The sequence below is a fragment of the Triturus cristatus genome, chromosome 7, assembly GCF_964204655.1.
Source record: "Triturus cristatus chromosome 7, aTriCri1.1, whole genome shotgun sequence".
NCBI classification, from domain to species: domain Eukaryota; kingdom Metazoa; phylum Chordata; class Amphibia; order Caudata; family Salamandridae; genus Triturus; species Triturus cristatus.
Window position 1 is genome coordinate 1389863163 of NC_140590.1, and position 72089 is coordinate 1389935251.

The following is a 72089-nucleotide window of genomic DNA, read 5'->3' on the forward strand; positions in this document are numbered from 1 at the left end:
GACCATGTAGAGCTTTCCTTGCTTAATAGCTACTTCCTTCCAATAAATGCAGAGGAGGCGAAAGGCCTGATCCAGGGTACTAATTTTTCCGTGGAAGCCCGCTTGATAATCACTCAAATTTTAGACAGGATCTAGGATTGGATCGGAGAGTCCCGAATCCTGGATCCTGCCTAAAATTTGTTTGCAGAACATTTTCTGAAGAGAATCTACAAGACTTATGGGCCAATAACTAGTTGGCTTAGCTCTGTTCCCTTTCTTGTAAATGGGAACTATTTCTGCTATTGTCCACGAAGGGGGAATAGCAGTACAAGACAAAATTGAATTAGTAAGCAAATTTATATAAGAACCCCCAGAGAGTTATATTCTCTCTGTACAGATCGTTGGGAATTCTATCAGGGCCGGGGGCGTGGGCTTGGATACATAATTAAATTGCTGCCTGCATTTTCTCTATAGAAAAAAGAAGGACATCACCCTCTCCACCAGGTGCCCCATCACCACTCACTAACTTTATCTGTTAGTGTTGCCTGAGTCATTTTTTTTTTGCAAATCTGTTTTTATTGATTTTATGTTTTTAATACAGCCAATACCTGCATGCAAGCAGTACCGGACTTTTTGGAGTGTATCATGGGTATGGTACATGTCCATTCGCATGTCTCAGTTGCACTATCAAGACAGTAGAAATATTATAAAAAAACAAGTTCTTGAGTGCAGTCACAATTTATGTCCATTAATCAATCGAGAGAGGAGACAGGGGAGAGACAGGTAGGACAGTGACTATGAGCATACAGTTCTAGTTGTCTTGTAAACCGTGCACATTATTACCCATCTATTTTCGTTTGCCTTCACATGTGCTAGCATACAGACATGGTGCCTTTACATGTGCTAGCATACAGACAAGGTGATAGCATCGGTACTTGCAAATGGCTAGGTGGTATCGATAGAATAGAATGAGAAGGCAAAACAAAGATTGCATCAACTAAAAGAAGGAACAAAGAAACATGCGTAACTGTTGTTCAGCCCATAACACCCTAGTGCTTTCAGGCGTAGTTTTGTATTTTGCTCTCACAGCCGGTGGTTACCAGCTACCTCTTCCCTTCCTGAAGTGTGTGCTATCACATTTTACATGTGGCGTAGTGGGCAAAAGAACGATGGATTTAAACCAGATCTCTTGACTGGGGGAGAATGTCTGCATTGTCAGCATTCCGTCCATCATTTGTTTGTTGTAACGCTTTTCGCCCTAAGTGGGATGGGTATTCCCAGACGTGGGACCCGTGCTCACTACGCCACTGGAGTCAAGCTATCCTGGCTGATGACGGCTGATAGCCAGAAACCGGTCCTAGGATGCTTGATTCCGGTCCAGGGAAGACATGGCTTGGCAGTTCGGGCTGGACTGTTCCCATGAGGCACAGGGTCAAGACTGATTTGCATATGGCCATGTCTAAACTGGGGTGGCGTAGTGGGCAAAAGAACGATGGATTTAACCCAGATCTCTTGACTGGGGGAGAATGTCTGCATTGTCAGCATTCCGTCCATCATTTGTTTGTTATAACGCTTTTCGCCCTAAGTGGGATGGGTATTCCCAGACGTGGGACCCGTGCTCACTACGCCACTCGAGTCAAGCTATCCTGGCTGATGACGGCTGATAGCCAGAAACCGGTCCTAGGATGCTTGATTCCGGTCCAGGGAAGACATGGCTTGGCAGTTCGGGCTGGACTGTTCCCATGAGGTACAGGGTCAAGACTGATTTGCATATGGCCATGTCTAAACTGGGGTGGCGTAGTGGGCAAAAGAACGATGGATTTAACCCAGATCTCTTGACTGGGGGAGAATGTCTGCATTGTCAGCATTCCGTCCATCATTTGTTTGTTGAATCACATTTTTACAAGCAAATAGTGTTTTGCAAGCCAAAAGTGTCACGGTGTACACGCTACCCAAAATCATATGTGTGTTAGTTGCCCAGAGAGGGGCAGATTTATGTTCCCTGGCGCATCCCTGCAAATCAGCATGGATGCGCCAGGGAAGATGCGTCACGCAAGTTTGCCCTTGCGCCACCGCAGTTGCGCCGCATTTACAATGCAGCGCATCGTAGCGCAAGGACAAGCAGATGCGTGACGCATCTGCCGGCGTAAGGTTGGCGCATTGCTGGAGTTGCGTCTCAACCGCGACGCAGCTCCAGCAAGGCTCGGGGTGCCCCTATCCCTAACATGCTGCGTCAATCCTTACGCCTGCTTCAAGCAGGTGCAGGGTATTGACGCAGCATGGCCGGAAAAGTGACTGAGTGGAATCTTGTAGATTTCACTCAGCCACTTTTTGAAGGCATTCCTGCGCCGGAACGCCCCCCCTGTGCAGGTACGCCCACATGTGGCACAAGCTTTACAACGTGACGCATCTCCCTAGATGCGTCACATTGTAAATAGCCCGCAGCATGGCGCTGGCTTTGCGCCGCCGCTGTGTCACAAAAGTGACGCAACGGCGGCGCAAAAGTGGCGCACGGGGCTTATAAATCTGCCCCAGAGTGTATATCAGGAGAGTCCCTGTTTGTCATGTCTTCATTTAGTTTCGACTCGGTATAGAGAGTGTCCCAGCATGTCGCAATGGGGATCCTGCGCAGGCCCAATATTTCCTCATGTCTAATGGCGAGGCTCTCCGCCTTGGCCCATGCGAGCATTGAGTTCCGCCAGGCCATTATATTGGGAGGGTCTGGTGCTTTCCATTTTTTAGTAATCATCCTTTTGGCTACTATCAATCCCAGGTCTAGGAATCTGAAAGTGACCTTCGTGCTGGGAGTCTTACGGAATTTGTGTAATAGGTAGGTTGTCCAATCGAAAGATAGCTTCTGACCAGTACAGGTGTTTTAATATTGCAGCCACTTCACACCAGTAAGTACCCACCCGGGTACAGCTCCAGAGCATGTGTATTAAATCAGCCCCATTTTCAGCGCACCTCAGACACTCTGCATCTACGCGATTAAAGTACTGATTAATTTTTGCAGGTGTAAGATATGACCTGTGGACTATATAGAGCTGTATTTGCCGGAAGCGCACATTCCTAGGTATGCGTGTCAGACTCTCTAATACCTGAGCCCAATCCGCGTCCGTAAGCTGGTGTCCGAAGTCTTGCTCCCGGAGTGAATCCAGGCCAATCACAGCATGAGTTTGCAGTGAGACTGCGAACCAGCGCGTTAGGTGCCTGCCTGACATGACATGTAAGTACTGCATGGTGCATGGTGAGATGTGTTTGTGGCTCTGTAGTTATGTCTCCCCGTTTGGTCGTGAGTGAAGCTACCAGTGCGCGATGGACTAGAAAGTGCCCTGGTGGGAACACTTCTTCCTCTGCTAATGATGTATATGGTATAAGCACCACCCTACGATATAGGTCTCCGAGTGTCTGTATGCCATTCTCTTGCCACCTCCTAAGCGCTGTCGTAGAAATGACCGCCTGTCCGCTGGGGGTTCCTTCTAGGCTTATCGCTGGCGTGTAGGGGATCACCTTACGGGTGATATGGAGGCTTCTATGGAAGCATCCATAGACCACAGCAAGCAGCAAGGATTCTGGCAGTCTTAATCGTGCACCCGAATGAAAAAGGCTGACAATGCGCTCTAGGGTGTAAGGTGGTCGCGTGGTTGCAGTGTCTGCACAAGGACGGTCTGATAGCCATCGCGCCTCCCACTGTAGCTGGGAGGCCAGGTAGTAATGTTCGAGACAAGGAGCCACCAACCCCCCTTGGTCTGTTGGTAAGTACAACTTTTTCAGTGCCATCCTATGTCTGGTGTTGCCCCAGATATAATCTAGGATCTGTTTCTCTATAGAGGTGAAGAAGGAGGCCGGGATGTAGATTGGCAGATTCGCGAAATAGAATAAGAGTCTCAGGAGTACCACCATTTTAGTGAGCGCAACCCTGCCCATTACAGCTAATGGTAGCGTACTCCATCAAAGAGATCAAATGATTGGTGATAGATCTGGATGCCCAGGTAGCGGAACGTGTCCGCCGTCCACCGCACACATTTGCCACTCATAACAAGGTTGGGGTCCTGGAGTCCCTCCTTGAAGGAGTAGATGCAGGACTTGTCTACATTTACAGTTAAGCCAGAGAACGCAGCAAACTCTTCCAGTAGTTGCGCCAGCCGAATAGGGTCTCGGTCGATGTCTCTAATATAAATAAGGAGATCATCAGCATACAGCGACACTTGATGCGTGGCATCTCCCAGGGGCACCCCGTCTCCCAACTGGGCATGCAGTGCTTCTGCTAGTGGCTCCATTGTGAGCGCAAACTGAAGTGGGGACAAAGGGCACCCCTGTCTTATACCCCTCTGTATTGGAAGTGAGTCTGAGATGTAGGTCCCCACTTTGACTCTGACTGTAGGGTTAATGTAGAGTAGGCACGTTAAGGGAATCAAGGGCCGTCTCCAGGTCTAATACAAGGCATCCAGCCTGTGGCCATTCCCTCACCGCGTATGTGGATACCCTAAAGAAACGCCGTAGATTGAGAGAGGTACTACGGGATGGCACAAAGCTGTTTTGGTCTGTATGGACCAGTGCTGGAAGGACTTGTGCCAATCTATCCGCCAACACCTTCGCAAGTATCTTGTAATCGGTTTGAACAATACCAAGGGCCTATAGGAGTCCATCTCCGTTGGATCTTTATTAGGTTTCAACAGCGATATCAGGTGCGCTTCGCACATAGAGGGCGGGAGTTGTTGGGTCTCTAATGCAGTGGTGTACACAGTGTGAAGACGCAGCACAAGGGAGACACGATATGCCTTATAGTACTCTGCTGGTAACCCACCCGGGCCCGGTGACTTCCCAGAAGCAAGGGATTTCATGGCCTCCCCAATCTCTTCCAATGAAATCTGTGCGTTGTGTGTTTCCCTATGTGCCCTCTTCATTGTGAGTAACTGTAAAGTGCTCAGGAACCCCTCTCGGTCTCGGTCATTGTCTGGTCTTCCGGATCGGTACAGGCAGTCATAGTGTTGTGTCAAGGCTTCATGGATTTCGTGTTGTGTGCATAACATCTGTCCCATGATCCCCCACAGGGTCCTGATTGGTGCGATGGTGTATTCCTGTCTTATCAGCCAGGCTAACAGCCTGCCCGCTCTATCAGCAGTGGTATGTGTACGGGTTGTAGGGGCAGTGTAATTGTGACATCGAAGACGCTCCAACTGCTCTGCATGATCAGAGCGCAGCACCTCAAGGCATTGCGAGTCTCTACCCGCCCCTTCGCCCTCTCGTTTGTACTGTAACAGCTGTGTTTCTATTTTTGCGAGGGAGTCAGGTAACTGTTTGCGGATATTCCATGTGGCTCCCATACAATGACCCCTAATCGACACTTTAAACGCCTCCCATTCTGTAAGCGCATCGCTGGCCGTACCTTCATTTAATTCAAAATATGCTAAAATTGTCGTCCCCAGCGAAGAACGGAACGCCGAGTCCTCTAGCGTGCTGGTTTGGAGTCGCCATGTAGGGACCTGAGGGCGTTGCTTCTCCCATCTGAGCTGCAGTAACTAGGAATTATGATCAGAGTGGGTTCACCCTACTTAGTCAATGCTGTGGACCAAAGGGAGTAATGCCTCCGACCCCACCAATCTGTCCAGACGTACATGCAGCCCGTGCACTGCGGAGTAGTGAGAGTAAACGCGAGCAGTGGGATTAAGGAAGCGCCATATATCAAGTACAGCCCAATATGTAAGCCAATTTGAGAGGGCCTTCGCATTAGATGTAGAAGGGGTTCTGTTGAGTGGTGGGAATGACCTGTCTAGATCGACATTAAGCCCTGAATTAAAATCAACACCTATCAACCAGGGGATCCCATTCCTCCGGGCCAGTACCCCAGATATGCGTTCAAGGAAGGAGGCTTGGTCCATGTTGGGGACATAGATGGAGCCTAGCAATATAGTTTGGCCATTTAAGCGCCCCTTCACAAAGGTATACCTGCCCTCTGTGTCGTTTATGTCCTCGTCGCGGACAAACGGGACCCCCACTTTGACCCATATCAGTGTGCCTCGTGCATGTACTGAATAGGTGGTGCCGAACACCTGACCCCTCTACCTTCTACGCAATTGCTCTAGCTCAACCTGTGATATGTGTGTCTCCTGAAGAAATGCTATGCTTGTCATATGTCTTTGTAGATACAAAAATATAAAGAATCTGCATGTGAGTGTGTGCATACCGCGTATGTTCCACGTTATCATGTTCACCTGTGTCATGTTTGGCTAATATACTTTTTCGATGGATTTGGGGCGAGTTGTGGAGCATCTTGCATGCGATGTATACGGGTGCTATGGGCTGACCATGTTGAACTAGAACTTGGAACATGAACCTTAGCCATGTCAACAATTGGGGCAAACTCTGTGTTGACGTTCGTCCAAACTACTACTTTGCCTACCCAGGCAGTGACTATTCCAGTATGGAGACTGATCGGGTGTGGGCAGTGTACGTCTAACTATGTACATTTCCCGTGCCTCTGTGTCAGGGTGTAGTCACCCGCTTCCCCAACCTGCGTGCCAGTGGGCACAGTACACTAAATGTGCACTATAGTGTCTATGGCCTACGTGTAGAACATGCGTGTATTACTTGCGAAGGCACCAGTGTCAGATCACACACCGGTGAACAATCAGCATCACATTCAATCAATGCAAGACATTCTCTACTTGCGTGTGCGATCTCCTTCATCCCTCTAGTCCATGACAGTCTCTCACATGATGTCATCAGCCGTCTGCGGGGTGACATCAGGCAGCCGCACACCATCAAAGTCCTCAGGTGGACGAACTGCTGGCAGTTGCAGATCCAAAAGAGCTTATTTCCCGAGCCTCACGGTACACCTGAGTCCCCAGTGTCACAGCTACTTCCAGGGTGCCTCAACACTCCATCTTGCTTTATTCTGGCCGGGGTGCCGCTGCCCGCATGGACGTGTTTCCCATTCTTCCTCTAATTGGCTGGCCTAGCTGATTCCTCACTCGAGGGACAAGGCCCCATCCATTGGCCCGAACCTTTCAACCAGTCCCATGTCTCTTCGGGTGAATCAAAGAAAAGGGTAGTACTCTTAGCCACCACTCTCAGCCTGGCAGGGAACAGCAGGGAATAGGGGAGTTCCAGTTCCCGTAGTTGATGTTTCACAGCAGTGAAGGTACTTCTTCGCCTCTGTACCTGTGACGTATAGTCTGGGAACACCATGATTGAGGTTCCACTGACCTTGAGTTCAGACAGTTTACGAGTTTCACGTACGATTGCATCTCTATCTCTATAGTTCAAGAGTTTAAAGAGGAATTGTCTCGGTCGAGCCCCTGGAGGGAGCTTGTGGGCCAGTACACGATGTGCCCTTTCTACTACGAAGTGTGGCAACAGCGTCCCTGGGGGCAGGATGTCTTGAAGCCAACGCACCACATACAGTTCTGGGGTCTGGCCCTCTTCTCCCTCCAGAAGACTAACCACGCAGACATTACTGCGGCGAGTGCGCCCCTCTGCATCTTCAACTCTGTCTTGCAATGCGTGCACTCGATCTAGGATGTCTTGTAAGGCCGCAGCATGACTATGAGTGATGGACCTCAGTTCCAACAGTGTCTGTGTGTGCAACTGGACCTTCTCCGCCAGATTGTGGTGGTCAGCACGTAAAAGAGTGAAGTCAGATGCTACCTTATTGATCCGAACTTCAAGAGACGATCGCGTCTGGTCCAACGCTGAGCGCATTAACCCCTGATGTAAAGCAACTCTGTGATGATATGCACCAAGGTGAGCCGTGGGTGTGTAGCTGCCCCCGCTGTCTATTTACGCTCCTTCGGGATCAACGTTTATTGTCCCAGGGTATTGGGCCATCACCGGCGTCTCGTGCAAAGTTCAGCGTGGTCAGGGTCACATCACTGGTGCACACCTGCACCAGGTCCACTCTCAACAATGCGGCCCCGCCTTCGGGGATGCAGGTGCCTTACAAACTTTCCACTTGATCAGTCCCTCGCATGTAGGCCTGGAGAGTCAATGGGTGACTCGCATTCAGTTGGAGCCCCACTGACCCACCTCACCACAGAGAGCACCCTGCATGCGCGGCCTCTTAAATCTTGCCACCCCACAATGCTGCCTCAGGTGGTGGGAAAACACGTATCTTGGCTGGCTGTACTCCAGCACCAGCGTCGGGTGCTCCAGACCCGTGGCACTCGGTAATGGCCGTCACTCTGATGCAAGACCACTGCAAATGTGGGAGCAAGTCGGTCAGCTCGGTCCGACCACAGGCGGGTGTAGGGTGGGCATAGGGTGCAGGGCGCAGGGTGCGTTAGTCTTCTCTCACAGGGCGTAGGGTGCAGGACACACCACTCCTCTCCGCACTCACAATAGCCCGCTCGGCCACGGCCTCAGCAGCTAGGTCCTCCGGGAGCAGGGTACAGGCCAAGTCTACCACCAAGCCACTTTCAATAATGGGCCAAGGCCAGCAATCATGCGGCATCCCAGCCCACGTGGCTCCTGCGATGTCTACAGCCTCGGTGCCACCCAGCAGCACTTCCTGGGCAGTCGCACCCCAGCAACAGAGGTTATAAGCCCCCCAACCAGTGCCACTGGGGCAGGGCCTACCTCACGGGGTCTCCTGGGGCAAGGCCCAAATCGCGGTGCATTCCGGGTTGATTCTCCCGATCAGGGCAGTGCCGGCAACGGGGTGGGGGTACACTGCCAGAGACGCTAACAAACTTTACAGGTGTGGTGGAATCGTGACCAACTGCGTGGTGCCTCCACAATCCCAGCAGCTTCTTCAGAGCTCTCAGCGCGCTCTCATGCCCGCTCCATAACCGCCCAGGCCACAGACCCGCTGTCGCCGATATTGCAGGCTCTGTCTGCGTTTGTGTCTGCCATGGGATCTCAACTTTAGTTATAGCCTGGCGCCAGTCAGGTACAACCGTGTTCTTGTTCGGATGGGTCAGATTTAAAGCAGGAATCAGGATAATTAAGGGATTAGCTATGGAGTACTAAAAGCTCACGTCTGCCATGATGGCTCTCTGGCCATGCCCCCCACCATGTTGCCTGATTCATAATGGGAGCCATAGTGCGCTATCCACTCCTCGGGCTGTACTGTGAATTCCAGGGCTCTCTTGTTCCCCTTGAGCCAGTACGCTGCTTTGCTCCAGAAGGTCTTGGAGTCTTTGGCTGAGGTGCCCTCTGTAGGGAGGACCACATGGAACCCTCCCACTCCTTCTTAGCTGTCTCAATTGCCTGCCTATACTTGGCTCTACATACCGCTAACTCAAGGCGTGCTCTCTGTTTAACTACGCACATAAGCGCCCCTTTGCAATCCTGCAGTCTTGGTTATACCAAGCAACCTGAGAATCTGATCTCAGATGTGTGCAGTTTACTGCCTTATTTTGGACATTATGCGGTTTGACTTAGCATGTCCCTAATCTCGATGTATAGTAACTCATGACGGGATCCCAGAATCTTCACCACGCCTTTAGTAAGTTATTTGGCTAGCTCCTCTAGTTTCTGGTGAATTTTGCCCTTGACCGCGTCAAGGGCCCCCAGATGTTCCTCCACCCAATGCCATCTGATTGATCTCTGCTTGTTCGTCATAGAAAGGACACCCAGGTCAGAGCTACCTCTAATGTCAGGCTCAAGAGTGCCCTGCTTGATAAAGGTAAGCTCAAGGACATTATGGTCGCTATCAGTTCTTTCGACCACTGCCATATCATCAACTAGGGGCCAGAGTTTAAGGGCGACCAGACAGTAGTCAATTCTGCTTTTGTGGCCGTCTGTTAAAGGTAAAATCTCCTTTTGGGCCAGAATTTGTTCTCCCATTTGTGGTTCTTAGATCATGCTGCAAGGTGAGAGTCAGCACTGGGGCTCCTCGCTTTGTCAACCTGATTGCAGGGAGATCTAGCTGTGGAATTTGCCACTCTTGATCCCACTCCTCAGTCAGATCTGGCAGAGTGAGGGCAAGGGGTTTAAATGTGCAATTAAGATCTCCCGCCACTAATGCAGGGATATTATCTGAGGATTGGGACAGGGCGTGGTTTACAATGCGAATCATGTTGGTTTCCTCCAAACCCCGAACCATTCTGTTACATAAATTAAAAATCCTTATTTTCCAAACACTATAAAGAGTCGGCTCAAGTGCTAATGTATCTTGGGGTTCGACATGGACCTTGACTTTGGACCCCAGTGCAGTATTATAATTTTATCCACAATCATTTAAGATAAAAGTGTAATTTGCTTCTTTTTTAAATATTCCTTACTAATTCTCCTATTTGTTTTTTTATTCCTTGTAACTGTATGTGTGTAAATATCAAAACGCTGAAAACCATGATTGCACAAAAAAATTGGACACTGACAATGTCTTACATAGCTTTGTTGATACCATAGTGTTCATTATGCTTCTGTGAGAGCAAAACAATCCCCCAAAAGATTTGTGGGAGCAAAACAATATCCCAAAATTTAGACACCTCCAAAAATTGGACACCCCAAAATGTTACCTTAAATGGTTCACCCACAGATTGAATTGTGTGCTAAAACACCTCCCCAAACATTGAGTAAAACAGTTAAATTAAACAATAGGGTCCACTCAATAATTGAGTTTGAGATCAACACAAAAGATAAAGGGTTTTATTACAAAAAATAAGTTGCACAGAGTCAATAACATGAAGGCTCACAGATGCAAAGTTATACAGAAAATGAAAAGATCAGAAAAATATTCTAAATCCCAAGTGAGCAGCAAAATCAGAAGAAAATTGGACAGCATCAAATTAGACAAACTGCAGAATCATCATGGAGTGAGCAAAAGTATAATTTCTTTAGCAAATCAGAACACAAGAATAATACTCTCATAAGCACCAGCCTAGTTCCCAGAAATGCATTTCGACACCTTCAATGCAAATGGCACCTGGAGATGTTCTAACTAATATAAAACAGTGAAAAATTAAAACTTTCAGTGAATGAATAGCCTAGCGATCACAGCAGAAGGCAGTGGAAGAAACCTTGACAACTGTTACAAATCATACCAAAGAGGGAAACATTCATCTTAAGGAATATAATAATAAAAGGAATATACTACTACACAACAGTTTGACTGTACTTTGTGGAGCCTCTGGGTAGATGTGTGCACGGGAGGGAAGCAGAAAGGAGTGAACACAAATGGAATTCAGCTTGTCTAACATTAAAATTAAATTAATAACTTCTCCTCTACACACCATATAAGTTTCAATTGCATTTATGTCAATTCAGTCTATCTATCTATACACACACACACACACATATTTGCATACATGCATTTAAAAACAGATTCTTCTCCTACACATTAGCAAGGCAGTCCCCTTGACTCATTATTTTACTTCTACTACTCAGCTAGGTCTTCTGACTTTCCTCTCACTACAACTTTTGAATGAATTCCCTTACTCTGAGCAGCTAATCCTTCTTGTGTTCCATCAAACACTTTCAGCTCCAGAACTATTATACCATTGGCTCTCTCTTCAAAGGACCTTCTCTACTTTCCATCACTTTTCAGTCCCTCCCATTCAACTGGAAACTACCCCCAATGTATCAGTACTTGTACAGCTGAACCGTCCTTTCATGATCATCAAGTTTTCCAACTTTCTTTCTTCTCCAATATAGTGAATAGCCTGGTTTTCAGCTGACTAACTACCTGTTTCCTCCAGCTATACTATCAAACCCAATACGCCGGGCTTCCAAGCCCTTAAGTTAACCAAAGCTGCACTTTCTTATGTTGCCAACTTCATCTCCTCTGCTCACCATGATTCCCTATCTTCTATTCTTATTCTTCCTGATATGGCTTCAGCATTTGACATTGTAGATCACCTTCACCCTTTTTCCCTTTCTCCATACTTTATGGGTTCTGGAGTATCATGCTACTCGCCAAAAAAGCACTTCAAAACCCCATCAGGGGTAGCAAGTGCTATATCAATGCAACCCTTTTCCCATCTACTATCCCTCTACTATCGATTTCAACTCAAATACTGACTAACATATCTACCACTCAAATTACTTTCATATTTTACTATACTAATTCACCACTAATCCTTTATGGGTTCCGGAGTAGTGTGCTATTCACCAAAAAAGCGCTTTGACGCCTCATTACGGCTAGTAAGCGCTATATAAATGCAATTCAATACAATACTCCTGCCCTAAGCCACAGCTTTTTGCCTTCACCTCCTTTGTTTGCATTTTAAATTGCCACTTGAACGTGATGGTTTAAAAGTGGGGAAAGAGACTGGGTTCAAGCCACAAAACTTTGTTCCAGATAAAAATACTTATTATAAGTGTGCCTAATTTACGAGACAGTCACAAAGCTAAAATTGTTTAAGTTGCAATTTTTGACTGCTGTTTACGCAACTATTGCACAATGTACACAGTCGAATGCTATGAGGAAGTAGAAACTAGTGGACATTCCACGGGGTTGCCCTATGGAAAACCATAGCGTGAGAGGAGTTGTCAAGGATATGCAATGCAAATGTGGTGTCTGCCCACAAATGTTTGTGTGGGCTCGATAGAAAATTACCAAGTGGGTTGAAATACACTTGTTAGTAGGGGAGCTCAGAACTATCATTATCACCTATGTCAACTCCCTGTAAGTTGTGTCAAAAGTGGAACGCGCAAATCACTCAGTGACGTGTTATATATGGGAAAATTGTTTTTCAAAAAAGAGAAAGATAATTACATTAAATCCAAAATTCTGAGATGTCGTAACCTGACTAATGCATAACAAGCAGAATGCATACATTAAATTTGAGTAGGGAGACAAAAATACACTTAGGTCTACTTCATTTGTGGGTGCCATACATTCATACATGTCCAATCCATATATTAACATACAACTTATTTTAGGCAAAGATATTTACAACCAGTAAAGTTTGAAAGGATATTACAAATAGAAGCACAATTATTAAAAACAAAGCATTATTCAATAGCACTGTGAGCGAAAGTACACTCTCCCAACATTGATATGGGCAAAGCAGTGACTAATTGTTAACAAGAGACTATGATGGAACATTGATGAAGTTGGGCTTTTCATACACATATTTGGTAATTCCTAAATTAAGGCTGTGTATATAACATTCACAGTGAAATTCTGTAAATTGGTTAAAATTCATATCTTAATCACAAGCCTTCATGTTCAATAGTAATTGTCTATACTACCACTATTTTTGGAGATCTTTATGAATCAGCACAGCTACCTTGAAAATCAATAATTTAAAGAAAATTAAATTAGATTCTAGTAACGTCTTTAAGCGCTGATTCATGAAATGCTATGCACACTAAGCCAGAAGGAGACATAAGCATTACTATTTCAGTTAAAGAAAAACAACCTTTATATTAGTAAAATACATCCATGGCTGGAACCATGGAGAAGGACCAATTAGAAGCATATCTAGATTCCATTGGTGTTGATGTTTACACTTCCAGGATGAAATATGCTTTAAGTCACAGTTTGGTCTTAAGAGAGAGGAGTAAGTTGAATTATGTGACAAAGGAGAAGATGGCAGTGAGGTAGGTGAAGTGGATGAAGATGCCAGTGCCATTAAAATGTAGACAAGGCATAATTCCGAATCAAGTGTGGTATTGGGGCACCACCAGAGTTTTCGAAGGGTGAAAACGTCGAGAGACAGTGGGCTTTCCATGCATTGGCAGCGGCATGTAAATACCAGAAAGTGCAGGGTGAGATAATCAGAGACAAGCTGAAGGAAAGGAAACTAGGATCCAGAAAGTGCAGATATGCTTTGATCGATGGAAGATCAAACTTAAAAATAAGAGATTCAAATAGCAAATCCTATTGTGTTTGCACTCCTGTGAATGAGATAGATTTGAGTTTGTGTAAAAGTGAGTAAGTGGTGCACAATATCAGTCATATCACAAGAGAAGAGGGCAAACACAACTATGGAAGAGAGATGTATGGATGGGGAGGCAAGTAGATGTTATACTTGATCGAATACATTCAGTTGAGTAATTAATTTCCAAATGTGTCGCAGGTGACAAACAATGGGGCCTTGTTCCTGGGTGATCAATGAAAGATTATTGGAAACAAAAATATCATGTGGACAGAATATCATGTCAAAATTATCAAGGACCAAAATATCGAGAAGGTAAGTGCATATAGGTAAGCGTAGATTGACTATTCTTAACTACACAGCAACATACCTTATAGTTATATATATTGTTTTATTATTTTTCTTGGTACATACTAACTTCCATGTATATGGTGCAGCTGTTTTTTCAGGATTTGCCATTACACTCCTGGTTCATTGAGTGATAAGACTACTAAATCAAACAAAACATGTTTTCTGTCGTTGTTTGCTTTATCTGTTTGTGCCTTTCCAAATTCATGTTGGAGTTTCTTCAAAGTGACGTTTTGCTGCCTGTAAATTATGGCTTGTGGCAATTTTGCAGCAGTGGTGATGAAATGTTTGCACTTGCATTTGAACCACCTGAGCTGTGTGAAAATTATTTAAAGGGCTATTGCAATGAAATGAAATTTGTAGCAGTTAGTTGAAGTAGTTGCGGTAATCTGTGTATAGATGACAGCAACAGGGCAATATATGAGATCCGGCTGTATGTGTTCAAAAAGATTTTATTTGTGAATGAACATGGACATATTTCAAAGCAAATAAATGCTAATTGTGAAGACACATTTTAATTTGTTTCTTTGTATTTCATTTCATACTACACTTATTCTATATTCTTCGGAGGAATTTAGACTTGATTTTAAGCCAGATCGCCTCAATCTAAATCATTGAAAAAATGTGAACTATCTCTGCACGAGTTCTTGTGAAATTTTGGATCAGAAGCCCCGCCCATACAAGGAACAATTCACAAAAAAAAAATGACTATTCTTTTTTTGAAGAAGTAACTTCAGACAACACTGGGACTAGGAGCACGTGATGAGAAGCCCTCCCTAACCTCGTGGCTCTGTAAGGAAGTCAGAGTCTTAAAATGGTTTCGGCTGAAGATCTTGTTAGAGCTGGAATGAAATACTTCTGCATTTTTGCAGCCAATTTATGTGAAGGGAACCATGATTTAGAGTTCTATTGTAAGTCAGCAAACACATACAAGTTGATTAGTCTTACAGAATTAGGAATGGAGAAAAAAAGAGGCCCATATTTAATTAAACTACAAGTTCTCCAAGTCTGATTCCTTTTGTGCCTGTTAAGGATTTCTAAGTCAAATATGAAAATATGATTTTTGATGAATGGTCAATGGAAAGCATGGAGGCTTTTGCACATGGGAGAAAGGAAGGTGGAAAGAGTTATCTCTTGTGGGAAGCACGCCAAAAGGACACACCACCGAACAATAACACCATACCAATATTTTGAAAGAAGGTTGTCCATGGTCTGAAATCCTAGGGTGATAATATTTAAGACCATAAAAAGACTGTTTCATACTAATCTCAACAGCCCATTCAGGTAAGAGAAGCGCGGCTGGGTGGGGGGGGGGGGGGGGGCAGGATTTTTGACAGACGACGCCAAGGTAAATTGTTATTCTAATTTTCCCTCATGGTCGTCTGTCGAATCCCCCCCAACCCAGCCCCACCGCTCTTACCTGTACGGGCCGCGGCTGCTCTCAACTTACTCATGGACACCAGATTTACAATGACCACCAACATGTGGCAATTCATTTGCACTGTATACTCCATAATATACCTGCACAGGGTTAATTTAAAGGCAATTTTGCCATCACTGCAAGCAGATTATCAAAAGTATTTTATGGCATTGATGAACACGAAGAATCATTTTGAAACATAATTTACAATACATTTAATCAGAATGACAAATTACTGAACCACTTTCCTGAATAACTAGTTCCTTGCAACAGATATTATCTATTACTTAGTAGGCAAATATCCATATGCAAATAATCTGGATACATAAAATATGGATCATGACAATCTTTTCAGACACCCCTATGTCTTCATTAATGTGTTGTTTACAGATTTACAAACTTTAAAAAAGATTCATTGTAAGGAGAGGATTTTAGAAGACCTTGGGATTTTGGGATTGTGATATTATTATTCTTAACCGTAATTTTTAAGATTTGCAAATGTGAATTGTTTTTACATTGGAAAATAATCCTTTGTGTATAAATTATTAAAAAAAGAAACAAAAAGCAACTCTGAGTGAACTCTCATTTTTGGTGGGCAGAATTTCAAGTAAAATGCAAAGTGGCTATCCATTTCAGCAGCCTTCAGATTCTAGTAACGTCTTCAAGCGCTGATTCATGAAATGCTATACACACTAAACCAGAAGGAGACATAAGCATTACTATTTCAGTTAAAGAAAAACAACCTTTATATTAGTAAAATACATCCATGGCTGGAACCATGGAGAAGGACCAATTAGAAGCATATCTAGATTCCATTGGTGTTGATGTTTACACTTCCAGGATGAAATATACTTTAAGTCACAGCTTTTTCTTAAGAGCGAAGAGTATGCTCAATTATGTGACAAAGGAGAAGATGGCAGTGAGGTAGGTGAAGTGGATGAAGACGCCAGTGCCATTAAAATGTAGAAAAGGCTTAATTCCGAATCAAGTGAGGTATTGGGGCACCACCAGAGTTTTCGAAGGGTGAAAACGTCGAGTGACAGTGGGCTTTCCATTCATTGGCAGCGGCATGTAAATACCAGAAAGTGCAGGGTGAGATAATCAGAGACAAGCTGATGGAAAGGAAACTAGTATCCAGAAAGTGCAGATATGCTTTTATCGATGGAAGATCAAACTTTAAAATAAGAGATTCAAATAGCAAATCCTATTGTGTTTGCACTCCTGTGAATGAGATAGATTTGAGTTTGTGTAAAAGTGAGTAAGTGGTGCACAATATGCAGTCATATCACAAGAGAAGAGGGCAAACACAACTATGGAAGATAGATGTATGGATGGGGAGGCAAGTAGATGGTATACTTGATCGAATGCATTCAGTTGAGTCATTAATTTCAAAATATGCCAGAGGTGACAAACAAGGGGGCCTTGTTCCTGGGTGATCAATGAAAGATTATCGGAAACAAAAATATAATGTGGACAGAATATCATGTCAAAATTATCAAGGACCGAAATATCGAGAAGGTAAGTGCATATAGGTAAGCGTAGATTGACTATTCATAACTACACAGCAACGTACCTTGAAGTTATATATATTGTCAGGGTATATATACGTGGAGTTATATATATTAAAACTTTGCTTTTGCTTTTTGCTTTTTTCTTAACATAAAATTTTGCCTCATGATATTTTGGTTTTCGACATTCTGCCTAAACACCATTCCTGTGTATGCACAGTAAGTAGAAGTCAAGAGAGGAGTGTGAACATGAAGACTGCATGAGCATGGTAGAAGTTGGCAAGAAAATCATTGATGAGGATGAGTACTTTGTGTTTTTGGTGGGAGGAGAAAGAAACAATTCACTGTGTTGTAATGTGGTGGTGGATGGAGTGGATTTGAGAATAATGGCTGTGGCCTCTGTCATTTGTAGAATACATCAGTAAACCTTCATGGCTACCCACCTCGTGACCATGCCCCTATGCCAATTTGGGGGCCTTAATGCCTTGACTGCACTACATGATCACTTTGTTCAAAGCCTGCAGAAAAACCTCAGTCACAAGGTCCCTAGCCAGACTGGCCTTTGCTTCCTCATCTACAAACAATCACCAAGTACTCCAATGATAAATTCTCACCACATGAACTTTCCAATTACAGCCAGAAGACCTCACTGATAAAGACCCTCTGTTTGACCTAAACAGAGGAGCAGCTTAACCTCCCTAACAAAGAGCCATGGCAGAGCCTCATACTAAATGACAACTGCCAGGACACACCGACAAAGTATTATAATGTGTCCTTTTTAATAAAGGCTCAATTCAGCAATTCATTAAGACAAGCAAAAAATTCTGCTTCGACATTAAGGATCAAATTTCTCAAGCGTGTGCATTATTCTTGCATTGTGCATGTGGGTGGAAGGACAGGGAAAAACCTTCAGTAATATTTACAAAGCAATGGAATGGGTGATTTGCCACACCGTGCGTGACTTTTCTAAAGAAATGTAACGCAATGCAGTGGCTCGCACTGCGTCACTTTCCATTTGAAGCTGGGAGGCTCCCCATGGGTGGAGCATGGGCATTTCCATGCATCCACCCATGGATTTTGGCACATTTCCAGATTTGCCTAAGCGAGCAAACCTGGGAATGTGTGACAATGCTACGTCTTCGCCAGTGAGTTGTAGCGAGGAGCAGTTTCTTTATTTCTCCTTGTTACTTCCTCTTTCTATGCATGATATATTCTGCATCAAACATGAACATAGGGACATGCTTCTAAGGATTGTTTATGTGCAGGAAGGTGCATTTCTGCACAAAAAAAGCCCAGTCTGTGGGCCTCATTTACAATTTGTTGGCATAAGGCAGCGCTGCAATCCTTTTTGCTATGCTGCCCTACAACAAAAGAAAAGGGCAGAAAAAAGTTGTATCTATAAGATAAGGTGCATTCCTGTCCTTTCTCTCTGCACTGGCACTCAAAGTGCTGCCTTGCACCAACACAGGCACCCTTGCACAATAGTACAAGGGTGTCAGCATTGTAAGGATGATTTTGTTTTGCGGCAAGGGACACGTTCCTGCACAAAAACAATCAATGGAGGTGATTTCCTCTTTCTATGTGTGCTGGCTGCTGAATACAACACACATAGAAAGAGGAAATAACGAGGAGAAATAATATTATTTCTCCTCATTGCACCTCCCCTACACATCCCCTGGGGAAGCACAGGCTTTTGATGCATTCCCAGGTTTACAGCTTATGGCTACACCATAACATCCATGGCACGTCTCACCATCGTAGTTTGAGGCAATGCAGCGACTTGAGCTGCGTTGCCTCACTCTAATTCTACAAGGTCATGAAAAGCCATGAAGGGTGGCTTTACATGGCCTTGTAGATATGGTTAAGCCCTGTGCGCCAGCTGAACGCCACAAAAAGGGACGTTCCAGTAGTGCATAGGGCTTGTAAATAAGCCCCTGTGTGCACTAATGTCTGTTATTTCATCAGTGCACTTGAGGACCTGCATGTCTAATGGACTGTGATGAAAAAGAGTGCTTGTAGATGTGTTACTCTTTATGCAGGTGTGCATGATTTACGCATGTTAGGGTGCCTATATTTGAGTGCCTTTATTCAAAAGCCAAATCTATAGGCTTAGCCAATGCTTGTCATAATTATTGAAAGTAATATTTCAACCCTTAACTCATATCTTTAACTTTACTGACAAAAACAATGATTTATTTCTGAAAAATGACTGCAAAAAACATTAAAGTAATCCATGTCTGTAATGTAGATCCTGTTTATCTATTATGTTTTACTTAATCTTTCATTCCCTAGGAGTGTTGGCTTGTGTCAGAAAGTTGTTTCAGTAGGTTTTGTTGTGCAGCATGTACTCTTATATAGTAAAAATGTAAATGTAAATGTGTATGTACTTGTATAGCGCACTGTCACCCCCAACAGGGGTACCCTGGCACTTTTACTCATACCGCTGTGGAATCCTTCCTGGCCTTTCCCTGTGAAATGTCCACTCCTGGGAATCCCCATGGTGAAGCCAGGATTCCCAGTGCTGCTGGGGCTGTTGTGGAGATTAAGCAAGCTATTGCCCAGAGTTGCAGTGTGGGACCCATGAGTAGAATAGGCACCGAGGCGAGAATGATCAGGTCTGAGGAAATTGAATCCAAGACCCGCTGAGACGGGGGATTGAACTCTGGTCCCAGGCCAGAACTCTGCATCAGGGTCTGCCGCTCTAACCATTGAGCAACACTTCTCCACTAGTGCGTACTGTGCTCTGAGGCGGCCCTAGGTGTAAGTAGCTGGCCACGATTGGGAGCGATGGAGTGGAGGTTTCTCACACTGTTTGTCAGTTGATCAGAAATGTGTACAGTCTTGTCTAATCCTTGACCTCTTTGCACAGCACACAGAGCAATGGTCACATGTGCTAGTTGCAATTGGGACTCTATGCAAATGTATGAAAGAGGATACACAATGTCAAAATATTGACAAGGTGAAAGTACAGGAAAATTCAGTGCTCACAGGAGAGTGGTTGTGTTATGTGTGGGGGGCTGGTGAAGCGAAGGAGATGCCAGAAAGTGCATGCAGCAGAGATTTAAAAGAAGACACTGAAAAGGAAAGAGATGAGGTGTGTGATATGTAGACGGAGAATTTCGGAAAGATGTGGGGAGAGAAAGGACATAAGTGTCAAATATAGACTGCAGAGTAAGGGATTGCTACCTCTCTGAAGGCCACTATCTCTTCCACACGCCTTAGTAATGTTTAATTTTGCAGTCTCATGCTTTCAGATTTGAAATATTTCCAATACTAACTACTTATGGCAAAGTCACTGTTGTTACTCATGTATCTTAAATAGCTGGCAACCATTGGCAATGTCATTAGTTCTGGCTTGTTTTAGGTGTATTTAATTGTTGTGCTATATATCTGTATATAATAATAGAATGCTCAGAGAGGCATCTAAACACAAGCCTAGTGTCATGCTATTGGAATGACAGGATTTTGGGTAGGAAATGTGTTTTGAAAAACATATTTTATTAAGTTTTTGAGAATACAACATGGGCGAGGGCCCATCAATTCCAACAAATGAGTACAATGGCAAAGGATTACAATAGCCGGAACCATCCATGTGTGTAAGTTGTACATATAACAAAAATAAGACCTTTGAAACTGTACGCAAGCATATCCCACCCCATCTACATTGGCAAACATAAGTTGACACTTTTATGAACCCAGTAAGATACAAAGACATGTTGCGGATAACATCCGGGAAACAACCCAGTGGGTCACCACTATGGAGATTGTGCTGGAATGGGAGGGAGGTCAATGCCCCTATATGCAACCTATCTGGACCAGATCTTCCTATGCTTATGAGGACAGCCCCTCGCCTGAAAGACAGCCAGTTCAGCGCCCATGCACTCATCTAGTTCTCTCCGCCACTTTCCTATCATCGGAGGGGAGGTGTTTTTCCACATTTAGGAGATATCCCGTTTGGCGATGGTAAGTGCCGGAAAGAGCAAATGCTGTTTGTACCGGTTGCCACCAATGTCCTCTGTACCATGGAGAAGGACCAAACGTGGATCAAGCGGCAGGTATCAGGCTAGCACCTCTTTAAGACAATTCAATACCTTACACCAGAAAGGTTTCAGAGCTCCACAGCTCCACACTGTATGGATAAAGGCCCCCTCTTCCCTGTCACAGCACAGGCACAGGTGGGACGCAATAACTCCAATCTTCCAGAGGCGCAACCGGGTATAGTATACATGGTGTACATCTTTAAACTGTATAAGGCGGTATCTGGAAGCAACCACAGCCCCACGGGTACCAGCTATGGCCTCAACCCAGACATCGTCTGTTAAATCTGGAATGCCATCCTGCCACGCCCTTCTCGTCTTGTGCAGGATCGTAGGTGAGTGTGCTGTCAGTGTCTGATATATTTCTCTTATCTTATGCCCACCCAAGTCCCCCATGCTCAGGCGGCCCTCCAATGGGTGGAATTCAGGGAGATCAGGAATGTGCGCCAGCGAAGGGGACAACGCATGCCTCAGTTGGAGATATCTGTAAAATTGAGTTTTGTGCAGCAGAAACTCATCTAGAAGGTGTTGAAATGATTTGAGAATGGTACCCCGCATAATGTCCCCCAGGGAGGAAATACCTACCAGGTCCAATTGGCGGAATTCCCTCAGGGCCACCACCTGACCAAATAGGTACCATGCCATAGGGGCGTTGCCTGTGTCAGCTGCCTGTGCCATCCCATACAACGTACCAAATACCTCCACAGCCTGATCGTAGTGGCCTGTGGAAAAGAATCCAATCTCTGTGTGCTATAAAGTAAGTGCAAGAGGGAAGTACTATCCATGGCCCTATGTTCAAGTGCAAACGCCGGGTCCATGGGTGAGTTGCACCACCAATCGTTGATAATTAACAAATGTGCCACCGCGTAGTATAAATAGATGTCTGCAGCGGCGATAACCCCGCAGTACGTGGACTGTGTGCATGTCTGAAGTCAAATACGGACAGCTCCCCCGCATAAGAAGTTGTTAAGTAGGGCGTTGACCTGCACGAACCATGCCTGTGATATATAGTATGGGAAGTTCTGCAGACGATATAGAAACCTGGGAAGAGTGACCATCTTGAAGATGGCGGACCGCCCTTATAACGAGAGAGGTAAGGAAGACCAAACTGCAGTATCCTCAGAAATCTGGGCATAAGTGGGAGCACGTTACGCGTCCATGAAACTTGCTGGCAAGGGGTCACAAAAATGTCCAAATATTGAAACCCGTCAGTCGTATGTTGTAGCTGAGATGCCCACCTGCCACCACCCTGCTGGCCACAGACCGGAAACAGTACCAACTTGGCCGGGTTAGTATGGAGTCCTGAGTTTTGCCCAAAGACCCGGAGGATCTGCCTGATACGGGGCCCTGAGATCCATGGGTCAGTAATAAAGAACAGTACGTCTTCCGCATACAGAGCGATGCGGTCTGATTGTGAGCGCAACCCCTCAAAACCTCTAAGGACCGGATCCTTACATACCCATACCGCCAAGGGCTCCACCGCCAAGGCAAAAAGGAGTGGGGAAAGCAAGCAGCCCTGTTGTGTGCCCTGACCCACCGGGAAAAAGGAGAAATGGTGCCCAGCTATTCGCACCGAGGCCTCTTGGTCCATGTATAGTAGGCGTACATAGGCTAGGAAGCGTGGGCCGAAGTTGACAGCCTCCAGGAGTTGAAACAGATATTCCCAGCTGAGGGAATCAAATGCCTTATCAATGTCAGCCAAGAGCAAGGCAGCAGAATGTCCCAACTCTGGTGCCAAGGCCATGGCGTTGTGGACCCTGCGAATGGCTCGGTGCGGCATAAATCCAGATTGGTGAATTTGTACAAGGTCCGAAATGCATAACCTCAGGAAGTCAGCCAGGACCGTCCCCAGTAGTTTAGACTCAAAATTAATTAAGGAAATGGGGCGGTACGAAGATGGGTTTTCTGGCGGGCGGCCGGGCTTCAAGAAAAGGACAATTTCAGCCTGATGCCAGTCCTGAGGCAATGGTCCCTGCTCCAAGGCCTCATGAACCGAGCCCAATAAGTGTGGGGCCAGCGCGGTCATGTGAGAGCATAGAAATTCCATGGGGAACCCATTGGGGCCGGTGGCACGACCCGGACGCAGCGGTTAACAGCTGCTTTTAATTTGTCCAGCGATATAGGGGCATCTAAGTGATCACTCATCTGAGCGGACAGCCGCTGTGGGGGAGTATCCCTTAAGAACTCCACAATAACATCTTTTGTAACCTGCTCCCTACGAGCATACAATGTGGAGAAGTGCTGCACAAATTCCTCCAACACTTCCACAGGAGCAGTGCACAAGGTTCCATCCACTCCCCTGATGGCCAGGACCGCAGCTGGGGCCTACCTAGCCTGATATAGTCCATGTAGCATTTTGCTAGATTTGTCCCCCCACTGGTATATACGGTATTGGGACTCCAGCCAAATTTCTTTGGCCTCATCAGTCAAATGTTGGTGCAGCTGCTGCTGTGCCAAGGACAGGTTTCTCCACAATGCCGGGGCAGGTACTGAAGCGTTTTCCGTCTCCAATGTAAGGCAGTGGGACTCTAGCGCGGGCAGTTGAGCAGCACGTTTTTGCTTATCGGTGGTCCTATAGCTAATGTCTACCCCTCTGATAATGGGTTTCAGGGCCTCCCACAGGATAACTCTGGAAGGAGCAGTATCAGTGTTCAGGGAGATATATTCTTGGATCGCTGAATGAATGCGCTCCTGAAACTCTGAGATCCGTAAATGCCATGGGACATCCGCCACCGAAATGGGGGCTTTCGTAAATTTAGGAGGAGTGTCACCACGATGAGCGAGTGATCGGAAAACCCCCTCGGGAGATGTGAGATCTGAGAGAACTAGCCCACGCAACTCTGTGGTGAGAACAAGTAGTCTAGGCGGGACTGGGAGCCGTGTACCACCGACATGTATGTGTAGCCTATATCTGATGGGTGATATGCCCCCAGAGGTCCGCCCAACCCAACGACCCTGCAAGGGAGAACAACCTGGATGTACCCAATGGGGGAGCCGCCCCCGGATCCCCGCCTCCTGTCAAGCACAGTCATAGTGTCCTTCCAGTCACCACCCAAGATCGACAGGCCCTCGGGCAACTCACCCCACAACTGAGTCAGGCATTCAGCACCGAGGGGCGGAGGAGCATACACACTACCATGCGTGACTTGTTCACCATAAAGGGTCCCTGACAGGAAAACATATCTACCACCCGGGTCTGTCCACACTTTAGTATGGAGGAGGGGGACTCGCGCATGGACCAGAATAGGGGTCCAATGGGAGCCCCTGGTGAAACCAGCATGAAACACTTGTCGAAATCCAAACCTGGCAAAACAGGGAGCCTTTTTGCCCAGAAGATGCAGCTCCTGTAAGAGGAGAATATCAGCCCCATATCGCTTGGCCTGTCTAAGGACGGCCCCACGCTTAACCCTTATTAAGGAGTCCCCGATCGTTCCACATCACTATTTTCAGTTCGCCAACTTAGAGTGTCATATTCGAAGAAGCCATGTACCTAATTTGGGGTCTGTAGTAAAACTCTAGTTAGTGAAGAGTGGGATGTGTGCCTGCATAATCTAACAATAACAAACATAACAATAATAATCAACCCCCTAAACTTCTCCCCTACCCCCACCGATACCGCCAAGAACAATGAGTATCTGTCGCGGTGAGGGAGTCTATGGGACCCAAACATTGGCCCCCTCCCACCCCAAACAACATAAACCTTGGGGGTTGGTGGCAGTGCAGCCAGCCACCCCCTGAAGAGTCAATCCCAAACAGTACTGATAAACAGGGAAATAGTCCAACCCTTAGAGAATCTATGATATACCAGTAGGAGTATCATGGGCCAAGGGTCAGTTTGGTAGGTTACACAGGACTGGAGGAGCGGCAATCTGATTCAGAGCGATCTCTTCTTTTGGACTTAGACCGGTGCGATTGAGTCCGCTGTGAGTCCGCTGAGGAGTCAGACTCCCGGGGCAGCGGGTAATGCGGCTTTAAGTGTCTCCGCTTGTTGGTCCAGGAAAAGGCCACCTCGGGCATATCAAAGAATAGCGTTTTAGAGTTATAAATCACTCGGAGCCTAGCTGGGTATAGCAGCATGTAGGAGATATTGAGGTCCCGTAGCCTCCGCTTTGCTGCGGTAGAGGACTGCCTTTGTTGCTGCACCATGCGGGTATAGTCGGAAATATCATGATGGGCCTGGAGTCGAAGACAAACTTGTCCTTGTTTAGGCGAGCGTACTGCAGCACAGCGTCCCTGTCAGCATAATTTAACAACTTGGCTATTACCGGCCACGTAACACCACCCGGGGACAGCTTCTATGTAAGAGCCCGATGAGCCCTCTCAACCACAAAGCATGCGGACAATTTGTGAGCTGGTAGCATGTCCCGAAGCCATGACGTGAGGAAATGATTAATTGAACTACCCTTGCATCCCTTCTGAAAGCCAACAACACCCTTGGAAGGAAGACTGATACGGACGGAGGGCGAGGATCATGAGGACACAAGGTTATTGACCCCAGGAGAGCTTTCCAGGGGGGACACCCCACGGCCGGCCCTCACAGAATCCGCCCACAGCTAGGCCGCAAGCCGCACTGGAGCTACTCCGGCTGCCTCTGCAACCAGCTGCGGGCAGCCAAGCAGGCCCCTCTAGTGGGACCGAGCTCGCCGGACCACCAACACGTGGGCACCCCAAAGCGTCGATGATTCCAATCTACACCATCCTCAGTAGAAGATTTTGCCAGGTGCCAGGAATCGTCGGCGGCCAGATGGCCCCCCACGGGAGGCCCCCACCTTTCAAACGTCACCTAGGGGGCCCAAAGGCTGCAGGGCAGGAAGAACACAGGGCCGATGATGGCAGCAAAATCCAGTAGAGAGCCCTGGAAGAGTCAAAATGGCGGCCGATGTGGGTGGCCGCTCCCGAGGCCAGACCTGAGCCGCCGACGACCTCGGGTGCTAGTGGGGGAATCTCTGCGCCACATTGCGGCCTCAACCGGCACCAACTGTAGCCTTCAGAATGGAGCTCCGCAGCGGGCCCAGCACCCAATGGTCACACAAGGGGATGATGCGAGCGGGCGCAGTGCCCCTCGCCTTCAACGCTAGATTCCAAAGCAGGGCTCTCAGATGATCAGGTGCCACACCGCAACCGGCTGCTCCCCCTGGGGACGGGACCCCACGGAGTAGCGTCAGGGAGGCCACACGGGCACAAGCACCGCTTGGCACCGAGGTCAGAGCAGGCCCCAAGCACCGGCAGAATCAGGCCAGGTCCGTGAGCCCCTCTCCAGCCCAGGCCCCAACCGGCAACCAAACCGCCTGCCGAGGAGGCCCAAGGGTAAGGACATGCAGCTGCCGGCCATCCCCATCGAGCCCCCCAGCATCACCACTCACCTCCGCCAGGAACGGAGACAGTCCAGGCCCAAAGCACAGCAGCGGCCTCCCGGGCTCAAGCAGCAGTGCGGGAAACACCCAGTTCCCGCTTCAGCGCTCCTGGTCCAGTCCTCGCCCTCGCCTGCTGCCAGATCTGTAAAATCGCCGATTTCGGGCTCTGCCAGGATACCGCTGCCTCCTCCATCCTGTGGGGCAAGAATGCGCTGCATACGGGGTAGATTTAGTAGGATGATTGCAGGATTTAAGTGGCAGGCGCACGGAGTCGATCAAGCTGCGCCTGCCATACTTGCTGGCCAGGCCGTACCCGGGAAAATGTGTTTTAAGTGCTTTTATGATCATTATTGACCGAATAAAGAAGTATTGACTGACTGACAGGAGTTCACTTTACATTTTTATGTCACACCCTTAATTATATAGGCCATATGTCTTGGAAAGGACTCATAGTTACACTACTTAGGCCATGCCCCTTTTAGAGACCCCCACCTTTTTTATACCACTTAGATAGATAGATAATACTTTATTCGAGTTCAGATTCATGAAATCATAAAAGTAACATGTTCATATATAGACAAAAGTAAACCACAATAAAAATGTTGTTACACAGAACATAAATAAATTACCTAAAAATTGATTAAACTTTTCCTTTTTCTTAAAATACTTTTTAAAAAGCCCAGCATTATTGACACACAGTATTCGTCTTGTAAAGATACTAAAAACAATAAGGCGGGCCGACAGTGTCTCCATGAACCATGTTTTTTTAAAAATGGCTTAATCCATCTAGATCTTTCCATCGAATAAAATTTGCAAAAACAGATTACATGTAGAGTTGATTGGGTGGATAAATTGTCACACGGGCAATTACATAATTGTCTTGCCCAATCATTAACAGCAGGGAAGGAGACTAGGCGGAAGAAGACGTCAAACCTTAGCCTGGTGAGCAAAAAACGGTCAAAGCCCACCTGACACCATGTTAAGTATGGTTGAATGTCATTAGAAACCAGTGTAAGTTGATGTTGCAATACAAGGTTCTTATTACCTAATCTAAGTGACTCAACATGAGACCAACATATCTCCTTCAAATCCTTTCTTGTTAGACTGCACATGGTCTCCGGTTGAAAGTAGAACTCTGGTCTGCCAAGGTCCCTTGTAAATTGACAAATATACTTCAACCAGGGTATCATAAGTGCTTTATCCAATCCCATACAGTCTTTAAGGATATCTCTATTTAGCGTTAAAGCTGGAGAAGTCCATACCCTATACCAGAGCAGAACAGGTTGTATACTAATCAGATCGCTCACATGGCGCATAGCTAGCTCTGCGTGACAGTTAAAAACAGGGGAGCTAGCAGGGGTTGCCAAGATAAATCTTAAAAATGCATTCTCTACCCTTTGTATTGAGGAGAAATTATTATTGATCCCCCAAATGCCTGCCCCATAAATAGCTATACTGATGCACTTAGCTTGATAGATTTTTAACAATATTGCAGGTGGTCTCTTCCCCAACTTTTTCGAGAAGAACATAAGTGCAGCAGTAGCTTTTTTTAAACGACAATGTCCTATTTCTAATAGCTGGCCCCCAGGACCCCTTTTCCTCGAGGACTATTCCCAAGTAGGAAAATATTTTAGATGGGGCAAGTTCCTCTTTCCCTGCAAACAAACGACACGCTCTTTTCTTACCACTACCACAAGTCATTACAAATGATTTGGAAACATTCAGCTTTAACCCCCTGTTATCCATAAAATGTATATAAGTGTCCAAAGCAGTTTGGAGGCCTCTTTGCGTCCGGGACATGATCACTGCATCATCCGCGTATAGTAGGGACGCAATTTGGTGCTGATTGGCCTGAGGGGAATCGCGTACTGCAGCGGTCAGAACTTTTTCTAGGTCGTTGGTATACAGGTTAAACAACAGTGGGGCGAGTACGCACCCTTGTCTTACACCCCTTTTTACATAAAAGGGCTTAGTGCATTCACCATTTAAACCATGTCTAACCTTTGCCCTAGCGCCAGCATACAGCTGTCTTAGAAAGGAAATAATTACTTCATCAACCGTCATGTCACTCAAGATCTGCCACAATCGATTATGAATGACACAGTCAAAGGCCGCGCTTAGGTCAACGAACACGACAAAGAGTTTGCCCTCTTTGGCCTGGGTATATTTGCCAACTAATGACGTGAAATTAAGAACCTGTTCTACAGTGCCGCAGCCCTTACGGAAGCCATATTGAACTGGCGATAAGATGTTAAACTCGTCGGCCCAAAGTTGCAAACGATTCAAGATAACTCGCCCAGTGACTTTCAAAAAAGAATCCAAAAGGGATATGGGACGATAGCAAGAAGGTTTATCCCGGTCCCCTTTTTTAAATATTGGGATGATTATCGAATCTGCCCAGGTATCAATAAAGCCCCGCGCACAACTAGCCTCTAGAGCACGCTTAAGTAGAGGCGACCAGAGCCCCGGCTGACTTTTAAATAAATCAATTGGGACACCATCTGCGCCTGCTGCCTTTGCTCTGGGTGATTGCGACAGAGAGTTCATCAACAGTAACGTCTAGATTGATCGGGACAAAATCGTCCGCCGATTTGCCCTTGGTAGTAGGCTTTTTAACTACCAGTTTATCTTTCCCTCCCGGGTTATAAACATCAGCAAAAAAGTCGACCCAGGAATCTTCAGTGATGGCCACATCCATTCTGTCAGTTTCCCCTGTAGTAAGGAAAGGAGCCCTAACCACCAGCCAGAAGGCGGAGCAATCCTTTTCCAAGGACGCATTATATAGACATTCCCACGCGTCGTTCTTGAGCGCGCATTTCCGAGCCTTCCGGGCCTGGTTGTACATACGTCTAAACTGGGTAATTTCAGTTTGATTCCTTGGATTTTTCCCCAAGGCCAACTTTAAAGCAGTGTGGGCCTTAGTGCACGCAGAATCAAACCACCCTTTTCTAGCTACTTTCTTTGTGATTGAGGCAAAAGATTCCAGAATGTCTAAGTGGGATACTTCATCCTGAAGGCACACGTTAATGGAGGTTAATGCTTGTTTAATAATGTTCCTATTCAACTCCACTTGATTACACTGTGACCATCTAAGGGCGAACCCGTTCGTTCTATTTAAAGTGCAATCGGTAGTCCAGACCAGTTTCTCCACCGGAGAACGGGCTGATTTGCAAGGGAGCTGTATGCTAAAACTCAATGGAAGATGATCACTCACCCCAAGAGTATGTGTGGCAAAATCGGTTAACCAGCTGGAGTGAGAGTTGGTAATTGTAACAAAGTCAATCAACGTGCTATACCCTCTCCCCACATACGTCGAACTAAACTCCACCGGAGGTCTACAGAGCAAGTTAACAAAACCAAGATCAAAAGTTGCCATCATTTCATTAAATGAATCACCCCCGCTATTATGGTCGAAGTGTGGTTGATATTCTGATTTATATTTTTCCTGATCTCCGCAACCGCTCAGAAAATATTTGCAGAGGCGATGATTAAAGTCACCTCCCCAAATAATAATGGAATCTCGGTGAGATGAAACTAGCGAAGCTCCTAGATCCTTAATAAGAGAATTTATCAAACCATTTATTAGACCTTTCTCAATACTATTATATAAATTAACGATGAGCATCTCCACTTTGGGGGCTACCTGAATTAAAATAATCTGATAGTAATCACATTGGCCCACCACTTTTACTGACAGGATCTCCATCAGGTTAGATAAATAAATAGTCAGGCCCCCTTTCTTTCTCCCAGAGGTAGAGGGACTAGCTGGTTGATGAAAGGTTCTGTATCCGGTAATGTGGATGGCTTCCAAGGACCAGGTCTCTTGCAGACATAAAATGTCTATGTCCTTAATATAATCAATCCATATAAGATTGTCAATCTTGGAACGGAGACCCGCTACATTCCAGAACGCAATCCTGGTTCCCTTATTTTTTACTGACTCTGGTTGGAGCAATGGCGGAGTTACCTTCTGTACATCAATTACACAGGGTATCGCAGTGGATACGCACAAATCGGTCATGGCAGGAGTAACAGCAACCTCCGTAGTTGGGCGTCAGTCCACACCTTCAAGTCCGCTCAAAACTGAAAAGCGGTTGACCCCTGAAAAACCACGGTGGCAGCTGTCACCCCCACACCAAGTCCTATTATGAAACGTTTTCCTGGGATATTCCCAGCCTAAATTACGTGGGGTGCGGTAGCTCTTCCTCCCCCCTAGCTCAGAGATCATACTGGTGTTTGGTCTATTCAACTCTCTATAAAAATAATCGAGAGAAAGGATCTGGATACCCCTCGATTGTGGTTTCACATTAAATAGTGATTCGTCGATAATTCGTCTAACCAGAAAAGAATTGTTAAAGTTAAGTATAATGCAGTCTTCATCTTTGGTCTTCTCAGATCTACCAATCCAGGCCACTCTTCGAACCATTATTAAATCATTCCAAGTGTTATTGCCTGCCATGGTATTCTTAGTAAGCCAGTGAAGCACCTTGTTTTTTAATTGACCGAAGTCCTCACTAACGCCTTTATTCAATGTAGGGACATTTGCGAGCACTACTACTAGAGGTGAGCACACTGGTGGAAGATCAATAACTGGTAATGTAACCCTTTCATCCTGATCGTCCCGCTCTTTCTCCCTCGAACTTATGTCACTAGTTTGTAAATGGGTGGTAATAGGTGGGATAGGTTCGGCAATGTTGACACTTTTAATTATCGGGGGCAGCAAAGGCATGCAGTTATCGCCAACTGTTTGGTTGATTAAGCCTTGAGGGGCTGGGTTATTGCTAGGTGTTGGTTCAGTACAGGTGGTCGGCTTGGGCGGTGTTAAATTTTCAAGCCTACACGTATTGATATTGACGAGCTCCCCCAAAGCGTCTAACTTGTTATTAATATTTTTTAATCTCTCTATTAAAGGAAGGGTAAAGGAACGTAGAAGATGGATTATGTTGGGAAGAGATACTGTTATGTCCTCAGCCCTTCCACTAATTAAGTCTCTATTATGTAAGGCAGGAGACAACGGAACAGGGTCTATCGATATTTGAGAGTTCTTCTTAGGTTTTTTGGTACAATTCTTAGGGCAAATGACACTATGTGTACCAGTCAATTTTGAAATTTTGGATTTCCTGCCTATTTGGCTGTTACCACCCCTTTTCCTTTTCTTTTTCCCTTCCTTATCCAAACTAGGGAGAGCCGCTACTGTTTTGTTTTCAGGGGCTACAAAATCTTCTGGCTGTAAGCTTTTTCTAGGCTCAATTGGATAGAAACCCTCGGATGAATCAAGGCTGCTGAGGGAATTATTACTCTTAGACCCAGAATCCTCAACGACATGGTAGTCAGAAGTCAAATCTGCCCTTACTGGTGACACCACACAGTTTAAAGCGCCTAGAGAGGAGCGTCTATTGCTCAGGAGTTCCATAGACAAACGTTTTTCAGTCCGGGCAATCTCCCTTCCTAAAACGTCAGCTGCTCTCAGGAAGAAGTCGTCAAGTGTACCGGTGGGCCTTCCGCCTGCAGTGGCTGGTGTAAGGCAGCGTTTCCCCTCTTTATCCGTGGCGAGTGACATGGTTACGTACGATAATAAAATTCAGACAGTCAAAGAGATCTTACCGAGGGGAAGCATGCCACAGAGACGTGGCCCAGCCCAGCCTCTTCCTGCCCCGGACGGCCACAGACGGCCCGCCCTCTGCCCGGGCTCAGCCCGGCGTCGCCCGCGCGCGTCCCGCGACGCGGAGGGAGCAGTCGGTTTTCTAGCGCCTCCGGGCGCGCTGTCGCCGGTAGAGGCGTCACGAGGAGCAAGGGCTCATGGGGGTTGTAGTCCCCCCACGCTACTCGGTTGTACTAGCGGTGAGTGGCTGCCGCTGTGCTGGCTCAGGTAATGGCTCTGCAATCTCCCCCGCTCCACCTGCTGCGCTGGCTCTGATCTCTCTGGTGTCTCCCCCGCTCCACCGAGGGAGCAGTCGGTTTTCTAGCGCCTCCGGGCGCGCTGTCGCCGGTAGAGGCGTCACGAGGAGCAAGGGCTCATGGGGGTTGTAGTCCCCCCACGCTACTCGGTTGTACTAGCGGTGAGTGGCTGCCGCTGTGCTGGCTCAGGTAATGGCTCTGCAATCTCCCCCGCTCCACCTGCTGCGCTGGCTCTGATCTCTCTGGTGTCTCCCCCGCTCCACCGAGGGAGCAGTCGGTTTTCTAGCGCCTCCGGGCGCGCTGTCGTCGGTAGAAGCGTCACGAGGAGCAAGGGCTCATGGGGGTTGTAGTCCCCCCACGCTACTCGGTTGTACTAGCGGTGAGTGGCTGCCGCTGTGCTGGCTCAGGTAATGGCTCTGCAATCTCCCCCGCTCCACCTGCTGCGCTGGCTCTGATCTCTCTGGTGTCTCCCCCGCTCCACCGATGGAGCAGTCGGTTTTCTAGCGCCTCCGGGCGCGCTGTCGCCGGTAGAGGCGTCACGAGGAGCAAGGGCTCATGGGGGTTGTAGTCCCCCCACGCTACTCGGTTGTACTAGCGGTGAGTGGCTGCCGCTGTGCTGGCTCAGGTAATGGCTCTGCAATCTCCCCCGCTCCACCTGCTGCGCTGGCTCTGATCTCTCTGGTGTCTCCCCCCATATACCACTTAAACCATAATATCTAGATCCTGAAACTTTCAGCATTAATACTGATCCAGCCTAATTCTTATGGCTTTTTGATGTTAGAACTACCTTTACCCTCCTTTGCTCACATCTTTCACTCACAGATGCTGTCAAGATCAAAAGTTTTTTCATATTCTCAAATAATATTGGCATGCAATTAGTTAGCACATCACAGTTCTATTACATTATTAACATTACTAAGTAAATCGTCTCTTTGATTTAACTAAATAAACTATGGCTTAGATTTGAATCTGCCAAGAAAAAGGCATTGTCTACTATAAAAAAAAATTATTATGATTAAAATAAACATTCTGTAAAACCAAAATCCTTCACTCAAAGCGGACCTCAAAACAGAAGCGAAAACAGAGATTAGTAACAGCTTATGTTCCACGAAATTCATATGTTCAGTTGAGTCTGGAGGGCGGTTATAAAAATTATATCATTTCTTTGCTCAGAGACGGTCAAAGACAGAAAACAAGGTAGTTTATACCGACTGGAATGAGCAATGAGCAAAGTATAGTGACACTCACCCTCGATAAAGATCCCATTGCTCTATTCTCCAACTTGGAATTTATAATACAGGAAACTTGTACGTTAAGCCGTGGTTTGCCTTATAATACACAGTTAACAAGTGGTGGTATCGCAGTATGGGAGCTTTGTAGGTCTTGCATGCGGGTACCCTTAGTCAGCTACACTGACGTTTTGCCTTGCAATATCACTGCACATTATATATTTTCCTTACTTCTTGGAACCCCCCCAAAGTAAGTATGAGAGGTTCCAAGAAAATATTAGAGCTAACACCTATGTGAGTATGGTTTACACATTATACCAGCACGATCTTGGTGATGGAGCTCTAATCTGTCTATCCTTGTGATGCAGACACTGTTGTGCAACGATTTGGTCTGATCAAGTATATAGTTTCTATTATCTTTTTTAGTGTATGGGTTAACAAACACAATTATCTATTGCTCCCTAGGTTCCCCCTGTTCTTTTGCCTGTATGACACTGTACTCAATTTGGACAAGGTCCTGATGAATGTGGTTCACGTGTCGTTAACACACCGAAATGCGCGTCGACCTCGTGTGTCCAGACCTTTCTGTCTTGTTGTCATCTTGGTGGAAACAGTTTACATCTTGTGTTTTCCTCTAAATTTAGATATGTATAAGTGTCTTGTACGAATGTGAACGAGTGTGAGGAGTGAATGAGTTGAATAGAAGATTGATTATTTCATTGGGGTTCTAAGAAAACTGTATTTAACTTTGTATGACAAATTGATTACATGCATATATACTATTTAAAACAATGAGGGAAAAAAGCTTTTTATCTTTTCTAAAAAACGCCATTTAATGCACTAGTAGAGTAAAGAAGAAGTCAATGAGAATAATAAATACAACTTTGAAAAGTAAAATGTGTTTTTGTATGTCATAAATATTTGATGTTTGGCATACGCTGATACCCATACCAGATTTAATCTGTAAAAAAGAAATATAGGTCATAGGGGAATGTTTCTTGTTGCTCATTGTTTTGTTCAGTTCCCCTCTTACTCCCAGACCTCACTTACCTTTCAGAGGGGGTCCCTTGCTCTCTTTTTATGCCGACTGGAATTGCACAAAATGCATTTTCAACTCAGGCGATTCTTCACTGAAACTGAAAACCCAAATCTAATTCACTGATAAGCCATTTTAAAGGACGCCCTTATAGCATAATTGAAAAAAGTTGTGAGCCTGGTTCAGTATAAGAATTCCCAACTAAGCTAAACAAATTGCTACTGCTGAGGGCAGAAGAATCTATTGCAAAAAAATTATATCCGACACTCTTTTTCAAAACACTTCTCAAGTCACTGTAAGATAAACTCATGCTTCTGAATCAATCCATTTGAAAGTCCTTCTAAACCAAATTAAGGCACAGATCCAACTGTTGCAGCTTTCTGGGTCACTGTCTGCATTCTCCCTTTGCGAGCCTCCTTTTCTGCCTTTATCCGCCTCTGCTTAGCTTCCTTCTGCCTTACCTGAAGACAATCAAATATTCGACTGCCTACTCCGTTTTGCAAACAATTTATCTTGCAGGAAATTCAGTTTTTGTTCATCAAAGTTACCTGTTGACAGCCACTGCAACTCAGCATCGTCCCTCGTATATTTGTGCCATAATGTACTAAACATATTAGGGCCATGGCTGTGCTTGACGTACATGTCAAAGTTCAGGGTGCCCTCTGGAAGCAAAGGCTGCCTTTCCTCCAATTGAGCATCAGTAGAACTACAACGACAACTCACTCAAAACAGTCAACTAAAACAAGGCATCTTGGAACGAAAATGCCTCCCTAACGATGCCAAGTGAATAATTTCCGATATCTTACCAAAATCGGTCCACAGACCTCACCAAAACTGGATCCAAGCGACACCATGTTCACAAAGAATTCAAACAAATTCAAGCGCTTGTCCAAAAACGATCCTCAGACCATACCAAACTGAAACAAAACAACGCCATGGCCCCAACCAAACTCACCTGGTGCGCTCAAGTCAAACTAAGTTATTTTCCACTGCCAACTCTTCAGACCAAACGGTCAGATCCAAGGGTTTCACCGTTCAGGACCGCAGCCGAAATAACCACTGGCTGAGGCACCGCCGGGTCAGACAAATGGGGCAGCTGCGAGTTCGAGACTATCATGCATGGATCCCCTATCCTCTCATCCGACCCGACGTGGCCCCATCCTCCTCACCCATCCGCGAGCAAAGATGGGTCACTCACCCAATGGGGTCGTTGTTCGGGAGCTAACTGAAGGAAGTGACACGATTAGTGCCACCCAGGTATCTCATGACCACCTCTCAGCCTTCCATACAAATGAAGAGTTGGTCAGACAGTAGAGAATACAAACCAAAGTTATTTTATCAGTATTCGCTCGAGCGGAGTCCAGTCTGACCAGACTCCTTAGATAGCTGCTGAGGGACTGACTCCAGTCCACAAGATAAAGTTAGAAATACATTTCCAACACCCCTAAGACACACCCAGAATGGAATTTTCCAGCCTGGGCACAGATAAAAGAGGTGGTACAGAAGGATCGGCTACCATTCTGAGACCGGGAAAACACTATCTTAGCTTCAAGGTTATTTGGCCCTTGCCCATCTCTCTGAGAGTGGGAGCAGGGCTACATACGAGGAAAGGCATGCAAACACAGAACGGGTTATTCATTAGTGCAACAAAGCTCAACCTTGAATAATAAAAAGAAGCAATCAAGGCTGCTTTTCTACTGAGGCAGACAGTATGAGACAGAAGCTTAATTTGGATCATGGCACAAAATGGCAGCTGAATACAAAATGGTGCCGCAAATGCTAACTTAACTCGCACAATGCTAGAAGGAGTCAGCTTGGCATATTTTCAGTCCAACAATTGTTACTACTGGAACTTACATAGTGCTTACTGAACCTGTCTGTTTTAAACATAGATTGCTTGGGTGGCTCAGTCCACTAGTTCCTATGGTGGAGAAGACCAACGCTGCATAAAATTGTTGCGCTCAATTACATTCCTATTTATTTCACAAATCTCACCAATTTGAAGTAATAGTCTACAGAAATGGCACTAGCTTTTGTGGAAATAAGGATAAGCTCAAGATTGAGAATAAAATCTTGGAATAACATTAATTAAATATTCAGAGATACAACTTGAAAGACTATGTTGAGACCCTTTGGGTATTTAAGATCGGCTCATGGGGTTTTTAACCACTTGATTGCTAATGCTTTCGCCTCTGGTGCTAAGCCCTTTTTGGATGTTTGGGTTAGCTCTGGCTTAAGCCTATGTAACTTTTTTCAACAAAAGGTAGCCACCCCAAATTTGTATCCTGGGGGATACTGAAGGTACCTAGGGTTTGTAGATACTTCTGGAGGGACCAAAACATATCCAAAGTAGTGCTAAATGTTGTTTTTTGTAAAAACAGTGAGGAAAAAGTGCTGTGCAAGAAGACATATTTTTTTCTAAAAATGGCATCTACTGAAGGTTTGCTGTGCTTGGATCACAATTGTTCAAACTTTCAGGAACAAACAGAATAGAATAAATAATAATTTTTTACAACCATACTTGCATTTTTCAAAAAGGTAGTCAATTTTTTCCCACTTTTATAGCTTCAACCTGTCATCTTAATAGCATCGGTACCTAACTTCTGTGCTTGACCTTGTGCCTCCTACACAACACTCTCCAAAACTCGACCTGAAGGCATCATATTTCATCCTACAAAATTAACACATTTTTAACGAAGTGGATAGCTGCGCTATTTGGGCTCTAGCCCATCCACCACAGAGGGAAGCCTACCATAACCAGACATTTCCTAACTCTAGATACCCAGGGAAGTTCTGAAAACAGGACACTATAGAAAAAAAATACTTGCAAATTATGTGCAGCTCATAACATGGGGAAACGTTAAGTTAAAAGTTAAGTTTCTGTCTGTAGATCTAGAGATTGTGTCAAGAAATGTTGTCCATTGAGAGTAGCCAATTAAATGCATGCATTTATTTCAGAATAAATGGTGTTTGTATTAATATTGACAATGATCTCCATTTGATGATACGCTACTGAAAGTTTCAAGATTAACAAATATGAAATTATTATTATGGAGTTCACAAGTGTTTTTCAAGATCAGCCATAGGCAAGAATATTACACCTACATGAATTAAAAGTGTGCATTGTACACCCTTAATAAGCATCATCAGTCTTAACATAGATGTATTATGCATACAAAGAAAGTAATCCATACAATTAAATGAGATTAGAATCTGTAGGATTACATACTTTTTTCTAATTTAAAATTGTAGCAGCACATCTATGTGTGACCATACATGGTGTAGCATTAAACCAAAATAGGCTGATTTATGTTTCTAATTCCTCCCTCCACAACACAGACTTGTAAACATATGTTTAAAGGTCCATATAGTCAAAACAGTCTTTGTACTATCATTCATAAAATGTGCGATTAGAACGCTTTAAGAATGTTTAAATGGCTTTACTGACATAAAAATATGTGTAGTTGAGATAGTGTAGAATGGATGATTTAGTACCTTTTGGAGAACACAAGCATCAAGGGCCTATTGCAAAAGAATATGTTTTGCATTTTTTGTTGTCATTTTTACAGCCCTGAAGAATAGTTTCTCAACCATGACACATATGTTGTTGGTACCCTCTCATAAAAGAGCACCTCTATCAGACTAGAAAAGTACAGTACAAAGGATGGTTACATTGTGGCCTATGGGCCATTACTGAACTGTATGTTTTTACAATGAAATACGATTCAAAGGCGTAAACGATTAGTCATAGGATCTAAAACCTCTTTATGAGTCTAATGACAGGGATATTTTATTAATGTAAGATTTGTATGACACACTTAAATAGTTTGAGGAGAATCTGTGAAGCATGATTTACATTTTGTTATCAATTGAGTTTACAGAGAAAGAAATAAGTATCCACTACATTGTGCTTTTTAATGGGGTGAAGGGGTGGCCATGGGGCTGTGAACTACAGGGAGGTGGCAGGTTATCATAACACCAGATTGCGAGGAATGTTTGTGAAACATAAAGCTCTAATGTCCAGGGCGGAATCAGTTAGGATGAAGAAGTTAATACAGGACAGAAGAAACATTGTTTTAATTAATGTGCCATTTCCACTGAGGAGAGAGCTAAGAGGCATGGCTTAGCACCATTCCAAAATGGGCGCTGAGTGAGGTAGAAACACAGACCTAAAGACTCTAAAAAGAATTCAGATTACAGGATAATGTGCAGAATTTCTTTAAGTTTTTCTGGGAATTCACAAGCATATGACAATGGTCGAATTGAATGTGAAGATGGTTCTGAATACACTCAATCTAATTCCATTCTTTATTAAAAAGGGGCATTTATTTTAAGCCTGTTTAATTTTCATCATTTCTGGCATTTTGTGTGATGGTTGTTACGAGAAATACCTGAAATTACTCTATTATGCTGTGTAATTGAGCCAAAAGTGCAGATTTAGGCTTTGGAGTACCATAATTACTCATTCAGGGCAGTGAAGAAAAATACTCCAACTCCATTATAGAGTAACTGGGCTCTACATTTAGAGATGTTCACCAGCCTGCGGGCATCTCTTAACATTGCCAGGGACCACCATCACCGCTGTTCCTGTCAATGTATTGAAAGTGTGCCATGGGGCTCTGTTAACTTAACGGTGCAATCTGACACACTTTCCCAAATCCAAAGCGTGATTTCCATTTTGAAAATAGAGAAATCTAATGACTTCCTCACCATGGAAGTTTTCTCACATGATGTGGGGGTCATTTAAAAGTTTTTACTCACCACCATGTTTTTGATGGCGGTATGTGGAAGTAAAATCTGACCATTGGACGGCCCACTCTAAATCGAACGGGCAGTCAAATGGCCAAACTTCCAATGACCCTTACTCTGTCGAGCTGTCGGAGGAGTATGTCTGTTACGGAGAAAGAGTAGACTCTCACACTGACATACTTAAGAGCCGATGACTCTAAATGAGGCGGGAGGACCTTCGGTTTGACTGAGAGGGCACTCCACCACTGTTTCAGCGGGGAACCCTCTCTGCCAAACTCTCTTCAGGCTGTTTGTTTGTGTAAATTCTGTTGTCAGATTACCAGGAGAACTTGAACAAACCAAAACCTGGGGTTCACTTCTTGTGTAATTATAATCTATTTTTTTAGAGCAAAATGTATCCTGTCATCAAAAATGACTCTGGGATGCATTTCACCCAAGCAAATAGTGCAATATGCTGAAGTTGATATTTCAAGAAGTAACGCATATTTTCACATAATGTTTGGGCATTTTACATAATTTCCACAAATTAAATACACAAATTCTGCCCAGGTCTAATATTAGGCCTGTGTACTCATACTAACCCAGTAGCCTTGCTCCAAGCTTAGTACCATTTAAATAGCTTTTGGAGGATAGGTTGAGGTTTCTCCTAAAAGTATTTATTGAAAAATTCATTGGTAAATTGCTAATTTGTAAGTACATTAGGCCACACACATTTGGATTATTTTTGGTCAATTCTTTGTTTTGAAGTAAAATTGGCTAGTAGAATGTGAAGACAAAGTGCCATTGGCACAATCATTCTCTTAAGGATTCTTTGGAGCCTTGAAGAATATTACACATACAAAGACTGTGTTTCTCGGTAATGAAACCTAAAGGTTTAAAATTAAGTATGATTTCTTGTATGCTGGTATCTGTAAGATAGTGAACACCCTTGGTTTACAGACCGTAAGATGTTTTACACGATGAACATTCAATCACGAGATACCAGAAAAGCTCTCGAAGACTCTGAATAGGACCTGGATCTCATAACGATAAATCAATAATTCAATCTCACTCACGGATTAGCAGAGAGCTCAAGTTATTCCATTTGAGCTAAAGGGTGTATTGACAAAAACATAATGAATATCTGTGAACCACAGATTTGATCGACCAGGAGGTCTACCAGGAAACTAGTGATGGTGCAAGCTCCAAATAAAAGCAAGGAAACCAGTGTAGTGGAAGCCAACCAGTGGTAAGTAATGGTAAGTATTGATTGGGCTCTAAGCCACTTTTAAGATTTTTGTTTTGTTTACTTAAGATTTCACAAGCACAGCACAAGAGAAAGAGAGTACACAGGTGCCCAAGTCTGAGATCATGAGAAGATCAATAACTTACATTTCACACCATTAAAGCGCTTGAAAGTCGCTGAGAGGATCGGTTAGCAAATTGCTTTGTGCAGCACAGTACTATAAGTGCAAAAAGTGTGTGAGTGTACTATACAATGCATACATTTTGCAATGGCTGGCCAAAATGTCCTGCTCTCTTGCAATGAGTATGCAGTCTGTCACCAGCCTTCTATCTATGCCACAAGCTCCAACCTAACAATATGCATGATGTGTATGTCTGCAGCACATCTACGCTACTTGATGAGGTATCATGTATGTCTGAGCTTTTGTGTCAAAAATCCTGCTAAACTTGTAATGTCTAGTTCACAAAACCCTCAACGGCCATGGCCCTCATTACCTTGTTAATAAACTGAAAAGGTATCACCCTTCCAGAACTCTCCGATCTGCCAATAAACATCTTCACATCCCTCCCAAGATCCGCACCGCCAGGAATGGGGAAAGATCTTTCTCTTGCCTCGCCCCTACTCTGTGGAACACTCTCCCTCTCAATCTACGTACCGAGACTGACCACAGAAAGTTTCGCAAGTCTCTCAAAACCTGGCTGTTCTGAGGCGGTCTCCTCCCCAGTCAGTGCCCTCCTCTCCCCCCTCCACGTTTCCTGTGATAGGTTAGTGCTATGAGACCTTCGGGTGAAATATGCACTCAATAAAAATCCATACATAACATAACATAACAATGAAAATTAAGGTACAGGGTCAATTTCATGCTGAACTGCAGGGGAAATGATTGCACAGAGCGCCTCAACCTTGGTGTTGAAGGTACCCTTAGCAAAATGCAAATATTTCCTGAACTAAAAAAGTGCCATATGTGTTGTGCTGCTTTTGTAATGCAACAAAATAAAACAATAAAAAATGGAATTGGCGCTGATCACCTCCACTTCTGAAACAGTCTCCATTCTGAATAGGGCCCACACTGCGGAGCTGCAACTGGGATAACCTGCCCTTTCAGTAACCTATACTTTTTTATGGTACGGAGAGACCACTAGGCACACCTGTGGCCATCCACAAAGCCACAAACCATGCATGGCCTCTAGTGTTACCTTCCCTTTCCCAGCTCACATGAATCCCTCTGACTGCCCAAGCCGGTTACTGGTTGTTTCTGTTAAGTCTGTACTGATTGCGTAAAGAGTCAGTTCTTGAAGCCATTGCCCTTCCCATGAACAAATATTTCCTTTAATTAGGCCTGACCTTGCAATGTCACAGGGGAGCTAGAGTTACAGTGTTGACATTTACAACCCCTTAATATACTTAACCCCTGTGGAATGTGTTTTCCTGTCCCACAACTGTTATTCTATTGATCATATCGCAACTTTGATTTTCATTAGCACCCTTATGCTAACAGCCTCGTTTATAACGTAGTAAAAGAGTTGTGCCAAGAGGCATATGTGTTTAATATCTAGATCTGTTACTACCTCATTTAGGAAAGAAAATACTTTGTTAAGGCACAATCTCCTCGATTCCACATTTGTAGTTTACTAAATATGGTGTTAAAAGAGCCCATACTAATGACATTTACCATGCAGTACATGTATATGAGAATTTAGAATGACCCCCGCGAAACGAAAGCAAAACAGACTATTAATAAGGTTGCATAACTTCCCTTAAGTCTGATGGGCTTATTTATGAACCCTTGCGTCACTGTTGCCCCGCCATTGCGTCACTTTTTGTGATGCACCAGTGGCGTAAAAAATGCACCATGTTGAGTCATATTTACAAAGTGACCAATCTAGGTAGATGCGTCACTTTGTAAACCCCTGCACCACATTATACCTGCGTCAGGTATAATGTATGCAGGGGGGGCGCTCCGACGCAAGAAAGCCTCTTAGAAGTGACACAGTGAAATCTATGAGATTTCAATATGCCACTTCTAGGACGCAAATGCATCAATATCTTACACCTGCCTCACAGCAGGCGTAAGAATGACGCAGGCGCATTTGAAATGGGACTTGCCCATGTGAAAGGACACATTGCTGGAGTTGCGTCACTTTTGTGACACACTCCAGCAATGCGTCATTTTTGCGCCTACAGATACGTCAGAAATACTGACGTATCGGCAACTCCTTGCGATATGATGCATCATACTGTAAATATGACGCATCCAACATGTCGCAAGGAGGGCGCAATGAAAAGTGACGCATTGCTGTTTTCATGCAGCGATGCGTCACTTTTCATAAATGAGGCCCTGAATATTTTCATTCAACAGGGTCGGACTGTGATAGAAAATAGGCCCTTGAACCAAAATATTTGTGCCACTCCTTATCGAATCAGACAGCTAAAAAAGTAGCTCACATTTGCAAATAGGGCCGTTTTCAATTTTTAAAGACACGAGGTACAGGCAAGGTAAGCATACAGGCGTATTTGTGATAAGAACAGGGAAATCAGCAGTAACAACTGGCTCACCAGACCATAAAACAGGCCCACAAACCTTCCAAAAACTGGGCCGCACACTGACCTATCAACTAGCACCTCGCGCACTGCCTGATTGTCCTCTAGGCCAGTCCAACTCTGATCATCAAGTGCATGAAAAAAACATTTTGACGCTTGGTTCATAAGTGATTCAATTGCGTAAAATTCCCTCACATTGCGTGCCACCTCGAATTCCTTAAGTAGATATTGGAAAAAAAAAAAAAAATTCCCATGAAGTTTTGCAAAGGTAACAAACTTTGCCTATGTGTAAACAATTTCAGTCAAAAAATGTGTTTGAGGTGGCGCTTGTAAGTAAGAGTGGTGGGGGGGGTGCTTGGGATATTCCGGTATTTGCCCCCCCACGAGGGGTGGGGTGAGGCCACTGCTCCCTTGCTATGCCACTGGTTTGCAGTAGAATCATTCAGCAAAAACGATTTTTAGTATGATAATAGTTTGATAAATGTAGCATTTTGCAGGGCTTTCTCACACGCAAAATCCTTGAAACTTAACACACCCTTATGTTGCATACCTAAACCTTGTACCTTCCAAAGTAGCAATCGGTGCAGCTCTGATCCCCACAAATTTGTGGCAAAGTACCATTGCATGTGGTGACTGTAAAACCTGTTAATGACAACCCTTTGAGACACCAACACTGGTCTCTGGAGAACAATATAAAATACTTATATAATACTGTATAAATAATTGATGTGTTTCATTGATTGAACCCAGAGATCAGGGAGGCCCCAGTGCAGACAAAAGTTCTGCAATCCACATTTTAGTCTTTCAGCCAAGTACACCGTGGCAGATTCCCTCAGTATTCCTTGGATATCTCATTGGCTGGTGTTCTGGTGGCAGACAGCATGGTGTTGGTGAAATTATTGTGGTCCTGGGTTGGTGTTCTTGCAAGCGAGTCCACTCTCACGTCAAGAAAAAACCTGAAGTCCAATGGGGAGAATGGGTTTTAGAGTTGTGTCTATTGAGGGGAGCGGCCAGAAGAGCGATCCATTACCCAGTTGTCTGCTGAATAAGGAACATTGGGAGAAAGACTGAGTGGCATGAGTGAAGCACTGACAGCCACTTTGGTAACAGTTTGAACTGCTCAAAGCTGTGGTGAACCAGCGGCTGTCCGTCTCACTAGTGTACTACTCATATGACACATACCTTGGGGTGCATTACAGTGAGCAGCGAAGCATTGATATGAGATGCCTGGTGAGAACTAACTTTCATCGAGATGACTGCATTGTTCCGAACTCCTGTGACGTAGAAGAAACCTTAAGCAACTTCAACAATGTTTCTGACATGACCAGCCCCATTTCATATGCATGTGTGAATGTGACCATGACCCAGGGATCTTGGTGTTTGGGCACCGGGCATCATCTCTTGTCCTCCATCATGTTTCCACAAACTCCTCGTCTTACCATAAATTTGGAGATGTGACTTTTGGGTGTGATTTTCAGTCTATTTTGGGTGGCTGTACACCAACTATCTCCTCTGTTAGGGTTGTGAGAAGTTGGAGAGCTGCACCAGTAAGGCCAAGCCTGTGCTCCTCTCTCACTCCTTGTGTTGACCACTAATCGATAGCTCAAGCCACACGAGCGCATGAGTAGCAGAGTCAACTGAATATCTGCAGCTGTACTACTCAAGATTTGGCATCATAAAGATCTGAATAATAATGCAAACTACTTTGGTGACCTGCCCGCAGTCAGAAAGCAGATTGTAAGCCAGATTGTTGCCAATATTAAGCCCAATTATCAACCCACCTATAAATACAGCCGTATTGCTTGTGAGAGTTATAGAATTATTACAGCTCATACCACTAGATTTACAGCTTGCCTAGATATTCTGGATTATAACATCAGCATCCTCAGTCAGTCAATCAATCAATCAATCAATCAATCAATCAATCAATCAATCAATCAATCAATCAATCAATCAATCAATCAATCAATCAGTATTTGTTAAGAACAACTACTCACCCGCTAGGGTCGCAGTCCAACATTACCAGACATTACCAACATGAGTGCAGTAGAATGCAAAAATGAAAGTAACCTGGTCATTGAATTTTTTGTTGACTCACCTCACTTCTATTGCTTTCGAATTTCAAATATTCTCTGATACCTACTAGCCACCCTAACAAACTTGATTACCTTATCCACAGAAGAGCTTCTAACCGAGCACTGCAAAGCAGCCAAACATTTATTCAGTTTACCATAGAATTTGATACCAGACAAAAGGGGGATTTGATAACATTTTTGCAAAAGACTGGTTCGAAAGCAATTCTGTGTGCCACAACCCAGTGTTTAGTTTAAATAATGCAAGCCCTCACCAAGCCTATGTTGGCATGCTTCATCAATGTGATCCTGAATGTCCTGTACACTAATTGTTTTGTATTTGTGTTGCAACTTTGTTAGTGAGCTATCAGTGCATAGTTTTAAAACTGTGTGTGTACCTTTCATTTAGCCTATTCTGTTCTTTAACTGAGAAATTTCGTCATTCAGATAATAATGGTAATGATCTACAATCACTAAAGGGTGCAAGAGACTGGTGTGGAAGTAATTCTGTGTCCCTCAACTTGGTGTTTAGTTTAAACAATGCAAGCCCTCACTAAGCCTAAGGTGGCATGCTTCATCATAGGGCCCCTCCTTACACCACTATGATAAGATAAAGTGATGTGGCGACAATCCTTTGTAGAGGGGAGCATGTAGGGTGTTGAGGAGATCTCATGGTTTCATAGGTGAGGGTGTGGAAAGCAGAGAAAAAGAAGGAATCAAGCATCAAAACTACCTTTTGGTGGACCTCTGCAATTTTGTATTCTTCTCCCCAAAGGGTAGAGTTGGGTATAATTCAAACCAACATAGAGGGTCAACATGTTTCTGTCTATATTAAATCCTTAAAACGAATATATAACAGTATTCGCATGCATTTAGGATGCATGCATTCCTGAATGCGTCTTAAGGTTGCATTTGTTCAGCACGCAAGTCCTTTTAACCAATTACCTTAGGGGGGTGCTGGATGTTGGAATAGTTTAATTTACTATTCCAACTCCGGGCTGCGCAACAGTAGGGAAGGTGTTGGACTTTAAATCCAACACCATTCCACCAATGCGCCTCCCTAAAAGCAATCGTTGTTAAGACTTGCATGCTGAACTAATGTGTGGCAATGCCGCATGCGTTCTTTTGCCAGTGCTTGATTCTGGCTTCGCCCGAAAGGATGTTTCCCCCTTAATATAGGCGTGGAGAAATGAATAAGGACCACACAACCACTCTTCAAAATAACTAATGAAAGAAGGATTTTATAGAAAATACAACCAGTAGTGAAAATATGTGCCTTAATTCACTGGCAGCCGGATGTGCAATAATCAGGCAAAAAATAGAAAAAGAAGCACAGAGAAACACATAATAGTCATGGTGATAGCGTTCTTCAGTGTCTATACAAAAGTGGTAACAGTTAATTCCTTCTTTTCCTCTGCTATTCATATTGTCATCTATGACAATATAGGATCTCTTCCTGACTAACCAACACCCTAAGTGCTTCCCTCTACGGTGGGTGATTGCCTGCACCACTGCGGATAGTGGGGTGAGGAGGGGCCCTGTGAGGATGCATGGCCACCTAACGGTCGGTGAGGGCTTTCAACCTTTCAACTAAACCGACTGGTTTGAGGCACACAGGATTATTTGCCCCTCAGTCCCTTGCATCCTTTCATGATTATAGATCACTAGCATTTTTTGGTGTATATGAGATTCATAGACGTCTGTTCTTTGTGGATTTCTCCTGTGTTCCCTTCCTGGTATTATTAGTTGGGTAATACAGCCGTCTTGAGGGTCTCTTACTACAGTTACATCAATTATTATTTCATTCTAATACCAATGCAAGTCCTTTTTGTTCCTCAAGCTGTTTCTTTTCTCATAGCTTTCTCACAAAGCTAACTATTTTTCACAGATTTACACAATTCCACCATGAGCGAAGAACGTTGCCTGTAAAAATCACCCAGTAACATTACAATAAAAATGCACAGTAATTCTGCTTATGCAGTGACTTTAGGATAGCATTTGTTGGCACTTGGGTTCTGGGCCTCACAGTGGCTCCTCGCCCTAACAAGAATTAGCAAAGTAAATAGTTCTGGCACTAACAAGAATTTACCTTTCTATTTATTTTTGATTTTTGCAAATATGTGTAATAGGCAAAGAATCGCAAATGTATAAAAAATATAATAAAGAAGTGATTCAGTGGGTCAAGGTAACACCAACTCTGGCACTGAAGAAGTGCATTTCTATTAGGTGGATTTGCACATGTTGTTGGGAAAAATTCTGCCACTCTCTAGTGTATGCATCATGCTATATGCTGTAGTGGTTGGAAGCAGAATGGAAACTTGGATGAAGAGGGTTGACCAAAGGTCCCTGCATGCATGCATGTATTTTTATTATGTATGTCTTGTAAAAGAAGATGCTGGTGAGGCAACTTTACTAAGCCAGACTTAAAAACACAAGTATAATTAACAAGGTGAATACCTCACATTAATTAGGCCAAGCATATAAAACACATTACACCTCAACCACCAAAATGTGTCAGCTAGCCAACAGGCCATTGGACGTCTGTGAAAAAGGTTCATGAAACACCATCTCCTAGAGGGGAAGAAGGTTCTGTTCTGAAACACCATTTTTTCAAAGGATCATATAGTAGTCTTTGAAGGTTCACTCAGGAAAGGACTTTTTCCGTCAGACAGGAAAAAAGTACTTCCAACTCTGGAGAAAATGAAAAGAGATGCATTGACAAGTACCTAGCTAACACTTCATAGTCTCTCCCCTGCAAATATGCACTTTGATGCTTTACCAGAAGACCAAAAACACGCTATGTCCATTCCTAACCTGCAGTCTGTGCAGGCTATAAGGATGGACATGTCAGCAAAGAGCCATTTCTTGATTCTCACATTAACAGGACCAATCCACAAAGCCCTTACTCAAAAGGTCAGAAATGAATTCCTCCTTCTTCAGGCATTTGTTTCTGACTTTTTGGAGGGTTCACAGCGACCCCTAGGTAATTGTCTTGAAAATCCACAACATGAAAATTCTTCACAAGGCAGATAAAGCAAATAGCCTTTTTTACACATTTAAGTTAAGCTCTTTCTCAATGGTGTCCTATGATGCCATTATCCAATTTCCAGCAAGCGGAGACCACGGAAAGGGGGGGGGGGGGGGTCTTGTTATATCTTTATGTATTTATCCCTTGTCCCTTTCTCTTTAATGTTTGTGTACTCTCAGATTACTGATCAGCAGGCTGTTGGATGGTACTGTGCCATTGAAGATTAAACCTCTGTGTCTTAACTTCTGGACTCAGATACATTTTGTATTACCAGAATTTTACACTGGCGACGAGTTACTTCAGGCACTGACTGCTTACTTTGGCACAGTAGCGGTACGACTTCTTTTGGGAGTGTTTTATGTGAAAATTTTCGAGGATTTTCTTGGATATTCTGAAAAAGATACAGTGATTTCAAGAGGAGCTCTACGATCCAAAACAAGCTATTGTTTTGTGAGTTATTCCTTTTCAACTAGTTTGGAGCATTGTGTTTTCTTACCGCATCATTCAAATTGCCTAAAGAGTCGACTACTTAGGCAGCATTCAACTTCTTATGCGGCACCTCTATCTCCTCATCTCCGAGATTCAAGGTAACAGAACTCCTGAGGACAATCCGAAGAGAGATGCCTTCGACAATTCACACAGATACACGCTGGTTGCATGTCAATGCGAGAGGTGTCTTTACGGATTGCATCTTGCATCATCACGCTGATACATGCTGGTTGCGTGTCAACGCGTTCAATGCTCCACCATATTTGTTTGGGTTTCGTTCCTACACATCGATTTCTCATTAATGCGCATGACTTCACTAGCGAGTTACTTCAGAGTGCACAATGCGAGTGGAGTGCACAACTATCTTCACGCCGATGTGCACAGCAGCTGGTATAATTCATCACACTGTAACCGGAGTACACAAGAATCTTCACACCGATGTGCAGGGCTGCTGGGAAATGAACCTGAGTGCACAACCAGTTTCACGCTGATGTGCACGGCTGCTGGCATAATTAACTACATATGTACCTTTACACCGATGTTCACGGCTGCACAACTATTTCCACGTGAGTTAAATTATTGCATATCCTAACCACGTTCTACGCCGTTGTGCCCACCTAGGGAACTGAAGTGCCCAGCTATCTACACGCCGATGTGCACGGCTGGAAATCAAACTGTACCTGTGTAATTAATTATTAATAGCGTACATGACTACATTTTTCATTTATCGCCATAGTATTAATTTTGGGTCATCAGTTAGAACATATCCTACTGTTTGTTTTCGCTCACTCTGTTTTAATACCTTCGAGTTAGGCCTGGGCAGTGAACTCTGCTCCTTTCGAGGAGTTTGCGGAGTTTTCTGCACTCCGCACTCTGTGGAGCTCGCGGAGTGCAGAAAACTCTGTTTCACGGAGTGCAGCGGAGTTTTTTCCCCTGCCACTTGCGGAACTCCGCTGAGTTTTTTTGTAAATTCATGGAGTTCCACGTAGCAAAACTCAGCAAACTTCTCAAGACCTGCTTGTAGTGCAAACATGCAGTTTGAACCTTCTGCTAAATTGTTACAAGCTAAGGGTGATCCACCTATTCCTTGGTCTAGATGGAAGGAGGAAGTTTTAGCATATATGAAAGCAATTGATGGGGACAAGCTGGGGAATAAAAGGAAAAAAAAATATTTTCCTACACTGTTTAGGTTCAGAAGGTCAAGCAGGTTTTAGGGCCTTGCCAACCCTCCAAAAATATTTAAGTCGTTTTGAAGAAGCCTTAGCCCATATGGAATAGAGGTTTGAACCTACAATGAGTATTGCACTTAATAGGTATAAATGTTATACATGTGCACAAAGGGAAAATTAATATTTTGATGATTTTTTGACTTGTCTTACAGCGCTTGCCATTACCTGCAATTTTGGTGTTATCTTTGAAGAAATGATCAGGGATCAAATTATAGTAAATATCAAGAGTATTCAAATACAAGAACAACTCTGGGTGTTAGGTAATCCCAATTTGCATGATACCATTGCAACTGCCAAGGTATTTGAACAATCGGAAAGATGGATGAAGACTGTTGAAGAGGTTGGAGCTAAAAATGAGAAGAGTGCGGACGATGTGTCTGTGGTAAATACTCCTCGCAAGTTACCTCAACCAGGGAAGAAAATTTACAAAAATACAATTTACTACAGGTGTGGTAGTTTCAACCATGTAGCGTCATTTCTACATAATCCAGCTACGGGTAAAGAATGCATTAAGCGTGGGAGAATTGGTAATTTTCCTTGTGTATGCAAAGATGATAAGAAATTACTTAGCAGAGGAAAGGTGTTTCCCATGAGAACTAATGAAGTTTCATGTGTACGATGTGTGTGTGACTAGGACTGTTTATCCACTAAAGAAACTGGTATTGTTGCATCTGTTGATGAAGTCGGTTCTAGGGAGGGTAATGTTAAGAAATCTCCTAAATGTATTGTTAAGTTCTCATATAAGGATTTAGAAGCTATGGCTGACTCTGGGCCACCATGGTCAATTATCATTGAAAATTATTTCTATGAGAAATGTAAAGGAACTTTGACCCACAGTGATTTGTGTGCCTCTGATGTTATAGCACAAAGTTTTGATGGTTCCATAATAGATCTTACGGGTCACGTAGCTTCCGATGTCTCCTTCAAAGGGAGGACTGCATTTATCAAATTGTATGTGGCAAAGAAGGGTGTTAATGTACTGGGATCGAGAGATCAATGGAAGTTTGGGAATAATACTCAATCCTCGTAGCAAAGAACCTGTCTTGGTAGTGAAGAACAACAAAAGTGGAGAGGAAATTGAGGGTGAGTTTCAAGACGTTTTTTCTGAGAAGTTGGGGAAACTAAAAGGTTTTACTCACTTAATCAAACTTAAGCAAGGGGCCCATCCGGTTAAGCAAAAGCACAGGAACATTTCCATCAATGTCAGAGATGATTTGGGTGGTGTCCTTAAGGAGATGTTGTAAGGAGGAGTCCTAGAAGAAGTGGAATCGTCAGAGTGGGTTTCTCCCATTGCTTTGGCACGTAAAGCGGTCAAATCTCTGAGGTTATCCATTGATCTTATAGCCCTAAATGCTAATATTTTGGTGGACTTTCACCCGTTACCAAATATTAATGAGGTTGTGAGCATTGGTGGTGCCACCATATTTTCTACACTGTTTAAAAAATGTTCTTTATTGGCATTTTGAATGAAATAACAAACATTACAAACAACATAGCCAGTTGCACACAGTCTTATCATTTTCTCGTCTACGTGCATAATATACTAATGTACGTTAAGAAATGCAAATGTCCATATCTCCCTGTAAGGAAAAAAGCAAAGAAATTATACCGTATACACCAATGCAATAGGGATCCTCCTAATTGCCTATGAAACTCCATTGTATCTAGTATCTACCAGTGTAACAGGGCCCTCGTATTCCCACCAATAGCAATAAGTACCTTATTTAGAGTTCCACTCCTAGTTCAGTACACCACCAATCCTGAGGCCGGCAACTGCATTTATACGATCCAACAGGAGCCCCTGGAGAGCCCACATCATCTTCATGTTGTGAGCGAGACCACTCTAAAAAAGGACCCACATATCCCTAGGCCTGGATGCAGACGGCATCAGCTCCCAAAAAATATGTAATTGTGTGTGTCCAAACGTGACATCCGGGATCCAGTCTTTCATGGAAGGGATTCTCCTCCTCCCCCAGTGCATAGCTACCCGGCACTTAGCAAAAAGCAATAGCATAGCGTGCAGTTTACGAGTCTCAGCTGGTGTGTCTCTGACATACCCCAATAGTCCAAGTAAAAGATCCGGATTGCTAGCCGTACCAATTATGTCATGTATTGTGGTGAATATATTATTCCAGAATGAGGTTAACCGTGGATAACTCCATGCCATGTGTAGGAACGTAGCCGGGGCAAATCCACATCTCCAACAACCATCATCAGTCCTGATCTCCATGCGATGTAGCTGGGAAGGAGTCCAATAGAATCTATGAAGGTATTTAAAATGAATCAAGCATAGCTTGTATTTGAGGGACAAAGCAGTTTATGTTTATGTTTATGAGATTTATAGAGCGCTCAAATACCCGTGGCTGTCTCGGCGCTAAGGACGGCAGCATGAAACTTGTACCAGGAGACTTATTGTGTGAACAGCCACGTTTTCGTCATTCTTCTGAACATTAGTAATGATTGGGAGGATCTGGTCTGTAGTGGAAGCAAGTTCCAAAGTTTAGCAGCTGCGACAATAAAGCGTTTGTCGCCCCAGGTGACCGTTTTGGTGCGAGGCACTATGAACAGAGATGCCGTGGATGAGCGAAGAGCCCGAGATGGAGTATAGGCTGCTAAGTCACTGATCAGAAATTGAGGCACTATGTTGCGTGATGTTTTGTACGCAATGCATAAGGCCTTGAACATGATACGGTTCTTCACAGGGAGCCAGTGGTATTTTTGAATAACCTGAGATATTGGCTTATATTTAGGGGATCCTGAGAGCATCCTGGCGGCTGCATTCTGAATGGTTTGAAACTTGCGAATAACCTTGTTTTGGGCATTCAGAAGAAGCCCATTGCAGTAATCAATTGTTGACATGATTAGAGTACTGACAAGGGTTTTTCCTGATCTCAAGGGGAGAAATGGAAGAATTTTCTTTATCATGCGCAGTTTGTAGAAAGCAGTTGAAACCACTGAATTAGCATGAGGGAAGAAAGTTAGTTTATCATCAAATAAGCCTCCTAAATTCCTAACCTTGGTAACTGGGGGGGGTGGAGAGCCCAGTGACAGCGGCCACCAGGTAGAGGACCAGGCTGGGGCTAGCTTGCCGAAGATCATGACTTCTGTTTTTTCAGAATTTAATTTGAGGCAGTTACTGGTCATCCAGTCACTGATGGCCAGTAGGCCTCCTTGGAATTTTTTGGCTACTTCTTTTCCATCATTATGTATAGTCAACACCAACTGAGTGTCGTCAGCATATGAGGTGAGACCCAACCCATGTCTCCTAATGACTCTGGCCAGGTCTGCCACATAGATATTAAAAAGGGTCGGGCTCAGGGATGAGCCCTGCGGAACACTGGAGGGAACACTCAGTTGAGAGCACTGAAAGGTACCAAAGTTAACCGTCTGAGTACGGTTAGCAAGAAAAGAGGCAAGCAGGTCTTGGGCTTTATCCCCAATGCCTAATTAGTATGGCATGATCGACCGTGTCAAAGGCTGCTGAGAGATCCAACAGCACAAGGACTGCTGTGCCTCCCTGGTCCATAATAACTCTAATGTCCTCGGTTTGCTTAATAAGTGCAATCTCTGTTCCGTGACCTTTACGGAAACCAAACTGAGTGGCATCTAGGAGCTGATGTTCTTCAATATATTTAGAAAGTTGGATATTCATTACTTTTTCGATAATTTTTGCCGGAAAAGGCAGGCTGGCTATTGGTCTATAGTTCTTGGTTTCACTAGAGTCGAGGTTGGCTTTTTTTAAGAGGGGTTTTATTATAGTTTTCTTCCATATCGTGGGGTATATGCCTGAGGCAAACATGGTGTTATAGATAGTGGACAGGACTGGGGCCACTTGATCTAATAATGGCATAAGTACGGCTGGTGGACAAGGATCATTAGCAGAGCCTGATTTGATGGATGACATTTGCGGGACAAAGCCGTGAGCTCATTACAGCAAAAGGCCTACTGCTCCTCCGTCATCGGAGTCTGCAATTCCGAATTCCAGAACTGAAAGGCTGTAGGTTTCAACAGGGGGGCAAAATTCTGCATATTGTAAATACATGTGATGCGGCTAAGCGGGAAGTCTGTCTTGAGCATGTTATCAAGGGCTAGCAGTGTGGGTGGGGGATTGGGGAATGTGTCATGAAGGGCTCTGCATGTGGCTTTGAGTTTATGATGTAAAAATGGTTTGGAAAAGGGTACTGCACGGCCCTCAACAGGTTCAGGTGGGGGCCTAAACCTCTCCCCAAGGTATAAGTCAGCAAATGTATGCAGGCCCATCCTCTGTACCAGTGCCCTGCTGGCACCCTTCCCCATTGTAGGAAGCATGGGGTTGTGTGCCGGGGGAAAAGACGGGGCATATAGAATTGAGCTCTCACCCTAAGTCCATCCCATGCCCACCTCAGTGTTTCGACCGTGTCGATGCCATCTCGGGGCCTTTTCTAGGCTTGATAAAAAGCCACCTGAAGAGGAACCGGTACTGCGACATGCCATATTTTCTGCACTTGATCTTCATTCTGCATATCATCAAATTGAACTGGCAGAAGAATCGCGTCACATGACAGTCTTCATCACTCCTCAGGGCTTGTATCAATTTAAAAGGCTGCCTTTTGGACTCGCATCAGTGGCATCCGTCTTCCAAAGGTCTATGTGTCATATTTTCAAAGGGATGGAAACTTTCATCAAGTGTTTCCGGGATGACATACTTATATTTTCTTGTGGCAGAGCTGTACATTCTGGTCATCTGAGGAAAGTTTGTGATGTTTTGAGACTACATGGTTTGACACTTAAGAGAAAGAAATGCACCTTATACTGTGATTCAGTAGAATACCTGGGACAAAACAGTGTTGAAAGAAGGAGTTGTACCCAAAAATCTCTCGTTGATGCAATTCTTAAAGCCCCTGCTCCAGATTCAAGAGATAAACTTCTCTCTTTTTCAGGTCTCTGTGAATATTGCAGTAAGTTTAAAAATTATTTTACTTCCAAGATGGAACCTTTGAGAGAATTAACAAGGAACAACATTGAACTTGTGTGGGGAGAAAGACAACAACAAGCCTATGAAAGCATCAAGGCTGAAATCCCCCATTTTAAAACTATACTGTATGAATAAGAATTGAATAATTACAGATGATGCTATTATATGGTTGGGGGGTGTTGTCACAACATGTTGGTAGGGAAGAGTGGAATGTCATTTGCTTCTTGTTCTCTTAATGAAACTTAGAGGCGATATGTGGTTATTGAGAGGGAGTTACTAGCGTGTGTGTGGGTGGTGGAGCATTTTTGCAATTATGTTTTGGGAGCTAGTTTTGTTTTGAGGACGGACCATAAGCCACTTGTAACCATTTTGTCCCCTGGGGGTGCTCAGAAAGCATCTGCACGCATAGCAAGGTTAATGTCCCGCATACGAGAATGAAATTTCCAAGTGGGATGTGTGCCAGGGAAAATTAATGTCACAGCGCATTGTCTTTCCAGGTTGCCTTGTGACATAGAGAAGGAGAGGGGCGCTGAGGAGTTTGTGACCAGCATTGAGGAAGTGGTGTCAGGAACGTTTGGTACTATTACCGAAGAGATGTGGAGAGATGTCATGGAGGGTGATAATTTGCTTCTTAAAGTTATAGAGTATGTGAGAGAAGGATGACCTCCTAAGGGAGAGATTTCTGCAGATGTGATTCCATTTAGGAAAGTCTCAGGGGAATTGGAAATGGAGGGAGATCTTGTTTTCAGGCAAGGTAAATGCATACCACCTGTATCTCTTCGAGATCGTATTCTGACTGTGACTCAAGAGGGTCATCTGGGTATGTCCTCCATGAAGAGATTAGTTAGTACTGTGTTCTGGTGGCCCGGTTTGGACAGATTTGTAGACTGAGTAGTCAGGGAATACTCTGATTGTGCTAGCAGTGAAAAGATGCTGAAAATTAGCTCTATTCCTTTAGTTCCTGTGGATTGGCCGGAGTTTCTGTGGCAGAAAGTGGGGTTTGACATTTCTGGACAGTTGGACTTGGCCCTTTTTGGCTAAAGTTCCTTAAACTTTTTGCCTTCCTCCTAGACTTTTTTTGACATTAGGTTGCTGACTTAGATGCTTTGGGCACTTTGCCTCTGCTGATCAGTGTCAAAGTGCAAGTGCTCCCTGTATAAAGTGTTATGGTAATTGGTTGTCCATAATTGGTATGTTTGTCTTACTAGTGAAGTCCCTAGTAAAGTGCACTATGAGTGCCAGGGCTGGTAATGCAAGTGCTTCTAGTGGGCCAGCAGCAGTAATTGTGCCACCCACACAAGTAACCCTAAAGAGAGATCTCAGGCCTGCTACTGCAGTGCCTGCGCGCAGTTTGTTATCTGCCTTGTTGTCCTGACAAGTGCACCCACTTGCCAGGTCTTTTTATGCACATCAGACACCCCTATAATAGTTCCAAGGAACCCCCCTGGGCAGGACGCAGTGTATGTGAAAGGTAGGACATGTACTGAGGTGTGTACCATTTCCTGACAGTGAAATACAGCCAAATTCGTGTTTCACTGTTGCAAGGCCATCTTGCCTATAGGACAGAATGGGGAATGCTGTGACCCATGTTTTCAGCATATCTTTCCATAGGCATAAGATGGACAGATGGAGTTTAGTGTGCCTGAACTCAGAATTTCATAACACATCTTTTTGTGAAGATGGTTTTTGAATTGTGTGTTTAGAAACCACGCTTTTAGAAGTGGCTGGTTTCTTGTCTTAAACCATCATGTGTGCCTCTGCCTGGTTGTATATTGCCTGCCTGGGTTTAAATGTGAAAGGGTCTGGGAAGTGTTCTGACCCCAGGGAGGAGAAGGTGAGACAGCAACAGGCTGGCCTGCATTTGATGTGGAGGGGGAGAAGTAGCCCCCTGGATGTGAAGAGGGATGTGTTGCTGCCACAAAAGAATGGCTCCACCTCCTGCTGAGCGTCTGGGCCCCAGACTCTGACTATCAAAGGAGGAGGGCGTGCACTGGCAGGAAGACACCAGGTCTGGTTTGGACAGAGGTCAGAGCCCCCTGAACACAAAGAATTGAAAGGCATTTAGGGGTATAAATGTAAGAGCTGAAACCCCTGAACTCAAGATGGAAATCCATACTGAAAAAGGATTGTACCTACTTTGTGATCAAGAGGAACCTCAGCCAAAGAAGAACAGCTGAAGAGACTGAAGAGAAGGACTGCCCTAGCTGTGTGTTCTGGGGCTGGCCTGCAGTTTGCTGGTTTGACTAAGGAGAGGACAAGGGACTTTGCTGTGTGCTGTGTCCCCCTGCTTGTGAGGACTTTGCTGTGTGCTGTGTCCTGAAGTAGCGTGTCTCCAAGGGCCCGAGGAGAGCTGGTCCCCTGTTGTGGAAACTTAGGAACATAAAAGTTTCCAACCGTGTCTCACTAACGCTGTGTGCATGGTGCTTTTGCACGCCTGAGACTGGCGTGTGGTCCGTGGTACTGTTTATGAGGTGCCCCGTGTTCGCATTGTCCCCGCAGCGTGAAACATCGTCCATGCTGCTGCATTGCTGTTTGTGGCCCGAGCCGTCATTATAACTGAGGCTGTGAGGAAAGATCGCCGCCGCCCGCCCAAACCGCAACGTGCCAAAGGATTGTTTGAAACTAAGAACTGTGTCTCAGCGACGCTGTGTGCGTGGTGCTTTTTGCACGCCTGAGACAGCCGTGTGGTCTGTGGTACTGTTTACGAGGTGCCCCGTGATCGCATTGCCCTAGCAGCGTGAAACATCATCCACGCTGCTGCATTGCTGTTTGTGGCCCGAGCCGTCATCGTAACTGAGGCTGTGAGTAAAGATCGCCGCCGACGGCCCGAGTGGTAACGTGCTAACAGGGTACTTGAAACTGAGGACTGTGTCTCAGCAACGCTGTGTGCATGGTGCTCTTACACGCCTGAGACAACCGAGTGGTCTGTGGTACTGTTTACGAGGTGCCCCGTGATTGCATTGCCCCCGCAGCGTGAAAACATCGTCCACGCTGCTGTACTGCTGTTTGTGGACCAAGCCGTCATCGTAACTGAGGCTGTGAGTAAGGATCACCGGCCCGAGCCGCAAAGTGCTAAAAGATTTCTTCAAGCTAAGGAAGCTACAAGGTGAATCGTGATCGTTGTTAGCTGAAGGGAATCTGCCCAAGATCATCAACGACGGAGAAGGCAGTGCTGTGACCTGTCCAGCTGCAGCGTCGCCTAGCAACAGAGCCGCAACGTGATAGGGTTCGCCCAGCAGGACGTCCGACGTGCAGGTAGAGAGAGAGAGCGAGTAAATGCACCACCCAGGTAAGGCTTGGACTCCGGTCGGGAGCCGCAAGCGTGTGTGGCCTGGAGAGGCATGCAGGAGGAGTACAGGAGTGCTCCGAGCTCTCTCCCGCTGCACTGCGTCAGACACGCTGAGTCCCCGAGCGGCCTGCACCTGCCCAGCAGGATCGATGCCGCCCCTTTTAGCCTATGACCGTTGTCTCTGCTGTTGGGCCTAGTGGTGCCCGAGTTGACCGTGCGGATTGCATTATGATACGCATTATTATTGCATTCCGAACTGCCTGATTTTTGCATTACGAACCGCATTATTATTGCATTACGAACTACCTGATTCTTGCATTGCGAACTGCATTATTACTACATTACGAGCTGCATTACGAACTGCATAGCATTGCATTAGGACTGCATTAGTGATCGTGAATTGCTCATTAATACCTCAAAAACCTACAAGTGATTGCTGCCCTAATAACCGGCCAAGTGAATTATTACGAATACGTATATGTTGGTTTTCTATCGTTTGGTCTCATCGTATTCCTTTTTATGAAAATACCGCTATTTTTATGAAACCAGTGTGGTGTCCATTTTTGGTGTTATCACTGTGTTACTGGGAGTGTGGTTGCAAATACTTTACACATTGCCTCGGAGATAAGCCTGGCTGCTCGTGCAAAGCTACCAGGGGGTGAGCAGGGGTTATCTAAGGGTGTGTCCCTCCTTACCCTGACTAGAAGCAAGGGTCGCTATTTGGACTAAGGTACCTACCTCAGCCAACTAGAGACCCCCGGTTCTAACATGGACCATTGAATTTTTTGCCTCGTGATTCTAGATTTGACTTAGTAATAATCGATTATTATTAATAGTGACCTGAAGTCAAACTTTTTCCTCAAGTCAATACTTCTAATGTGACTGAGTATTTCAAAGAAGTTTTTGCTAGAGAGCGATATCGCAAGGTACTAATTACTGACAATGGAGTACAAATGAAATCTCAAGATATAGAGGATTTTCTTCGTTATTTTAACATTCGGCATCTCACCACCTCTTTGTACAAAACCCAAGTTAATGGTCAAGTGGAGAGATATAATAGAGTTTTGTAACAGGACATTCTGTGGGCACACAGTTTTGGTGCAGAATGGAAGGACAAGTTGACAGAAAAGTTATGGTTGTGCCGCATAACTCCTCATACTGATGAATACAGGCCTCAGCTAGGCCCGCAGGACACAAGGGTTCGCTCTCCTGCAATGGAATCTATAAGGAAGTTGGCACGGAAACTGCAAAGTACAAAGACAGAGTTTATTAACCCTTAAGGGTGGTCCTACAATCCATACAACACCCTTCGGTATTGCATAGAGTAGCACAAAGAACTTGCGTACACGGTCCCCTTTTATATACAACAGAGGGGCTCATAAGTGGGAGGATACAGCATGAGGCAAGGGATGTTACCTTTTATGGACATTTTCGATACAAGATCAATATGTGGGCGGAGCTGACATACTCTTTGAGCCCGCGAAAACATGGTCAAGCAAGGACTAACTGATAACAGATGTGGTCAAGCCTGGGCATGCGCCAGGTGGACAAAGGAACTATTTATAGACTGTTACTAGGCAGATTACAAGAGCAACTAACACGGAGATAGGACTCTTCTCGTGTTGAGCACGTGGAGACATGACAATACAAAATGGAGTCCAGACTTTAGTCAACATAACGAAAAGAGACATGTTCTATGGAAGGAGAATTCATGTCTTTAGTAAATGCTTAATCACATCGTGGCTTCAATTTACAACAGACGACCCTTTCAGCATTTACTGAAGACATCCGGTTTGTTAGGATAATCATCGTATATGTCAATTGTCATAATTTCTTCTACTTCTTTAGCTAAACGTTTCTGATAAGTGACATTGGCAATAGCTTTCTTATCGGGAATACAGAAGGATACACATAAGGAACAGAGCAAAGGACCACATTGGACACAGATGCAGCAAGAAAACAGAACTGCTATAATTATACAGAGACCAGTTAAAACCTTCCAACCCCAAGCAGTGATCAATGCCCAAAACCATCCAGAAAAGGACCAAGTGCCGTTTTCTGTATGGATTTCAGCTGCAATTTTATGCAACCTGTTGATTGCATTATAGACTGACGGTGTGTGGTCAGGGATAAACACACAGCAACTACTCCCGATAATTTTACAAGCTCCACCTCGATCAGCTAACATAACATCTAACACCATACGATTCGGCAATGCAACAATTCTGGTAATCTGCAATTCTTCCGTGAGATTCCCAAGAGCAGCAGCGGTTTGGTTTGTCACAGCCTCTACCACTCTTGTCAATCTTCGAACTTTCCTATTATTTAGGGCAGCTCCAACGAAGAAAAACAATCCTAAATTAAAATCAATGTACTGCTGCAGACTGGTGTCAGTCTGATCCACATCATCAATTGATAGAGTACGTTTACACCTATTTACAGTCACGTTATTTAACAACTTCAAATCCTTATGATAGGATGCAGGTGCCAAAAATACAGGAGGCAATAGAAATGCTACATAACATACTCCGGACCAACCGGCTGGCAAACGGTAATAACCTTTATTTCCGCATACGAAGTATGTATTATGGGATGCTAAGAAGGTACTGTTATTCAACCCGTCGATGTTTAATATGGTAATACAATCACTAACACCAACAGGAATATAACCCACACTCTGGACACACAGGTCCGCTTGAGCTTGTGCCACTTGAATCACAAATTTGTCTTTTCCCACAGTGTCTCTAGTGTTCGTGAAAATATAAGGAATCGATTCATTGTCTGGTCGATACTCTTCCCATTCCCAAATTGTCCCATTCGCTTGCGGATATCCATCTTTATCCTGATGACATTCTTTATTGAGTCTGAAGAGTAATCGTCCCACTGTGGGTTTCCGGGTGGCAAAAAGCAAAGTGTACCATGCTCTACAAGAGCCATTATGAGAGAAAGGAAGAGGTATGAATGGCGTTCCTCCTTTCTTCTGATGAGCTGGCATCATACCACATATCCAACAGTTCGTAGCATTCGTGGCAACGTGGGTATGATGCAACATCTGGATGAAAGTGTTATTCAAATAAGACTGACGATGCTTCAATTCTTGATACGGAAGGGTATAGAAGTAGTGCTCCACAGGCACTGGAGTGGTCAACACAAGTAACTCTCGAGCAGGAGTCACATCCTCCACAAACCATGTGGTTATCCCAACAATAGGTACTGTGAGCATAAAACCTGTTGCACAAAGGATCTTCTTTTTCTCCATGTCAAGATAAGGAATCAATATCTTCCTGAAACTAAAAGGTTTGTCAGAACTCTTCCCCTTAGGCAGCGGTCGCTTTCTTCACCAACGGGCCAAGACGGGTGTCGCTACACTAATGCAGGGCTGATCCCCCCCCCTTGCCTCATTGGCTCTCCGTTTCACTAACCCAAGGGCCGTTCTGACAACATGTCCCGATACTGAAGGATTCACTTTCTTGGCCTCAGATGATATCGCTTTCCTCCAGGAGTCGCGTGGTCCGGAAAGAGCTCCTCAGCGTCGTTCGATTCCACAGCACGGCCCTTCTCTGTGGTCAGAATCTCTCGTTGATCGGTCAATACAGCAGGCTCCACCAATCCGGGCGGTACTTTGCGGCAGTGCAGGGAATGGATCGAATTCTTTCTGTTGGAAACTCGCACAGCCGTCCTCGTTGCAAGCAGGACTTGCTCAGGACCAACCCATCTCGGCTCCAGGCTGTTCGTCCTGTCAAAGATTTTTATCATGACATAGTCGCCAGGCCGGAGACTATGTCCTTCACCGGTGGACCGATCAGGGAGCGCCTCCCGGACCTGTTGATGAATAGAAACCAAGTTATCCGTTAACTGTGCCAGATAATCATTCATCATTACACAAGGTACATCATACACAGTCTTAGGTTTTGGTGGACCCCAAATATTCATTGGACGTCCAAAGACAATCTCGTACGGTGTAAGACCGGTTCGAGAGTGCGGTACCGACCTAATTGACAACAACGCCAGCGGTAAAGCATCTGGCCAAGTCAAAGATGTCGAAGCTTGGATTTTAGCGATCTTGAGCTTCAGTGTACCATTATACTTCTCGACTAGTCCTGCAGATTGAGGGTGAAACACTGCGTGGAACTTCTGGGTGATGCCCAGACCCTTCAAAACATACTTTATAACATCCGCTATAAAGTGGGGTCCGTTATCACTCCACAGAAGTCTACAAACGCCATATCGAGGGAAGAACTCCTTCAACAGCATCTTGGCGGTAGTCATTGCAGTATTGTCTTTCGTAGGGTATGCCTCAACCCATTTGCTAAAGGCACAAACCACTACTAGAACATACTTCAAATTGTTACAGCGCTCAAGCTGGATGTAATCCATCTACAAAACCTCAAAGGGTGCAGTGGGCGTTACAAATCCTCCTGCTGGAGTTCGAGTACCCTTTCCTGGGTTGTACCTCAGGCAGATCATACAGGTCTGCACCGCTCTCTTTGCCGTGCTAGCAATCTCTGGATGCTCCCAGACTTGGGTAAGCAATTTTACGATTGCGGAAGCTCCAACATGTGCTAGCCCATGTGCCATCTGAACCATAGGTTGTACAAAAGCCGTGGGTAATTTCCATCTATCCATCTGCTTATTTCTCCAGCATCCCTCATCATCCAATTCTCCCTCACTGGACCATTGCTCCCGTTCTTGATCAGAAGCGGTCCTCTGTATTTCTCGCACTTCTTCCTTCGCATCGTGCCATCTTTCTACTTGCGACTTCACTACATACATGGCAGTAGCACCGGGCTGCATCGCAGTCTCCCGTGCCACCCGGTCTGCTAACGCATTCCCTTCTCCAACTTTATCGACTACTTTCCTATGGGCGCTACATTTAACGATGGCAATTTTCTTCGGATATGTCAATGCAGTTAAAAGATTATGAACTAACTCCCCATGCATTATTTGTACTCCATGTGACGTTAAAAACCCTCTCTCCTTCCAGAGCAGGCCGAAATCGTGCGCTACTCCGAAGGCATACCGGCTATCTGTATAAACATTCACACACAATCCTGTACTGAGCTCACATGCTCGTGTTAATGCTATCAGTTCCGCTGCTTGAGCTGATTTCTGTGGTATGCGTGCTGTCTCCACTATTGTTTGCAATGTGGTAATTGCATACGCTGCTGAAGTCGTACCATCTGGTAGCTTCAGGCATGACCCGTCCACCCACAGTTCTCCATCTACATCTGAAAAGGGCGTATCCTGGAGATCAATACGACCCTTTGTTTGTTCCTCAGTCACAAGGATACAATCATGTGCTTTCCGTGCCTCAGACTGAGTCTCGGGGTATGGCAACAATGTGGCCGGATTTAACGTTACGCACCTCTTTAACGTAATATGAGGAGCCAAAAGCGTCAGCTCATATCCCGTTAAACGGGCACTGGTCAAATGCTGCGTCTTTGTCTGATTAAGCAGGGCATCAACAGCATGGGGGACTAATACCAACAGCTTATGAGATAACACAATTCCCTCGCTTTGGCGTATTGACACAGCTGTCGCCGCAACCGAGCGAAAACAACCAGGCAATGCTCGGGCAACAGGATCAAGTACAGCCGAAAAATATGCACAAGGGCGCTGCTTGTCGCCGTGCATCTGCACTAAAACTGATAATGCACATCCATCTTTCTCATGCACATACAGCGAAAAAGGTTTGGTATAATCAGGAGTCCCTAACACTGGTGCCGAACAGAGGGCCTGTCGCAATTTCTGAAAGGCAGTGTCACACTCACTCGTCCAAGGAAGCGGAATAGGTGTGTCTTTTGTCAAAAGGGCTAACAATGGCTTAGCTATGTGTGAAAACCCTAGTATCCATTGCCTACAAAACGACACAAGACCCAAAAATGCACGCACGTCCTTCTGCGTGGACGGCGTCGGCGTGTCCAGAATTACTTGGACACGATCTGGTGTGAGTGCACGCCCCTCCTTAGACAAAAGGAGACCCAGATAAGTCACCTTTGGTCTACAGAACTGTAACTTTTTCCGAGATACTTTGTGATTGTGGGATGCCAAAAAGGAAAGTAAAGACAACGTACTCGTTTCACACAACTCCGGAGTGTCAGCCGCCAGCAAGATGTCATCGACATATTGAATGAGGGCGACACCCTCGGGCAGAACAAAGGAGTCCAATTGTCTTTTCAAAGCTTGACTGTAAATGCTAGGGCTTTCCGTGTAACCCTGAGGGATTCTACAAAATCGGTAAGACCTATTATTTAAAGTGAAACCAAAGAGGTATCGACTATCGGGATGAATAGGAATTGAAAAGAAGGCATTTTTCAAATCAATAACTGAAAACGTGGTCGCCGTAGGCGGGACCAAAGTAAGCAACGTTGTGATATCAGAAACCACTGGGTACTGAGGTATCACGATCTTGTTCACCTCCCTCAAGTCAATTATAAACCGATAGACTTTAGCATCCGTATCCTTTTTCAAAATGGGTAGAATCGGGCTATTACAGACGTTGTAGGGAACTTCCTCCACTACTCCCACCTTAATCAAATCCTGCACAATCTGTATAAGAGCCTCTTCCCCCTCCTGCGAAATACGATACTGTGGAAGGCGTGGTAACACCGCCCCCTCCTGGACCCTAATGTGAACAGGCGGAATCACCATCTGTCCCACATCAGTATCCGAGGTGGCCCACAAAGCACAAGGGAGGGTAGCTAACACAGCATCTTCTGCAACCACACACATCCGTTCAGACAGGGGGTAATTGTCATTTAATATCACCCGCACTCCAGCAGGGGAGCAGCGGATCGTAGCTCTGAAGTGCTTCAACATATCAAGGCCCATAATATTGTCCGGCGTGTTCGGGGCAAGCAGAAACGGACAGGGTGCAGAAAAAGAATCAACCTGAAATGTGAGGGGCCGCGAAAGAGGGCTTCGGGAGAGTGTACCATCAAAACCTACCGATGTAACCATTAAGCCAGATGGGGGAGCCCTCGGAACCAATTGTTTAGACAGCGCACTACGAGTCGCTCCTGTATCCACTAGGAACTGATCAGTAGAACCCAAAACCTCAGCTGATACGTAAGGACCCTTCTGATCAACCGGCACCTCAACTGATTCTAACCCCCATCCAACGCATTCCTATGCATGCTGAGAATCATGATACCCAGAACGGTCAATCCCCGACACTTGATACTGGTGTTGTCGATCGAAAACATTAGGCCTATCTCGTTGCTGCCCGGCAGGGTCGAAACGAGCGTGATCGTTAGAATTCCCTCTAAAATTCGAGAAACCCCCTCTACCTCTCGGGCCACCCTGATTGTGTCCCTGACGCGAAGCATGCAACGCCGGGCAATCTCTGGCCCAGTGTCCCGATTACTTACAATACGCACATTGATTCCTGTTCAAATCAGATCGGCCCGAGGGAGGACCATAAAATCCTCCCCTACCTCTATTTACACCCCGTCGGGGCGGACCATATACTTGTGCTAACATCACCTTCGTTTTTAAATCCTTCGATTTCTTCTCCTCCTGCCCCTTCGCTTCTTGCTCCTGGCGCTCATAGTACTGAGCTATAGTCAGGAGGGCTGTCGGGGTCGCAGTGGACCAAGAACTTTCACTCGCTTTTAGGCGGGCTGCGATCGCCGGTAGTAAATTCGCCACATATTTATCAGCAAAAAGGTGTCGACCCGTATCATCCGTAAGTGACTGACCACTAAAATCATGAAACGTCTCCTCAAAGCGCGTAAAGAAATCTGCAACTGATTCATCGACTTTCTGCTTGCACGAGGCTAGCATATTCCAGTCAATCTTTTTAGGGGGAATGATTGTCTTCAACTTAGCCAGAATAGCAGCAGGGAGATCTAAGATAACCTGAGGTGGTTTCTGCGCGGGCTTCCTCTCCCTATCCTCATCCTCAAGCTCAGACCACCGAGCCTTAAAAGCGGCAACATCATCCACCTTCCGCACAGATCGCCACATATCTGGTGGTAAAATAAGCCCAAAGAACAAATCTATATCTGCTAAGGTCATAGTACAAGAATTCAAGGCCCCCTCGACTTCTTCGTAAAAGGCCGCTGGATTCTTGCGGGGATCAGGCAACGCATTCTTTAACGCCATGACGTCAGCCCTGTGCCAGGGAGTATAAACCCAATTATACACAAAATATCCCTTAGCATCGGCGGAGGTAATATCCAAACTAGTCCCCGCTCCTTTAGGAGGAACATACAAAGGCGCCGCCTCTCGCATTGGTTTAGCATGCACTAGGTCGCTCTTATCTGACTGAGAGGTAGATGAATGGCCATCTCCGGTACGCGAATCCGACCGCTTCTCCTCCTCAGCTTGTTGGCGTGCTTTCTCTTTAAGGTTCCTCGCCGCATCCCGCAACGCAAACAGTCGCCGAACCGCATCAGGCGCCTTAGAGGGAGAGAAAACACCATTACGCAATGCTTTAGCATCTGATACCACATCGTCAGGTTCAAAGACACTGGAATATTTCCGGAAAGCAGCAATCACTTCCTCAGAAAAGTGGCCCAAAAAATACAACCTTTCTCTATCCTGCCACAACTCCCAAGAATTGAACAACTCAGCAAGGGATAACTTGCCCTTGAGTGCACGATAGGAAACTTGCCGAAGCTCACCCATTCGGTCAGCCGATAACATGGACCGCGTGTCCACCTTACCCGAACCCGATCCAGAATCTTGTGGCCTCGGGGCAGACGCGCCGACATAAGGAGGCGGAGAACGATCTAATAAATAAAAATCATCGTCATGATTATCAAGGACAGGATAAAGTGACTGACGAACAGCATATTGACCCGAGACTTGTAACCTACGCTCTTTCTCTTGCCTCTCCGTCTGTTCTCTTTCCTCCCGACACTTTGCTTCCTGTGCTCGCACATGATCATTCTTCCGTTGCTCTTTATCAAACAGCGCTTTCTCACGCTTCTCTCGCTCACGCACTTCCTTCACCCATAATCGCACACATTCAAACATGTCTTGACGAGCACGCCGCTTACACATACACTGTTCCACATACTCAATCTTACGCATATCAAACGATCCATACAACGGCCACCGTAACTCAGGATCCTTTCTGGTATATTTCCTCCATACTGTGCTGTACATTATGGAAGAAAGACCATGCTTCACATACATATCCCTATCAGGAGTCCCCTCTGGGGGAGCTGGAGCAGATTCCTCGAGGTTTAACCGGTTTCCAAAGCAGCAGCACCACTTACAGAGTGCGCTAAAAGCAGGCATGCTCAGAAATAATGCAAAATATGCAGTATTATCAAAAATGGCACTTAAACGTTGTGCCGTTCAAAGTTACACAGTTCCGGAGAAATATCTCCACATTACCTGCCTATATGTGTTGCAACGCATATATTCTCACAATAATCAATACAAGATATGACCGGTCATCACAAATCAAAGTCAAATAGCCAAACCAGGCTTCAAAAAAACTCGGAGCAAGTACCGTACAACGGTTCTTACCAATCAAGAGTCCAGATTCCAACTGCCAAGCTCCAAAATTCGCCCAAACGGCTGTCACGGCAGGACCGACAGAAGAGGTCTCAGTCGAGGACCGGCGCCACCCAGATGGTCAGCTCGGAAGGGAAGGAAGAAAAACCTCGGGATGCCAGGACTGAAGTGCCTCTGGCAGTGATCACATCCCCGGCCAAATTCCTCACCTTCGTCGCGACCAATCCTTCGAGCATCCGAGTCGCCGATGAGCCCCACGTGACGGGCGCCAATTGATGAATACAGGCCTCAGCTAGGCCCGCAGGACACAAGGGTTCGCTCTCCTGCAATGGAATCTATAAGGAAGTTGGCACGGAAACTGCAAAGTACAAAGACAGAGTTTATTAATCCTTAAGGGTGGTCCTACAATCCATACAACACCCTTCGGTATTGCATAGAGTAGCACAAAGAACTTGCGTACACGGTCACACAAGATGGTAAAGTATGGAATGTCAGCAGAGTGGCTAAAAGTATCAGGTTCATTTCTTAGTTTGGTTTAGGAAGGGAAATGTGTTATATCTGTATGTATTTATCCCTTGTCCCTCTCCCTTTAATATTTGCGTATCTTCGATTCTCGCACATGTCAGCTCTTGGTGGAAGTTCTAAACCGAACTAGAACTCTCAGATTAATGATCTGCTGGCTGGTGGATGGTACTGTGCCATTGAAGATTAAACCTCTGTTTCTTAACTTCTGGACTCAGATGAATTTTTATTACCAGAATTTTACAGGTCTTTAAAGTGTAATTTCTCAATTTGATTCCCATAGGAAAGTTTTCTGTCCAAACATTCAAAAAACGACTGGTATGAAATTGCTTAAATTTTGGCACAAAGTTAAAACTTTACTCAATAAGCGTGTGTTTTGTGATTTGTTGTAAATCAGTTCAGTCATTTCCCCCAAAATTGCATTTAAAGAACAGATAGGGTTGAGCATGAAGGGGTTAACCCTCAGAAAAAGTTAGAAATATCTGGATGGTTGGTACCATGCGGTAACCAAAATACTATATTAGTAGATGCTTATGAGTGCCTGCAGGAGCTTTGAATCCCATCAGCCGCTTCACTACCATGGTACCTGGGTGTGAACCATGGTCTGAGCGCTCTGAATGATTGCCTGCTACATTGGAGCAAAATGTTGCTGCTGCGATTACAGACTGTGATTACAGACTGGGAAGAAAAGGAAAAAGAGGCATATCAAGGGGTATGATGAGCGCACCCTGACCCCCTAGGGCCCATGTGGGGGCACATAAGGACGTCCCCAGTGTTTTAAATGTTTTAACAATTATTTTTTGTGTGAACTGTGCCGCAGTACTACAGTGGAACCAGTGAGGCTCCTGAGAGCATGGTACTGAGAGTAGCACTATAGTACAGTGGTATAAAACAAGTATTTAAAAAACAGAGGTTGACCACCTCCTCCAGCAGACTGGGTGCAGCCATGGCTGCAGAACATGCCAGGCAGTCAACTACTGCTGTGCAACTTGACAAAGCGATCACAGACTTGGTGGTCTGCTGCAGGGTGTGTGATGGCAGCAAAACATGGTAGGCTGCAATTTGTAACCTATCTCATGAATATTGATTATCAGTGTAGGATTGTGAGCCACGATGATCCAGTGTTTTGTGAACCAACCTATTAGTACATAGGTCCGTCTGAAAAATTTGGATTTGCAAAAGATCAGAACCCACATTGCAACCCCTTTTTGCCAATCTAACATTACTACTTCTGGACACGGGCCAATACTAACATTCTTTCGTAGTTGGGGAGAGACTTGACAAAAAAACCATCTTTGTATTTCTATACCAATTAATTGATTCTAAAAAGAATAATTTTTTAAAAAAGTGTTAAACTTTTTTAATCATTTCTTGAACTTTTCTCTTTTGGGATCAAACTAAAAACAACTGAAAACAGTCTGAACTTGGGAAGAGAAATAAAAGGTTTCACTTTTTACAAGTGGCCTTATGAGTCATCACCTGGTCTTTCTGAGCAGTAGCACTCTGCTTGCAGATGAATAACTTTGCTGCAATCCAGAGCAAAGGTTCCAGTTCTGGAAAGCACGGCTCACTGTCATGCGAATGGGGGTAGAATATGTCCAGGGCCCCCACATGCTGGAAAGTCAGTGTCAGATGTAGACGATCCCTGCTTTTTATGCCTATTTCTTTTTTGAAGTGTTGAACTGGCAGAATTCTATTTGTTGAAATGCTTATGCAGCCTGGAATTACCAAAGGAGTGCCTTTCCCACGTCCCTCTGTTTAACTCCCTGTCATATATTTTGCATGCGTCTTTCTTGGCAGAGACCTTATTCCTACCAGATCGAATTTCGAAGAACTCTCAAACTATGGTTTCAGGAGGGCCTCTGATCTCCTCCTCCACCTCTTTGGGGGTCTTCAGAGTAAGGGTGCTTTACTCCTGATGCCATTCTCCAAGGTACTTTTTATCTAATCCTCCTAAAAATAAGCAAATCCAACAAATATAAGGACAGATTGCACAAGCTGTAAACCACAATATGTCCAAATCCCTAATGCAGGAAATGGGGGTGGAACTACTCCAAATTGCCTGAATACAATCACACTAAACAATCAGATGTGGTTTTACTGGGTGTCATTGGTTCCAAAGGGCCATTTTTGGATACGGCTGGAGATTGACACCAAAAAACACAAAAATATTAATAAAACTGCAAAATAGCTTACTAAGAGGGTCATTACGATCCCAGACGGACTTCAGTCCATCCGTCATCGTCCCCGGGATGAGGACCGCCCGCCTATACGGCGGCAGTTCCACAAATAAAATTAGGAGGAGACCACCACCACGGTGGCCACAAACGGCATGTTTAACATTGCGGCGGATGCTGCTGGATGCAGCAACTGTCGCAATGTTAAAAAATCACTGTTTACATTTTCCTGCACTACATGGCAGGCACCATGCAGTGCCTGCCACATAGTGCAGGGAAATGTAGGGGGCTCACCATAGGTGCCCCCCAAGTGCACACACCAACTGCCCCTGCACAAGCACATCCCTGCCAGCCTTTCCGTGGCGGTTGAACCGCCATGGAAAGGCTAGCAGGGATCCAGCATCCTGATCTGGCGGACGGTGCCTGCTAGGTACTGCCACCATTCTAGGGATGTGGGGCGGTCCGACAGGCAATCGTAACGATTGCCTCTGTCAGACCTGTGGTGGGCGGGCTTTCCACCCGCCAAGCACACCACCCACCATCCTAATCTGGTGCATGGTAATTTGCCTTACAACGGCAGTGAACGCGCCACCGGCAGTCTCCCGGTGGCAGGTTCACTGCCAGTCTGCCCGTGGCAGGTTCACCGCCATTGTAATAAGCACCTTAGTTAGGAAATGTCAGGAAACCCACTAGGCTCAAATTTGGAAAAAATTACACTTCCTTCATAATATACTGTATTTTAGTTACTAAGGGTCTCATTATGATGCCGGCAGACAGATCGGCAACAGCCCGTCGGTGGCGGTCCAACAGCCCTTTGGTCTGACCGCCATATTTTGAAACTGGCGGTGGGACCCACAGCTGTCGGATGCAATACCACCGCCTCCCCCAGGATCCTGATGGTGCGGTGGTCGGTGGAGTGTCCAAGAATGGCGTCAGTGCTGAGGCAGGCACTGCAATCAGGGTAAGAAAATCCTTTTCCGACAGCCTTTTCATGGCGGGGACCTCGCCATGAAAAGGTTGTCGGAAAGGGATTTGGGGCCCCAAACAGGGCCCCTGGCCATCGTAGGCCAATGAAAGTGTCCCTGGGGGCACATGTAGCACCCCCACTCACCTCCGTGCCATGGACGACATGGTGCATGGCACACGGTACATGGATCTGCAGTAGGTGCTGCATGGAGGCGACATGTGCTGCAGCCCTTTTCCAGGGCTGCAGCATGCCCCAGCCATGGTACCGACAACTTTACGACTGCCAGTCAGGTGGTCAAATCGAAAAACAGCAGTCCAACCGCCGCATGCTTGTCAGGTGGTCTCCTGACCGCTGCAATAGCGGCCAGTGGTCTTACCGCCCGACATTGAAGTCAGGCCCAAATCTTGGGTCACGCAGAACTTTTTTTGGTATCGCAGGTCCCAGAATAGGAAATGAAGACATGCAAGAGTCATGCAGCATAAATGTCTCTATGGGTGCTGCTGGATTATTGTAGTACCTGTAGGACATACAAAAATATATAGATTAAAAATGAAGACAGCCGTCTGATTGGCCACTTTGCGTACCTTAGTCAGAAAATAAGCTTAATTTTTTTATCTCAACACCATTTACACATTGATATTTTTTAGATGGCGATTTCTGTCAAGTGAATCAAGTTCATTATGGCCTCAGGATAAACTCTAGTCAGCAGCCAACTTCCACTACATCCACAGGTTTTGCTTGTGCTTGAAAGCCTCATGATGATAACGTGATAGCGCTGCCATCAAGAGCTAATGTAAT